Source organism: Periplaneta americana, chromosome 4 (assembly GCF_040183065.1).
Source record: "Periplaneta americana isolate PAMFEO1 chromosome 4, P.americana_PAMFEO1_priV1, whole genome shotgun sequence".
Classification (NCBI taxonomy): domain Eukaryota; kingdom Metazoa; phylum Arthropoda; class Insecta; order Blattodea; family Blattidae; genus Periplaneta; species Periplaneta americana.
Window position 1 is genome coordinate 70,974,275 of NC_091120.1, and position 72,089 is coordinate 71,046,363.

The following is a 72,089-nucleotide window of genomic DNA, read 5'->3' on the forward strand; positions in this document are numbered from 1 at the left end:
TCTGAGCATATTGGATATTAAATCAATGGTTTTCCCAAGTCACGCTATGAAAGTTTTCACATAAAACATTTTTTTCTCGACAAGGAAACAAAATCGAGCAAAATTCTATGAAACGTTTTGGTTTGAAATTTCTCAAGGATTAAATCCTTAAAATTAATGACATTACTTAGGATTCACTTTGTATATTTCGAAGTAACGGAACCTACCTTATGAAGATGACATACACTTTCTCGTTATATGCTTTAAGCTTATCCCAACCATTCAATTTTCTTTCTGTGTTACAAATTATATTCTTGTTTATTGCTTATTTTCTTCAACTACTATCATTCAAATTATATAAGCCAGGCCTGGGTGCTATTAACCCAATTGAGGTACTACAGTTTACCCCTTAACTCCCCACTCCACCTTCCCTGGCTGAGACGAGTTGATCGGCAGTTAAGCAATGCTCAGTGGTGGGCAGCATCATACCTTTTACGAACTTTCGGTTCTCGCTGGTCGCTTGAAATCCATCGCAAATGCACAGTGTGCACTGTAAGTTTGTTTATAAGACAGTGTGAGAGGAAAGGCCATGGGAGAGAGGTTTCAGAGTTACATTTCACTTCCCCGTTGTGCCCAGGGCTGACCTTTACCATACAGATCGACTCACAAAGAGTTACAGGCCAACATCTCTTAAATAGGTCAATAAGAATGAATGCTGATTTTCATAACTTCATAATAGGAAGGGGCTTTCTAGAAAATTACATGTAGGCCTATAACTTTTCTATGTATCTTATTCATACACACTGAGGGAGGTACTAAATATATAATTTAAATGTAATGGCCAGGTTTAGGATCCGGGACACTTAGCAACCAATGTAGGCCTATTATTTGTAAAAAAAAGTGTCTAACTTCAGTACGAAACATAACACAAACACAGGTATAGACATTATTCTGAAGAAGAGAGAAATTTATTTCAGACAATGCATCACAGGTGCAACTACCATTTAAGGGGGCACTGTGGTGAAATAATGCTGAAAAATTAATAAAATCCATTGTTTTCGTTTTTATGATCGTAATTATTATATTTGAGACCGTTTTAAATGATCTAACCAAGTGTAACCAAACATACGGCGCGTGAGTTGAGACAAATGCTGTTTTATCTTTTTAATGCTGTTTTCTCGACTTCAAAATTTTAAGCAGTTTACTGTATAAGAAAAGCTCCTTTCACAACAGCTAATATCATATTGATCTGAAACTTCTTACAGAGGCTCCTATCGCAACAGCTATTATCATATTGATCTGAAACTTCTTACAGGGGTCAATTAATTTTTGATAAACAAAATTTAATTAGCATTTGTACGAAACATAATATTAAGTTCCTTCGGGGAATATTCATATTGCACTTAGATTAAAATGATAAATTCATAAAGTTTAAAAATTTATTATAGCTCTCTATTTAGACTCAGCTCAAAACTTATTAATTTTCATTCCCACAACTATTTTCAAGATTTTGAGCAAATATAAACTAAACATTTTGAAAACTTTGACAGAAGGAGCCTTTTTAGTGATGTCAATATAAAATATATAAAAAAAATATAATTTCAAAACTATTAGCTCTAATGGCACCAAATTTTGTACAGATGATAGTATTGTAGATCTGTTTATGTATAATTTCACAAATTTTGGATGAAAATTGTGAAAGTTTTAAAAATCATACGTGTCCCCTTAAATTACTGACTCCAAAAATACGATGGCTCTTCAATAGCATAACTTAATGAATTTGTTGCTCCCGCGTTATGTGCATCTCATAATTTACTCTAAGAAAACTCATTACATAATCACGACTGGAGAGTATGGACTACATTTTCACAATCACACAATCAACATACTTTATTTCAATCAATATTGCCCTTAATAATTTTTAAATAAATACTTAAAAGTGCTTACAGATCACACACCTCAAGCAGATAGACCCTATTAGTTCCACCTAACCAACGTAATGAAGTATTTACATAATAAACTGTTTTTAACAAAAAATGGTTTACAAACTTAACTTTTTCTCTTTCTCTTTTTGTTCTTAAAAACCCCTCTCCTTTGCGATTTGTTTATGTATGTACATGTATATTAAATAATTATTACGTAGTCAGAAATTTAGTAACGCACGTTATTGTAATAATTACTGCCTTTATTCGATGTATGTGCATGTACACTCCTGCTGCATACGTTGGGACGCTATATAGTGCATGCGATATGCGCTCATGATCAAGGTCGAGCTCTTCTACCATGATTGAAAACTAATATCGTCTCATCCCTGTCCTAGGAACATTCAGCTTTAAGTACTATTTTTCGGATTCTATTAGTCTTCAAAGAAATCATTTTAGAGAGCATGTACTGACAAAGTCAAAAATTATAAAGTTATATAAGCGGATAAGTTCTCATATTATATTTACAAACAAATTATAATATTGTACAGACCCAAGAAGAAAAACTGGGCCACCTGAATTTTGTTTCTAGGTCTGTAAACTCCAAAAAAATTAGGATATATTAGCTCAGTCGTATATGTTATTTTACGGTATAAGTGGATATGGGGGTAGGAATTTAATGATGCAAAAATTAACTTGAAATAATTACATGCATATCTAATCACTGCATATAATTTTGTTACTTATAAAATCTGTACTCGTGATAGAAATATTGAAAGGTATTTCTGGTTATAGTAATATCCCAATTGTATTATTTGTTAAGTCCTCAAAACGAAATTACATCACAATTAGTTTCTGTCGAAGCAAACTGCTGAATGGATCCATTCATTTTGTAACATAGGTGAAATTTAATAAATTATTTACTTCTAGATAATGAATAGCAATAAAATTATAATTCATCTAATAGTCTAGGAGAAATCGCTGACGGCATGCCACATTAATCACTTTCTCGGTATCAGGGATGTTGGAAAGAATTATTCCTGTAAAACACTCGAAATCCATTTTTTTTTTGCAGAATCACAATACTTTCTCTTCATACTAAACAAACAAATACAGAAGGAGGAAATGCAGTTAGTCACGAGTGCTGCGAGACAATTGACATGTGATTCTAGGAATGACGGTTCTGGACTTGGTCTGTGTAAAAAAAATCATACTCTTGCGAACAAAAATTAAGCCTCCATGAAAATAATGAAAAGTTAAGACGAAGCACGAATGTAGAGAACTCAAGTGTGTAAATACCTACTTACTCCTTTTCTTTTGAATTTTTACATCTTCTGGTGTCGCGATTTTCACATTTAATTTCATCTATGGGCTAGGTAGGATGTATATAATAGTGTAGGAAATCCAGCACAGGTTATTACACTGACAACACACAGTCAAACCACACACATTTCAAAACTATTTTAGGTACCGTACCCAAACAGTCATGCATAACAGACAAAATGAAGGAAGCCACCTTTCGGGTCATCACTTCATGAGCAATATAATCCTCATGACGAACTCAATTTTGCGTCCAACAAATGAAGAGAAGTTACAGTTCCCTTACTCTAGTTCGTATTTCCCCAACTCAATAGTAACTTCGGTCAGCTCCTCTCACTATTGCATACCAGTAAAATTTATACAAAGTTAGGCAGTAAGCTCCATTAACTTACTGTTCGTCCAATAAATAATAATAATAATAATAATGATTTATTTTAGCTGGCAGAGTTAAGGCCGTAAGGCCTTCTCTTCCACTCAACCAGCAAAAAGTGTATATACATATGCATGAACTTACAAAGAATCCAACAATTTGATTGAGATGAGAGTTACATGTATACAAAAGTTATTTACAAATTAAACAACAAGATACCCGATGAGGGTTTACGACGGTTTGAGAGGGCGGAGCACGTGTTGCTGACAGATGGTATTTGGAGAGATAAGGTCATAGATAACTTGACATTCGCCTTACGGTTGGGAAACCTAGGAAAAAATCCAACCAGGTTATCAGCTTAAGCGTAAAATATATATATATAATTTGTTTATAATATAATATGGGGATATTTATTTTATATGTTCAGTCGAAATGACTTACCAATATTTAAAAACAAAAACAACAAATATTTATAAATATAAATAATTTATTGAAGTTAAAAGATTTAATGCCAATGTTTTCGCCTATTTGGCATCTTCAGGCACATACTCAAACTATCTCATGTGGTACATTAATTTTACAGAGATTGGAATAATCATCATATACTATCCTGTGCAAGATTAATCCAGTCTCTATCACCATATCCCACCTCCCTCAAATGCATATTAATATGTATTTTATTTTTATTTATTTATTTTATTTAAATTTAAATATACAGAATAAAGAAATATAATTACAAAAGAAACAAAGAGAAATACAAATAAAATAATACAAGCAATATAAAAAGAAGATCCAGTAGTATTTACAAAATTTGAGACCGAATGAGCAGCGCTCGTGCTCGGTCGCAGTTCAGGTATAATATTAAAATAAATAATAATAATAATAATAATAATAATAATAATAATAATAATAATAAAAATAAATAAGTAAAATAAAATAGGAACTAAAATATAATTACAGCGGCAATGGAATTATATAATATAATATTAACACTAGAGAAGAATAATATCGCACGTGAAAGTAGGACTAATATATATTTCAAAATTATAGAATACAAATATAATAGGCTATAGGTTGATTAATTCATACACATAGGCTATAAATTTATTTAATCAAATTGAAGATATTAACACGTTTCTAATTTTCTTGTTATATGTTAGTTGGTTACATGTTAGAAGTTCTGGGTGTAATTTAGTTAAAGCATTGTACAACCGAGGGCCAAAATTTATGCTATGCTTTAGACCAGCAGATGTGAGACATTTAGGTTCTACTAACGTTGAATTAATATTTCGTCTTGTGTCATAATTGTGTGTCTGTAATACAAACTTATTACGATTTTTATGATAAAATTTTAACAGCGTATACTTATAAATTTGTTCAATATTAAATACATTAAATTCAGAATAAATTAATTTAGTTCGATAATCGAAACGTTTCTTCAAACAAATTTTAATTATTCGTTTTTGTAGTAAATTTAACGGACTAAGATTAATTTTTGTACTTCCACCCCAAACAATTATACCATATTGAATGATAGACTGAATAATGGCCAAATAAACATTTCGTAGAATATATATATATATATATATATACATACATACATACATACATAAACAATCTTAAAATAAACATATTAAAATCATATATACAAATTAAATAAATAATAAACTAATAAACAACAGTTAGTTGAGTTAATTATTGGTTTAATTAATTTATTTGTGTGACGGTTAATTAAATTTAAATAAAACAATAATTAACTCAACTGGTGTTTATTAGTTTATTATTTATTATTTATTTAATTTGTATATTTGATTTTAATATGTTTATTTTAAGATTGTTTCGTATATATTTAATGGTTATTTCAGTCACTGTAAAATTAATGTATCACATGAGACAGTTTGAATATGTGCCTGAAGATGTCAAATAGGTGAAAACGTTAGCATTAAATCTTTTAACTTCAATGAATTATTTATATTGATAAATATTTGTTGCTGTTTTTAAATATTCATAAGTCATTTCGACTGGACATATAAAATAAATATTTCTATATTGTATTTTGACTTATCTGAATATTATCACAATGCTTTCTAAGATAATTTGTTTAGTCGACATTAAATAGTGAACAAGGATAGTGGCCTTTCGGACTTTACCAATCAGTTTTAAGTACAAGAGTATTAAGGCATAATGAGTACATTCGAAACTGTGGTGTTAGCCTTCAGGTATCTCCTCCATATATAGAAAAATTATTTTTATTCCATTATCTAAGCTAATGATTGTTCTTTCATACATATCCGTTAGTAGGATTGTTGTTGTTTAGTCAACTGTCCGAAGACAGGTCTGAACCTCACAAGTGATACCAAGAAGTCACCACTTATGAAGCTACTAGGCCAGGGGATAATGGGGTATGTTGACCAGTTCCTTTCCCTCTCCATTTCATACATCGCCGACTAGCTACATAATACATTAGTCAGACTTCAGATGCATACGAACAATTGTTCTTCCTCTGACACATATCGTCAAGTAAAATGTACTGACTGATAATACATGTACATATCGGGCAGAACCTCATTCAGAGGAGCTCGTAGGGTTAAGTGATATAATAGTGTTAAGTGATGTAGGAGCAAGTGGACAGCTCCAAATACTTTGGGTGTAGTATAACTGTAGAAATACCTCGCCTCTGAAATTCGTTACCTAATGACGCCAGGGACTACCGGACTTCATCACAATTCAAACTGAAATTGGAAAATTTTGTCTTATTTAATAGTTTTTAGATATTACTAGAAGTGCTGATTTATGTTTTTTTTACTCTAGATTAAAACTGCAAGTTTCTTGTTTATGTCCTTTAATTAGGATATAATTAATTATGAAACTTAATCACTTATTTAAAGTTTGTGTGACAGAAACCTATGTATATTTTTGTGAGGATTTATTTATTGTGTGACTTTTATTTTTATTTCTATTACTGTATTCGTATTTTTGGCGGTGTGGAAGAGAAGGCCTGATGGCCTTAGCTACACCAAAATAAATAAATAAATAAATAAATAAATAAATAAATAAATAAATAAATAAATAAATAAATAAATAAATAAATAAATAAATAACCAGTAACATTAGCTACTGTCAGGAAGTCAAAAGAAGAATAGCAATGGCAAAGGAAGTTTTTAACAGAAAAATGAGTATTTTTGCGGAACTAAGGAAGAGACTAGTGAAGTGCTTTGTGTGGAGCATGGCATTGCTTGGAAAAGAAACATGGACATTACGGCGAAGTGAAGAGAAGCGAATAGAAGCATTTGAAATATAGATATGGAGAAGACTGGACCGTGTGAAATAGACAGAAAAAATAAGAAATGAAGCTGTGTTGGAAATAGTAGGTGAAGAAAGAATGATGCTGAAACTGATCAGGAAGAGGAAAAGTGTTGCTTGGGTCACTGGCTGAGAAGAAACTGCCTACTGAAGGATACACTGGAACGAATAGAAAACGGTAGAAGATTTCGGGGCAGAGAAAGATATCAGACGATAGACGTCATTAAGATATGTGGATCATATGCGGAGACTAAGAGGAAGGCAGAAAATAGTAAAGATTGGAGAAAGTTGGGTTTGCAGTGAAAGACCTGGCATTTGGCTATGTGTGTAAGTGATGTAGTGTTCATTCACAATATGATAAAGAACTGAGAACGTATAAGAGGATAGTTTATGCCATTTTGTGACACTTTTATCCAGTGTTAATGTTTCAATACCTGCACAAGTTCGGCAGCTTACGTGGTTAAGTCCTATGTGTGTGTATTAGAATAATAAGGAAGAAACTCTAGTAACATGTGATATGTCGACATGATAATAGGTAGGTATTTAATGTTTCAATCATACTTATGTCTTCAACATACTGAAGCAGGAAGAACAGTACATTCACATTCCTCTCATCATCGTCCTGGTAACAGTGCATGGTCTACTACATTTGAGAGGCATACATAATCCACATAACTACACCTCGAAGCAAGAGAATGTGCACTTTTTATCAAGATCAAAAATACAGTAACAGCTGTGCAATGTTGCCAACTGAAATGAGCAGTTTACAAATTGTAATTACAAGCCCATAAGATGTAAGATTCAAATCGCACCTTACATCTTGTCCAGAAACAAAAGAGCGGCGATGTTTCCCGACTGAGTAATTACACATCTCAGAGGACAACTACAAAACCTTATTCCTTCCATTCCACTGTAAGTTTATTTACACCGTGATGTCAAAGATGTATAACAAATGGATGACCTTGAAACCTTCCTGTGCCTACGGATATGAACAAAGAGGATGCTTCAGTACCGGTGGGCCTATATCAACTTATCATCATGGATAATGAGATAATTAGTTAAACTAACTTTTTCTTCTATCATTTAATTCATGCCACCCTCATTCTCCATACTGATAAATTGATATACTGAAGTATCAGTATTTCTCTTTGTTAAGTATACATATATCTGGCTAATAAATGAAAGACAAATTAAAAAAAAAATAATATAGTTTGTAAATTGTTAAAAAATAAATGATTTTATATGTTTTTAAGCCTGAACAGCCCAATACAGAAAAAAATAAGTGCTTGATGTCATTGAAAAAAGACTACTTGTCACAATATAAATCGAAAAAAATGTTAAAATATTCCTTTCTCTATCCCTTATAACTTTTGTATATAGAAAGTCTTCACAAAATTAAACGTATGAAAGCTACAAACAGCATTCCTTATTCACTCACGTGGTAGGTATACAGGGTGTGTCAGAAATAAACCGACAAAATTTTCTGAAATCTTTTTTAATTAAAAAAAAGAAACAAAAACAAAATGTTTCAATCTTGTAACTCGAATATTTCTTGAGATATCAAATAAACATCATATGATTAGGCATTGTGTTGATGTACTTATGTACATGATACGTATTGGACATTCATTTAATACCTGGCATCGAATTGTGCAACGACTTGCCGCAGAATCCGAGAACAGCTCTCCATACACTGTCTAAACACTCTCAGGTAGATTCAATTTATTTAATTTTATATATTTAAAAAGTAGAAATTATTTGACCGAAAAGAAACAAAACATCAAGAATATTTTTCTAAAAACACGAGTAATACATACCTTTTCCCTTCTTTAAATCTTTCAGAGATTGTCTTTCTTTTGTTATTGGGACTGGATTTTAATAAATTCACATGATGATAAATCAAAATATGACAAAAAAATATACGACTGTGGAGCTTTCACTGGCCTATTTCTTTACTGTGTAACTACGATCGCAATTAATTTGTCGGTCTATTTTTGAGACCCCCTGTATAACATTACGTTTATTAATAGATCACAGCCGGGTCTACGACTGATAGATGGCGCACTGTCGTGTTTGATCTACCGGCGTCGTCGTGATGGAATTTGTGTTTAATAAGCAGGTCTTATAAAGGGTTTCTTTCATTCACCGATTTTATATATTTTTCATGTCATCTATCATCTTCAAAATTGAAAAACAGGCTGAGGTGAAATCTAGAGTGTAGTACGGATGTCTCATGGCTATATAGAATGTAAGAAGCTTGGTAACTTACTTCAGGATCTAGGATTTAGGCTATCAGGTAGGGGTCTGAGAATGGGACTTGGCTCTGTCAAGACTGAAACAGGATGTTTCGCCTGTCAGCTTCGGATTGAAAAATGTCACCAAGGCCACCTGTGGGGCTGGACACACAATGGATCAATACGAGCCTAAGTACATAGATCCGTTTTGGTTGCGGCCCTCGACAAACCTGACTGCGTCAGATCTCTATTGCGATCGTCTTGATCAGGTCTGCACAAACAGCGCTCAACGAGCGCGCGCGCTCTTTGAGAGCGGGAGAGCCGTATTTACCGCTCGCCGAAACGGAGAGGAAGATACGTCAGAATGACATAGACTTGCCTTAGGTAGAGGAGAGGGAAACGACCACTCAGTTATCTAGTGGAGTGCAGTGTGTAGGTCTATTTCACGTTGCTTACCTACTGCTACAGTACTGTATGGAGGAATCTAAAAGACTGAACATAACATTTAACGTTTAACGATTTACAGTTCGAACTTACTGATCATCAATGTGACCTAAGGGCTAAAGATCGTTTGAATAATACTACTAGCCTGGTTGAGTTTTAGAAGACTAAACATTAGCAATAATATCCACGACTACACAGGCTGGCTGTGAAAATGATTGCTATGTTTGGCTCAACATTTATATTTGTGAGCAACTGTTTTCTATAATCAACTTTAATAAAGGCAGACATCGAACATCTGTAACTGATGTTTCATTACGATCAGTAGGCTACTGTTCCTTTCAGCTGCCAGCAGCATAAAACCTCGTTTTGATGTACTGATAAATAAAAATATAAGAAAATGATATTGTACATGTAAGTAGCTATAGAATTTCAATTACGTCTGTAAAATAAATATTTCTTTATTAATTAATAATAGTTCAAGATAGTTTTGCAAACACTGAACGGGAATTCATTTCATAAGCATTCGTAATAGTACTTCCTTTTGTGTTTATTTTGTACGAGATCACCCCTTCTTCCAGTCCACTCTTATACAGAGCGCAGCTAATATCCGCATTCCGCTCATGAGCTGTGAGCCGGCTCGGAGATCGCAAACCTTGTGCAGGCCTGCACTAGAACAATGGATAGCAAGAAGAATCCGTGCTCCGAAGTTGTGCTGGTTGTGGATTTAAATTCCGCTTGCGCTGATTACACGGTTAAATTTGTTTGTAAGGTTTTCCTGAACTGTAGGCGAATATCGGGTTATACCATGCCCAAACCTGGGAATTCTGTTGCTGTCCCGCGCTTTAGCGACGTGATCTAAGCCGCAGGGCTGGCATCGGGAGCGCATCCAGACTCTAAACGGGGATGCTTAATATTCATCAGTCACAGAATCAACGCTGCGCGGTGTTGGGCGGGAAAGAAAGGGGATGAAGAGAAATACTATGGCTCCCCGTGAGGGAGTACAATTCGCTCTTGCTGCCCAGCCCTGGTCTAGGTATCATGGCTAATACAGTTGGAACTCCACAAATAGACGCTCACTTCACGATACAAGGTAAGTCAACGCACCCTGTCCCGCGCTGCACAGGGCTAACCAGTAAAACCAGTGCAGTAGTGTGCAGATACTCGTACACGTTGACAGCAAGGTAGGGAACAAAATATGTGTGCTTACGTTGAAGCAGAAGTTACAAGTACTGGAACGGTTTAAAAAGGGTGAATCAATCAATCAGAGTCATCGCTCAAGAATGTGACATTTCGATCAGAACAGTACATGGGATAAAACAAAATTCAACTAAATACGAGGCATTCTGTAGTGATTACAAGAAGCTTTGTTATTATCAGTTGATTTTAGGATGAAAACACAGTTTATTTTGTGTGATTTCCTAAATTTAATCAAAGGATGATTTATGTTCTCTCTTGAAGAGTATACACCATTTTAAAATAATTTAATACACAAACACAACTATTACAATAAATGCTCAGTAAGTTTTTGTAGCTTTATTCTCTTGAGCTCTAATCATCAATAACAATAATCCAGGTTGCCTGGCGACGATAGAAAGAAAAGATGCGAAAACGAATATGGTGTATAAACTATTGAGAGCTCGTTCATATTTAAATATACAAAAATATAGAGTTGCTATTTGAAATTTCAAAGTGAGAGTGGTTGGGGTGGGAGGTGGAATCTAAAATGCATTTAAGCCTGGTTTAAGACTTCCCTCTCAATATCTAAATTTACGTGTTTTTTTTTTTTTTTTTTTTTTTTGTTTAAATTGAATTCAATTTAATTAACTAGTTATTTAGAGTGGAAAGTTTTGAAATGAAAGCCCTATATGCAGATACATTTAGAGGAATTCCCCTCCAGAAGTTTGTTTTATGTTTCAGATGTATCGCGTATATATTATACTTAATCATGGGTTTGTTTTGTTATATATTTTGCATATACTACAATATATTATTTAAAATTATGTACGTTAATTATTTATGTTTCGGTCCGCACGCCATAAAAACATTGTACAGCCCTTATGTCTACCAATGTCCGCAGTACTCCGTAGAAAGACAAGAGTTCGTACCTCGTCTCGCACACGGACCATTGGTGTGTCTTTTTGTTGAGTTCCACTGTAATCGCATTATGGGATGCACACTGGTTGGAGTCCTCATGAGGAAGGAATTTTCTCATACAATTTTGGCCAAACCAGCATTGTGATGAAATTGGGGAGCTTTTTTATTTTTATTATATTGGGTTATTTTACGACGCTGTATCAACATCTAGGTTATTTAGCGTCTGAATGAAATGAAGGTGATAATGCCGGTGAAATGAGTTCGGGGTCCAGCATAGAAAGTTACCCAGCATTTGCTCGTATTGGGTTGAGGGAAAACCCCGGAAAAAACCTCAACCAGGTAACTTTCCCCGACCAGAATTCGAACCCGGGCCACCTGGTTTCGCAGTCAGACGTGCTGACCGTTACTCCACAGGTGTGGACTAATTGGGGAGCTACGAAGGTAACGAAATATGGTTATGAAAACCAGCTATGACGGCTTGGGAGATCATAGTACTAACAGCACGATACCTCCGTTCTTGTTGGTCGGTTTTGACCTTTCGTATGCTGTAGCGCCACAGTCTACCACCACCACCACCACCACCACCACCACCACTACTATACTACTACTATAATACTATTATTATTGTTATTATATTATTATTATTATTATTATTATTATTAACTACATTATTACTCTCACATGTTTCACAGACAATAAATAACCGCACCGTTGATTAAAAAACGCTGTTAAACAACTAATTACATTACGTGCGGCGACCAAATTGCCACTCTCTATTGTTTCACAATTACAAGCTAGCCTCAGTGAAGTTCGGCGTGTTTGTTTTTCTCTGGAACGAGTTCACAGTCTTCTATGGAATTTTGTAGCATTTATTGTAAATCTAAGCGGACAGATGTATAAAAATTATGGATGGTAGGAGGTCGTCTAACACATGAGAGGCTTCTAACGAAAGTGGGTCGTGGTTTCTACGCACAACAAAGATTATTTTTGTTATTTTCTTCCGAGACGACCAACCGCTGACAGTTGAATTGAACTGGGTTAGCATTCAGTTCTTTATCCGATTAGCAGTAATGGATTGTAATGAAAGAAGAAAGTGCAGTAAATGAATCATACGAAAGCCAATGTTCCATAACAATGCTTTCTTCAAGTAATAACAACAATGTCAACAATGAAGTAAAGGGGGAAAACAAGTTCCAAACAATGTGCTGTGTAATCGGGCGTTTCGTTGAGTGCGCTTCATAAGCTTATTTTTGGCTAATACGACGGACTTCAACAGTTGACATCTTTCCTGTTACCAGGCGCGATGGAAACAAGAAGAAAATTTATATATTTCTCTCCTCTTCACTGATATAATGCTTATATTATTTTCCTTTAGATCTGAGGTTCATAGTTCTAAGCTCGACCGAGGATGAAGGGAGTTTTAAGGGGGATAAAAGACTTTTTTGTAATTCAGCAGGACTCTGGCTTACGAAAATCGAGGACTAGGTTGATATATTTCCTATGACGGAGTTGTGCTTGCGTTGGGCAAAAACGCAAGGTTGTGAGTGTTATTCTTCAAGTTCTCCCGCTTTTTCCTTTTCATTCCATACCTTCATTGTCATCTCCATCGCGAGAAAGACAGCAGTGGCTCATGAACGTAGAACGAAATAATATTTTGAATTTGTTCCGAATTAATGATTATATAGTAGAGATTACTTGCAGAATAGCAGTACTCAGATTCACTCTTTGAGTCGATGTAGGCGGCTGCGATGACACGTCTCGCCCTTCTACAGCCACAGAATCCACGAATCTCTGTTGCGCTCTTTTTCTTTGCCGTCTCTTGTAATCCGCAGTGGTGGTCTTGTGCTTGATTTGTTAGTCTTGGAATGCCCTTTTCTCTTGTTATGCTTATCTCCACTTTCACATTCTCTCAATGTTAGAATTTCGAAGCAATTTGAAAGTACACAAATTGTCATAATTACTTTTTGAAATTTAAGAGTTAAATTTACATCGAATAATTTTTTCATGTTTATTTAGTCGATGTCACTTTCGTTCGATCAACACCTCAAACGTCCGGATCGGTTCAGATATAATTGAGTTATGGAAATAAATTTGTCACCGGAACTCTGTGAGATTAGGGAGGTGGAAGCCCGCTAAGTACAGTCATTCACAATAGCAAAATATAGCAAAATAACGACTACAATCACAGCGTACCTGGAAGAGATTGTAGTAGTAGCGAAAATGACAATCTTACAAATGAGACAATTTACGTAATAAGTGCCTGACATACGTCATGTGCAATAATAACCATCAGCAGTAAATAAATTGTAATCAATTTATATAGCAACTTCTATAAAAGACAAATGAATAACACAGAAACATCTATATATATAATTTGAACTGATAATGGAAATTACGCGAAAACGGCTGAACGGATTTTAATAAATGACCCCTCATTTTGAAGCTTGCAACCCAAAATCTTTCAGAAAAATAGCATTTTTCAGTGAAATGTCTATTTTTATACATTATTTTCCTATTTTCCAAAATCCATCTTTCTTCAGTTTTGGGGAGTAATTGCATTTTAGCACGGTTTTGATTTCAGAATAAAACAAAACACACACTACAATAAACAATAGCTATTACACGAAGGCCATGACCTGCAGGATTGCTGCTGACATATTTAGAGTTCAAATTCAATTGGTTATTAAAAACTTCAAGATTTACTAAAAAATAATTTACAGGTCTGATTCTGCATTGTGTAATTTTCTGAGTACAGCTGTATTGGATATTGAAATCTACAAAACTTGAGATGGTTTGATGACATTATTACTATTGGAAATGAAATTTCATTACAGTTAATGCCATTATGTGACTATTTTTCATTAATTATACATATTAATGCTATACTGATGATATGAAAGTGAAACGTTTTGGGGTTATATAAGTAGATATAGAGAATGTGTTAAATTAGATCTTCATTTCTATAATAATTTACTGAGTGGCTGCTATTATACATATAAAATCTACAAAACGTATGTAAGATAACAATATTGTTATTATAAATCAAATACTTTTATAGTTATTAATAAAGTGGGGTTGGGTCTTTTTCATATACTTATGTGGTCTAGGTACTTACATGCGTCATCCTCTTCGGTATTGGTTCGAGAGAGAGCTAAATTACAGTTCCTAAAGAAAGACGGTATTACTTACTGATAAAATAAGAGGCCTACAAAATTTTGTAGTCTCTCGATCATTTCAGCAAGATCTCTTAGCAGGATAAAATGATTTTACCCTCTACATTTCAAGCTCTATATGCAGCAGCTATACCAAAATGCTATGCCTATTCTTCGAAAGTATAGCAAACCTGACTTTTACAATCCACAATGATCTGATATAGCTATTGCTTTACACCCACATGAAAAACCCACTGATCGCTCTGACATTGTTACTTGCGTTTTCGCGTTGAAATTCAAAATACATAAGATACAAAGGTTCAAGAAAAAGTATTTGGCATAAAAACCATTCAGAAGGAGTATGTTTCATTATTATGGAAGGAAATAACTTTCAAAATGTCTGGTATTTTTCATTAAAAATAAACCTGAAAAATGTTTATTTAAACGTCTAATGAACTTAGTTTGCAGCATTTGCTGCACAAGCCACTAGTTATTATTTATATTGGGTTATTTTATCACTGTTTATTAACTGCTACGGTTATCTAGCATCTGAGTGAGATGGTGTTAATGCCAGTGAAATGAATTAGGGTCCAGCGCCGAACAAACATTAATTGAAATAATTATTTGTGATATGTAATTATAAACGCAGAATAAATATGGGAAATGCGTGTTATTATTCGGTTGAGAAGCTCTTATCATCCAGTCTGCTGTCCAAAAATCTGAAAGTTAGAATTTATAAAACAGTTATATTACCGGTTCTTCTGTATGGTTGTGAAACTTGGACTCTCACTCTGAGAGAGGAACATAGGTTCAGGGTGTTTGAGAATAAGGTGCTAAGGAAAATATTTGGGGCTAAGCGGGATGAAGTTACAGGAGAATGGAGAAAGTTACACAACACAGAACTGCACGCATTGTATTCTTCACCTGACATAATTAGGAACATTAAATCCAGACGTTTGAGATGGGCAGGGCATGTAGCACGTATGGGCGAATCCAAAAATGCATATAGAGTGTTAGTTGGGAGACCGGAGGGAAAAAGACCTTTAGGGAGGCCGAGACGTAGATGGGAGGATAATATTAAAATGGATTTGAGGGAGGTGGGGTATGATGATAGAGACTGGATTAATCTTGCACAGGATAGGGACCGCTGGCGGGCTTATGTGAGGGCGGCAATGAACCTTCGGGTTCCTTAAAAGCCATTTGTAAGTAAGTAAGTAAGTAAGATATGTAATTATAATTTTATGACGATTTATTTGTAAAATAACAGTATTTCTGTTAAATAATACAGTATATCCTTCTGAGTGGAAACAGCGTTTACTTCATTAGCTGTATATTGTTTCACAAGGTATTTGAATGAAAAAAACTAATACTGGTATGTCAAAATAGATAAGAACAAAATTATAAACAAAAAGATAATTCTTTTCTAAGCTTTGATTTCATTGCTAATCTATAGCAATTGAAGGGTCCACTGCAAGAATGATGGATGTCACTTTCTTGTCGAAAATGAACCGAGACTGTCAATGCATAGCTTAAGACATATAGAATGTGCATATTTTAGAGTTATATGGCATTAACACTGATAGTCATTGTCCAGTAATGATCGGAAAATCACAGTTAAGCTTTGAGCGCTAAGCATTTCAAACTTTCAATTGCTTCTCCTGCAAAATGTATTCCAAATGACATCCATCATTCTTGCAGTGGACTCTTCAATTGTAATGTGTATAATGTCAAAACACATTTTCTTAAATTACAAGAGTTCTTTTTTTTTCACTTGAAGTACCTGCTGCAGACGTTTGACATTTACTTTTAGGTGCAACATTCTCTTACATCAGATAATATTAGGTTAGCAGTTGCAACCCTTAAAAATGAACACTTTCTACATCCCTACCTGAGCGTACAGTTAAGACTTATATGTTGTCTTTTAAGGCAGAGCATGCGGCGAAGCGCGTAGGTTCAAAATCTTAAATTGCCGTGCTGATTTCGTGACACCACTGCTGTTACAACAACTCAATCATCCACTTTATTGAATGTATAGCCTACTACCTAAGTAAGATATACTGTATACTTCATGAGTTTAGACAAGAGCACTGTAAATAATGCGGAACACAAGCTATGTCAAATATTTTCAAATTGGCTAATAAAATTGAGAATAGTAGGCCTATTTCTGAAGTCTTTACTATATCCAAAGGATTAAGATAGTGTTATTTAACATATATTTAAGACAAGCTTAACAGAAATGGAAACAAAATGTGGAGGAATGGGTATATTAGTAAGTGATAATATATTTTTTGCAAATATCAAATAGGACAGGACAAAAATTATTTGGAATATATGTCGCGTAAATTGAGGGAAGAGTAATATGAAATGGGTACATAAAATTAATATGACAAATATAAATTATACTACATGTGTGTATGAAAAGAAAATACTGATCTATTAATAGAAAAAGAAGTACTAGAAACAGTCTCAGACTTTAAATATTTAGGTGTGAAAATGAACTCAGCAGGAAAACTGAACAATGAAATAAAGGGAAGAATAATACAAGAAAGAAGAACTATTATCCAAACTCAATTAAATTTTCTGGAGTAGGAACATTCGAAAAAGTACCGAGTTACAAATTTATAAAATCATAATTAAAGCGTGGTTCTGGATATATAAGTATTGGCATTGTCAGCAAAAGAGGAGAAACGCCTCATAGCGTTAGAAAGGGATTGTCTAAGGCGTTCCGCTAGGATCTCTACAGTATTATAGACAGAATAAGGAATGGAAAAAAAAAATTAAAGAAATCATGAATATGCATGTCCCGCGTCGTGGCGTCGTGGTCTAAGGCATCCTGTCTAGAACTCACGTTACGGAATGCGCGCTGGTACGAGTCCTCATGGGGGGAGGAAATTTTCTCATGAAATTTCGGCCAGTGTATGGGACCGGTAGCCACCCAGCATCGTGATGCACTTGGAGAGCTACGGTATGTAGCGAAATCCGGTTACGAAAGCCAGCTACAACAGGTGGGAGAATCATCGATACCTCCATTCTGGTTGGATAATCTCTGCTTCGGCATGTGGAGCAAGGTAATCTATGGCGAATCCTCGGCCTCATCTCGCCAAATATCATCTCGCTATCACCAATCTCATCGACGCTAAATAACCGAGTAGTTGATACAGCGTCGTTAAATAACCAACTAAAATTAAAAAAAAAATCGGCATGTGGACGTGAGGCTAGCAGCCGGCTGATCGGTCATGGTCCTTCATGGACTGTCGTACCTCGGATGATTATTATTATTATTATTATTATGCACGGAACTATAATATAAGATAATGTCCAAAATAAACAACTAAAGTGGTAGGACCATTTGAAAAGAGAAGAATCCCAAGACAAATACGAGTATTTGAGTGGCTAGCACCAGAGAGAAGAAAAAGAGGCTGCCCCAGGATTAAATGGTTGAACGAAATACAACGGATAATGGAAGCAAGAGGGTCGGAGGAAGAAGCATGGTTGGATAGAGAAGAATGGCATCGGGCAACCGGAATACTGCCCAAATTTCACGAGAGGATCCCTGTGAAAGGGTAAGAGGAAAGGGTAAGCTAGTAATTCAGCGTCTTTGACGGAACAGGTGGTTGGGAGTGGTGTCACTGGCCGACTGGGACAACCAAGGCTCAGTCAATGGCCGGCTGGGAAAAACAAAGCTATCATCATCACGATCATCAGTTGGCCGGCTGATAAAAACAAGGCTCAGTCAATGACTGGTCGGTTCCGTGTCGGGCATTGGTTATAAGAGTGGGGGAAAAACTCTCATTCCTTGCTCCGATCTTCTCCTGAAGTGCGATAATTCGTCGATGATTTACTACTACTACTATAGCAGAAAAATCCGCGTCAGTCTGGTATCGTGTACTTTTCTGTACCATTCCTTCATGACATCATCTGTTTCTCTTCGTTCATTTCCGTTCGGGGCAGCTCATCATAATTACTTGACAGAACTATACCATTTTCTTTTCATAAGCACTGGGTACACAGCCCTGTATTTTTCTATACTCTATATTTAATTTTCTTTCAATGGAAGCCCTTCTGTACTACAACCACTTATGTATCCATATGCGTAACACTTTTTGAGAGAAAGGAGTGAGACGAAAGGATTCAACCCTGAGCTGTTGTTGCATTCATCTCTTTTCTTCTGTGGGTCTCGCCAACTGGGCTTCTCCTAAAGTTTTACAACTATTTCCTTCCCAACGACGACACCGAATATAATCAAAAACCTTACGTTCGAAGAAGATTACAAAAGCTACACTGACTCCAACAACAATAATAAAATAAAAACTCCAAACATAAGAGAAGGAAACACTTTTTTTCAACTTAGATATTCATTACATAAAATCACAGTCTACTATATAAAGTCACGAAGCTTGGGGTGATTTTTTGCATTTGTCGCGATAGTTGCTAGCCGCTTGGAGTGCTGTGAGTACTAGGAACAATAGACTGTGCCACAGCCATCGTGATCTAATACAGGCCGTAAGGCAGACCATGTAACTCGCTTAACCCGATCACGAAGGGCGGCGTTTCAACCATATAAATTAGTTGGAATGCATAAAGAGTAACATATGTTTCTCTAAAATGTAGTGTAATTCCATTAATAAAATTTAAACAATGATTATGAGACACTTAAGACATAATTCACTTGCGAGTTAAGATGTAATATTATTTATGGTGTGAAAATTACGTTGTTCCTATTTGTAATACCGGCCTTTATTTCGATTAAATATTGCGAAATTCTTGTACATTCATTTATGCACGATTCAATAATTTTCAATTGCACCGCACGGATATTTAGATATGTTGAAATTATAGGCTATGTTTACTGTACCAGTTGCCTTTTCTGTCTAAATTTAGTGATCTCCAATGCCTTGCCATTCATATGAAAATTATAGATTATATTTAGTATATTTAACTTATATTCCTAAATTCGCAATTATACATTATAATTGAACATAATGTCATGTATGACATCCGTCACATTCTATTTGTCTGTATTTTAATACTACAATTGAGTACTGAATTATTGTATTTATCTACTACCTAAGAGACGAAGTAATACAATCGTACGTACACTAATTTCATGGGAGTGGTATGGTAAATTTTCTGTCTACAATTAAGGAAGGTAGATGTGCTAAATTAAAATCACATATAAATTCGTTTCTATTGAACCTCAAAATAGCTTCCATCTAAACTTAAAATGATGATGCGAACAGATTATGTTAACACGTAAAATTCTCTTCACATTAAAATAACACAGTTTTGTAATTATTTCTGCAACATAGGCCTATTATGCAACAAGAAGTAAACGGAACTTTTGGTCATATTTCACTGAATAAAACTTAGCAATAATACGCAATAAAGTTATAATATATTTCACTGAGCTACATACACTGAAACAGAAAACCCGAACATACATTACGGCCTGGTCTAGATCGAAAAGGCATTGACTGTGCCGTATTTCGCTTTGTTGTGAAAAATTGTGTAAACCACAGAACAAAATTACTGTGAAATGTTCGTTATCGGTTGTAATAACTGTAAATGACTAAATACAATAATTTGAATAATAATATGGGACAAGGAGACGTTTGTGGTTTTATAAATATTGTCAGAAAAAGAGGTCAGAGTTATCCTTCTTCCGAAAGATTCAGGAAGGTGACTTTATAAAATATAATATATGCTTTATGAAAATAATATATGAACCTTATGTGTTTCATATTTCAAAAGTGGAAGGAAGGTGTTAATTTTTTCAAAAGAATACGATATCGAAAGTACAATACATTTTATCGTCTGCTGGGGAAAGGGTCTGTAATGAGGCGATAGTAGCGATCCTGGTGGTGAGCATCTATCTATGGAGGCGTATTTCAACTGTCTATGTTTGCATATTTAGTAAGTATTGAGCTTCGTGACTGTATATACTAGACTGTGATAAAATCATGCTAGTGAACAATGCAGATAAAGCTGGTTGGAATCAATCACAGCAGGCACGAGGCTTCAATCTCTGAGTTGATCAGTTAATTCTTTAATTTTGGTTATTTAACGAAGCTGTATAAACTGGGTAGATATCTAGCTTCGTTTGAATTTGTAATAGCAGATAGTATTTTGCAGACAGATGTGTCCCAGGGTTCATCTTAGGTCTATAGTTCGGAAAAATCTCGAAATAACCACATCAGGATTCCTGCGTTTAAGCAGGATTCGAAAATATATCCGAGAGCAAAGAATTCTACTTGATACTGATTGCAGACCTGCGTGAGCTTCTCTAGCCCCAGGTTCGTTATCCAAGCGGAGAAACTGAAAGTCTTTTATGTAGCAAAAAAGATGCACTTGCAAGACATCACATGTCTAAAGATAATTATGTTTAAACTGCTATTTTTAAATGAAATGGCAGGTCAAAGTCGTTGATGCGATGTGCCGGTCGTAGGGCAGTTTTTTTCGCGTACAGTTCCTTGACGTACTAATCACACGGCACGGAAATCCCTCAAGTGCTAATGTGAGGAAGTAGTGCAACCACGACCTGGTGTTTCAGTCATCTTGCTAATTCAGGCTTTCTTCTCAAGGTTTGGTATTTTCTCCTCCGATTTTAAAGTAACTTACAACTTCACAGAAAAGGCAATCATACAGTGATATAGGGTAAAGTTGCCTATTTCCGTGATACCCCTAATCCCGTGATACTTTTTATAAATTGAATGTCAGTCAAAGCTTTGCCGTTCTACCATAGCGCCAGACATATTTCTCGAAAGAGTGCATCTTTCGCCTACTTTTGAGACATCGGTGAACTTCATACCAACATACCCAATCAGCGAAAAAAACGTATCACGGAATTAAGCAACTTTACCCTATTTGATATATTTTGATTATGACCTCGAATTAAGGCAATGCATAATATAACATAGAAAACTAAACCAGCGAGGTTAACACTTGTGATATTTTTATCGTATTTTCATCACAGATAACTCAGAAATAATTTAAGCAAGAAATCGTTACATAATAATATTTTACCTAAGAACAAGAAGATAGGGCCTAAACAATACACCTCACTTTAACGGGTAGGACAAGGCAATGGTTAATTTTTATTCCTGATTCTGAAAACAAAGTCCTCACTTCACATTTGTTGGATTCGCTAAAAGGCACTGGTTGCCAACTGAAATATGATGTAGTAAAATAATTATCCGAAAATAGCCCTTCCACATATATCTCATGATGATTTACAACTCAATATAATTTTTAAGAAGTCAAGACCTTCATTTATTTTGGACCATTAATAACAGGTAATAATATAACTGATCAATTATAACAGACTTCAATTTGCAAATAGAGGTTATTATTCCACATTTAGCACACTGAAGGGTAATATAGTTTCATAGGAAATTCAAATTATACACACACGAGAATAACCCCCTATTCTTACCTACGCATTTGAGACCTGGACTTTGAAAAAACGTGAAGAATCTAAATTGAAAGTAAGAATCTGTATGAAAAATATCTTAAATAAATGTGCCGAGGAAAATATTTGGATCACTTTAAGATAATATTAGTTGAGAATGGAAAATCAGAAAAAATGAAAACAATTACAGTTTACATAAGATCTCACATGTTATTAAAAATAATACAACTTAAAATAATAATCAAACTTTGTTTGAACAATAAGATGTTTTAATAATTGTAATTTTAAAGACGATAATTATTTTTATAAACTGAACGTTTTTCAGAATATCAAGCCTAAAATGTACCAGATACAATTTCTGACGCAACTGGAGGTTCAATTCTGTATTCTGAACTAACCATTTCTGGAAACATCTGGTTTATACTACATTATTTGACACTATTTTTTATGCAATTTATAAATATCAAGAATAGTCATCACAGACAGAAGATGATACTTTCTCGGTAATTCTCGGATAATAATTTCAAATAATACAGTTTTCGGAGTAAAAATTACTATTTTTGTGTGTGCACTTTGGTGAAAAATAAAAAGTATCACATGAGAATCTTCTACTTCATCAGGTCGAAATCAACCTCGGAAGTTTGTACACGAATAAATACTGTAAAGAACAAGTGGCGTTCAAAGTTTAGCTCATAATAAGAATTTAGTATTGAAAAACTAGATTTGAAATATAGCAGAAAATATTCCTACGTAAAGATTAATTTTTGGTCTTACAGAATATATCTGTTATGGTAAAGTAAAGTAAATCCAAGGCGCTACAGCCCATGAAGTGCCAAGACCGACCAGCCGGCTGCTGGCCTCACGTCCACATTCTGAAGCAGAGGTGGACGATCATCCAACCCGTGTGGTTAGCACGATGATCCTCCCAGCCGTTAAAGCTGACTTGCGGCGAAAATGGATTTTCGCTATCTATCGTAGCTCCCCAAGTGAATCCCGATGCTGGGTGAACACCGGTCCCATACACTGGCCGAAATTTAATGAGAAAGTTTCTTCCCCCATGAGGACTCGAACCAGCGCGTATTCCGTAACGCGAGTCCTAGCCAACATGCGTTAGACCACAACGCAACGGCGCGGAACATATGAAGAGTCCACTGCAAGAATGATGGATGTCATTTGGAATACATTTTTCAGGAGAGGCAATTGAAAGTTTGAAATGCTTAGCTCTCAAAGCTTAACCATGATTTTCCGATCATTACTGGACAATGACTATCAGTGTTAATGCCATATAACTCTCTATGTACATTCTATATGTCTTAAGCTATGCATTGAAGTCTTGGTTTATTTTCGACAAGAAAGTGACATCCATCATTCTTGCAGTGGACTCTTCATATGTTATACGCAGGCTTCGAGACTTCGGACCCGATAGAGCAGTTCAGTGGGAAATCCGCATAACTGCGTACTGAGTATAGTGGTAAAGCGTACAGTGGGTGGGGGTACTGTAGAATGGATGCCAACTAATACGCAAAGGAAAACGCTCTGGATTTGAAGGTTCTAACGAATAATTTGGTTTTCATACAAACTGTGTCTGAAACTATTACACGGTTAGAAAAGTCAGTGCAAGAGATGCCGGAAGCCCTCAAATTAATTTAGAAAATGATGCAGAGAATTAATGAGACATCAAGTACACCGGTTACTGAATGTGTAAAACAGAAGTGGAAATCAATTTTATGTAAAAATAACGGATATGGATCATTGTGTAACATAAACAGCAAATTAGTGGACATAGAGTCACCCGAGAATAAAGGACTGTCTCTTAGAGACTGCAATGATGTTAGGTTTTTTTTCGTTTTGCTCCTATCACGTCATGCGACGTAGAGCGCAGCTTTCTACAGTACAAACTTTGGCAGATAACCGAAAAAGATTTACGTTTGAGACACTGAGAATGTATCTTGTAGTAGGTACATTGCAATTCGGTACTGTAACTGCACTTTCTAAAGACGACCAATAGGATAAATGAAAAAATTAAAATTGCTACATGCTTATTTCCACCATTAACACTGTGTATAATTAAACACAAATGCTTATCAAAGACAGGGGAATAAATGCTTTTCACATTCTTTTGACATTATCATAGTGTAATGTATATTTACTTTCAGAATGCACATATGTGTGTTTCCCCATACTACCGTACTCTACTCTAAATAGCAACGTTGTTACCTCAACACATCTCTACCTTTCACTATCTGCAGCGAGTCAACAACCTATAGTGCATGCACAGTAAACTTATTGTATCGGGCCCAAAGTCTCGAAGCCTGGTTATATGGTAACAATGTTTGTTAGAGGAGAAAAATTCGTTCCGGCGCCGGGAATCGAACCTGGATCTTGGTTCTACGTACCAAGTACTCTAACTACTGAGCTACACCGAATTTCAATCCCTCTCTTCTAGTATTTTCACCTTTGTGGCCTGACTTCAAGTTCGACATATATGTTGACTTAAGTCAACTGCCATTATACAAGGAGCGCACTCAATTCGGTGACTTAGGGGCTGGGATTTCACAGTATCAAGCACTGTTGAGCGAAGAATCTACGTAAAGATTAATTTTTGGTCTTACAGAATATATCTGTTATGGTAACAAAAGGGAAGAACACTAGAGTAGAGGGATTCGATCCCGTGCTGTGGATTGAACTTCGGCGTAGCTCAGTAGTCAGAGCACTTGGTACGTACAATCAAGGATCCGGGTTCGATCCCCGGCGCCGGAACGAATTTTTCTCCTCTAATAACCAGAAAATATTCCGTTCCTTCGTTAATATTTTATTCGTTCTAAAGAAGATTAAGGCACATGAGTCCTACCATACACTACAGTAGAGACAACTTGATATGCAAGTCAAAATTTAACAAAATCATAATCTACTATAAACTGAGCCACCGGCGTAGCTCTAGCAGTTGAGCGTGTTTGCTTGGTGAACCGAGTTGCGCAGGGCATGGATTCGATTCCCACTTGGGCTGACTACAGGGTGGGTTTATTCCAAGATTTTCCTAACTGATAGGCGAATGTTAGGAAGGTAATTCATAGCGAATCCTAGACTTCATCTCGTCAAATGCAATCTCGCTATCGCCAATTCTAACAAGATTAAATAACTCAGTCCTTGATAACCAATTCATTCATTCATTCATTCATTCATTCATTCATTCATTCATTCATTCATTCATTCATTCGTTCAGTGTTCTGCCCAAGGGTAGGTCTTTCACTGCAAACCCAGCTTTCTCCTGTCTTTCCTATTTTCTGCCTTCCTCTTTGTTTCCTCATATTTTATGACCCATATATCTTAAGGGGTTGGGTACAGCTTACAGCAGTAAAATTTTGAAAATATTCAACATTTTTTCCTCTATTACTGTATCTTGTATAATAATGAAAATTAGTATGTGTAAAACACTGTCCTTCTGCTATATAAGAATATTTTTACGATTTAAAAAATATTTGCATTTTTTTTTCAAAATTCAGTTCACTGTGCAGTGATGAAGAATTTCCCACATAACTCAAAAACTACCCAACATTCTTTGATTAAATTTCTTGTGTGTTTATGCATATCATGTCTACAATATGATGCAAGATCACTTATCTATCTTTGATAGATAGATTGACAAAAAATAAATACCTGTTACAAAATGGTCAAATATCAGTTTTTTTCTTTTAACACAAAATAAAAATATATTATTTATTAAGGAATGTAGTTGAAAGAGAATGACATCGTGAACAAGAGTTTCAGCAATAAAATAAAATAGAGAGGGAATACGAAAAGGTTAACAAGTTTATGAGTTATGAGGGAAACGCTTCATCACTGCACAGTGAACTGCACATTTTAAATTTTTAAAACAAAATATATATAAATAATGTTTCTTAATCGTAAAAATATTTCTTTTCATATAGCAGAAGGACAGTGTTTTACACATAACAATTTTCATTACTGTACAAGATACAAGAATGGAGGAAAAAAAAATGTTGAATATTTCCAAAAATTTTACTGCTGTAAGCTGTACCTAACCTCTTAATGTCGATCATTATTTGATATCTTCTTCCACCTCGAACTCTTCTCCCTTTCACCATTCCTTCCAGTGCATCCTTCAAAAGGCAGTTTCTTCTCAACCAGTGATCCAGCCAATTCCTTTTCCTCTTCCTGATCAGTTTCAGGAACTATAAACTTGAGTATTCTACTACTATTGAGAATTACCCTTCCTTTCTTCAAATAATAACCAAGTACAACAAAATAAAGAATATTTATGTTTTATCTATAGGTACTGCATGTGACTGGTGACGGAAACTTTATAAAAATGAGTATACGCTGAAACACCAGTCATGAATCGTAAGAGCAGTAAGGCTGAAATGGCCGGACATATGATGAGAATGAATAGTTCAGGGATTCCTAATAAAGTCATAACTGATAACAGTGCAGGATATAGAAACAGAGGGAAACCGAAAATTAGGTGGCTGGATAGCATAGAAGGGAATTTGAGGAATCTGGGACATCACAATTGGAGGACAGTAATGCAAGACCGATCAGCATGGTGGAAAATAATTGAAGAGGTCAAGGTCCTCTAGAGGACTGTAACACCATTATAGAAAAGAAGAAAACATAGCACATGTGTAAGAATAGCCCTTCCGGTTTTATTTTGTTTTAACTATAGTTTCTCTCACTGACCGGAACAATACAACAATGACGTTTAATTGTGCAGAACAATCTGTCACAATCACTGGTATATTCTAACTTGTCTAATCGTGGTTAATACCGCAATTCAGTAAAGTGTTATCATCAGTAGCAGAAACATGGGGCACTTCCCAACGATCACTGTGAAGTTCTTGACTATTACAATCGCTCGCTTCCAGAACATGTGATAGGGCGGATGGGAAACATCGAAAACATTAATGGCCTCCGCGATCTCCAGATTTATCCCTAATCAATTTTTATGCAGACTTCGGAAGAATATTGATTATCGTGTCTATGTTGTCGCGTCAGACACGACGTTCAACTAGAGTTATCCTAATGAAACAAATTTGGGTATCTTGTTCATCATACGAGCCACCTAACATTGCAAAGGTAAGATAGTATTTTAATAAAATAATGATCAAAGTGGGACTCACTTTAGGGATACGATATATTTGGTTTCATTGAATGGTTTCTTCCGAGGTTTTCCCCAGCCGTGGGACTGGAGCCGGATGGTCTATGGCGAGTCCTCGGCATCACTTCATTTCACCCCTTTGATTTTATTACCTGGTTGGGTTTTTCTGAGGTTTTCCCCAACCAAAAGGCAAATGCCGGGTAATCTTTTGGCGAATCCTCGGACCTCACCCCATCATTGTAGAAAATTACTAAATTGTAAAACTGTAAAAATTGTAAAATATTGTAAAAATTTGTAAAAAGTTTAATATTGTAAAATTTTGACTTGTTCCACATCTTAAAGAATCATTGCTCATGTAAAATCTATGGAATATAATGAATGAATGCATGAATGCAGCCGAGGATTTTCGCCACAAACATTGGCCTTACGTCTAGAAGACATCCAACCAGGTAATCAGCCCAAGTGGGAATCACACCCACCCACGATCACAGCTCTAGTTCAACATGGAATCACGTCTGCAGCTTGAGCTACGTCTATGGTCTTATATGAAAAGTCAGGCAGAACGATGGATGGGCGGATGGACAGAGAGACAAACACATTTACAGTATTGGCAGACTTAATTGGACGATGGAAAAATCTGTAAAATTTCGAAACAGACATTTGCAGCATCACAAAATTTTCTCTACACTTATTACTATGAGAAAATGTAAGAAGACTGTTACGATCATTACAAACAGAGTCTGCGGTGGTCTGTTCAATACAAATCAAGCAGTTTTAGAGCTTCAACCAACAGTGAATACGAGGGCTGAGTCACTGTGCTTTATATTGCTAACTGGTGCACTTCCCGCTTTCAATGGGCGAGGTGGCATCCGATGTAGCCCAGTCATCTGCAATTTATGATAAAGTCCAACTGAGTGGTCACTGTTGAAGGGGAAAGTGACCCCACGCCCCCTCCCTCCCAGGTGAGAAGTCGGGCGGGCTTAGTGAAAGTGATGGTCGGGATCCCAGCTTCATCACCTGGGCGAGGCCTCCTATATAAAGTGCGGAGGCTTCATACATCTCAATTCAGTGCTCACACTTCACCATGAGGTTCCTGCTGGTAAGCGGTTCATTGGCTGCGTGTGTTACAGTAGTTGTAATCTATTTCTAAGCAACAGGTGTAGCCTGGTTTCTAGGCAGAATTACATAAACGTGAAGATTTTCTTGAAAACATTATTACCTAGTATTAAAGGTTAAATTCTAGTGTGAAACATTACAAAAGTGATAATCTGATTTTAAATATTATTATTAGCCTATTATTATTATTATTATTATTATTATTATTATTATTATTATTATTATTATTATGTTTCTGTTTTGCAGCAATTGATCAGGCTTACACGAAGTGCGTTTACAATGATACTTTTTACACAACTTACTTATGCTGAAAACGTAGGATATAGATTCAGAATTTGAATATTTTTGCGTTAGATATTTAAATAAATTTTATTACAGCAGAGTCCGTATAGGCCAGGTTCTATCTGATGCTTTTCCAATTCACTGCGGGCTAAAGCAAGGAGATGCACTATCACCTTTACTTTTTAACTTCGCTCTAGAATATGCCATTGGGAAAGAGACGGGGTTTAGAATTGAACGGGTTACATCAGCTTCTTGTCTATGCGGACGACGTGAATATGTTAGGAGAAAATTCATGAACGATTAGGAAATACACGGAAATTTTACTTGAAGCAAGTACAGCGATAGATTTGAAAGTGAACCTTAAAAAGACAAAGTATATAATTCTGTCTCGTGACCAGAATATTGTACGAAATAGAAATGTAAAAATTGGAAATTTATCCTTCGAAGAGGTGGAAAAATTCAGATATCTTGGAGCAACAGTAACAAATATGAAGGACACTCGGGAGGAAAATAAACGCAGAATAAATATGGGAAATGCCTGTTATTATTCGCTTGAGAAGCTTTTGTTACCTAGTCTGCTGTCAAAAAATCTGAAAGTTAGAATTTATAAAACAGTTATATTACCGGTTGTTCTGTATGGTTGTCAAATTGGACTCTAATTTTGAGAGAGGAACAGAGATTAACGGTCTTTGAAAATAAGGTGCTTGAGAAAATATTTGGGGCTAAACGGATTAACTTAGAGGAGAATGGAGAAAGTTACGCAACACGGAACTGCACGCATTGTTTTCTTCATCTAACATGATTAGGAACATTAAATCCAGACGTTTCAGATGGGCAGGGCATGTAGCACGTATGGGCGACTCCAGAAATGCATATAGAGTGTTAATTGGGAGGCCGGAGGGAAAAAGACCTTTGGGGAGGCCGAGACGTAAATGGGAGGATAGTATTAAAATGGATTTGAGGGAAGTGGGATTTGATGATAGAAACTGGATTAATCTTGCACAGGATAGGGACCGATGGCGGGCTTATGTGAGGGCGGCAATGAACCTGTGGGTTCCTTAAAAGCCATTTGTAAGTATGTAAGTAAGTAAGAAGCACTTTTTTATTATGGACGCTTTCAGAATTTTTTGGTGTAAGACATTAAGAGATTTTAATTTCTCCAAACTTGCTCCTAAATCAATATAATCTTAATTGAGAATGAGATATATTTGGGTATTAATAATAATTATTATTATAATATCAATATATCACTACTTAGGGAATTTGATCATTAATTGATTCATTCCAGTCTCAATTATGGCTATACTGCAGTCGCTATTTATAAGCCTTTAAGTTAATTGAATTTCAAAATAACAAAATACAACAAGAAATACGGTACATAATAGTTTATCAATTGCCACAAAGACTCAAATACAAAGAACATTTGCTACGATTTCACTATTTCTGCAGGTTTGTGGTAGTATTGCGTCTCATATTTGTGGTAGAATACAATAAGTTGTCGTACAACAACCCATGTAGGGTCAAAGCTGACTAGCTGGATACTTGTCTCACGTCTACATGCCTCAGCAGAGATGAACGATCATCCAAACTATATGGAGGTAACGTGTGATGAGTACAATAATATCCGCAGCAGTCACAGATTGGTTACGAAATTGCATTTCGCTACTCATTGTAGCTTCCCAAATTCATCACGATGATGGGTGGACATCGGTCCCATACTCCGGTCGAAAGTTTACGAGAAAATTTCTTCTCTCACGAGGACTAGATATTTAAAATTCTATCCTCATGCCATTTCCTAATATCGAGCAATTCATTATTATTATTCCCTTCATATTTTATAGCCTATCAGTATAATAATTCTTTGGTAACGCTAGAACTTACACTCCATGCTGTATCTAAGTTGTGAGTTATGAGGGAAATTTCCGAAAAGTCTGATTTTCTTCTAATACACTTTCAAAAGGAAGCAAAAGATTACAAATTGTACAATGTCTTGTGTTTCCCAAAATTTTTCCCCCTTTGTAGTATTTTATACAGCTTTGGTTTTGTGCCACCCTTCATGGCATATAACAAAAAAGATCCTAGTACAATAATTCTCAGAAATTTTATTTTCAAACACCAAAATTGAAGTCCCTAAAATTAACTTCTTACGTTTTATTATTGTTCAGTCTTCTTAACACCAGATTCTGATCGCAAAGGCATAGGAAAAATTGGTTAGCATAATTTCATACCTAAACTACAGGTTACAATATCTTTCTCACTATCTATTATTTTCTTTGTTATATAAAGTTCATTGTAATCCATTGGATTATTTGTGTTCAATACATATTCATACCATTTCTTGCATGTGTCAGATATTCCGAAAACCTCATTAATCTGTTAATATATAGGCTAACAGGGTGAACCGTAAGTAATGTCATTAATTTCAAGGGGTTATTCTTTAAGGTATTTCAAACAACAAAAGTTTAATACAATTTTGTTCGTTTTCGCTTCTTTTCGAGAAAAAAAATTGTTTTATGTGAAAGATTTCATAGCGTGTTTTAGGAAAGTCATTGATTTAGTTTCCAATCTGCCAATCAATTTAAGAGAACAGTGTATTACAATAATACATTATTGAAGCAGTTTTAGTTTTCTCTTTTAAATGTGCAGAAATTTGATCCGAACAAATGTATCATTGTAAAATTCCTTTGTAGAACGTAAAATTATATTTGTTCGAATCAAATTTCTGCACATTTAAGGAATAAACTAAAATTCTTTCAATCATATATCTGCAGTGCTTGGGAAAAGTGACATAAGTCAGTTTTCACAAACCTTTTTTGATAATTTATTGACAACTTACACTGGTTTATGTCGATTTGATTTTTGCTGTATGAATTATTGTAATGGGAGGAATACCTATGTATTTTTTCCCAAGCGAACAGATGTTCCGTAAGTTGTCAATAAATGATAAAAAAAGGTTTGTGGAAACTGACTTATGTCACTTTTCCCGAGCACTTCAGATATAATCAAAATCCACTACTCCCTTAAACTGACTGAGTATGTTGTGAATTAAATCAATGGCTTTACCAAATCTCGCAATGAAATGTTTCATATAAAACAATTTTTATCTCGAAATGGAAGCAAAAATGAGCAAAATTGTATTACACGCAGGCGATCGGGTTCAAGTCCCGATCAGGTCTGGGATTTTTCATTGAAAAAACATGACATTTGTGGCGGACGAGATCGCAGTTGAAATTTTTCTTGCGATTCTCCCGTTTCCTCCTATTAGACATCTATATCATTCCGTCAACATCTCTTCATTCCGTCATTATTCCCGAAAGCTGCCAGGCGACTCACGTAGGGGGCTGGTCTAGGGACGAGTGGAGTTGCCTGCTCGAAACCTCGGTACGCAGCGAGCCTTAGTGTAGTCAGCCGGCGTGAGTTTGGGAATACGCCTAGCTGGAGGGTTAGCACAATAGATCTTGAAAGATCGCAGTGATGGGTTGTAGTGCCCCTCCCGAAATTCAATTTTATTCAACTCATCTCCACTTTTACCATCATCAAAGAAAACTGTTGCTCTTCGGAATGGTATGTCGTTCTCTTCCCAATATAAAACTAGACACGGTGCTTTCAAAATCCACTGAGCTGAAAGTAAAGGAAATCGTAAGTGAAGAAAGTGTGCCCTCCTTGAATCTGAATTTTACAGACTCACAATTTATACACTAAACTTTTGTCCAGCAACCTCAAGGGACGTTAAACGAACAATTTCAGCATTCAAAAATATATCCTTGTAAATAACAAAGTATAACAGAGAAACTTAAAAAGTTGTTGTGTTTTTCAACCAGAAAAAAGTAAGCTAAACAAAGAAATAATGCGTACGTATTGAACCTTAACGCATAAAAGAAATATATTTGTATATAGACCCTAACGTATGACATGTAATTCACATTTTGTTATTATAGGCCCATGATATTAAATCCTATAAAACATTTGCTTTTGCATATTTCTTGTTTAACTATACATACTTCACTCTTCGTGCATACAAATCCTTGCCCTAGTCATAAGCATAAGTAGGAAGTTCGTACCAAAATAGTAGATTTCAGTTGAGTACAGCGAGGAGTATAAATGTCACACGCGCCTCGCCTTGCTCCTGCTCGCTAAAGGCTGGTTCACAATAAACCGGGAACAGAAACGACAACGGGAACGAGAACGGAAATAGTGTTAAAATAAATGTATTTAAATGTGAGCATTCACAATAGTTAATTGGGAATGTTCACATTTAAATACATTTATTTTAACAATATTTTCGTTCTGGTTGTCGTTTCCGTGCCCGGTTTATTGTGAACCAGCCTTAAGCAGTTTACATAAACAACGCATAATATAATTTTGTGGAATTGTGTACAGTCGTGAAAAGTTTGAAGAATATTATTAATTTATATTAATACATTAAGTTCTGAACAAAGTGAACTATTGTTATTATTGTATTATTTACGCAATATTAATATTTCGCAGGAATCCAAATAAGGAAACTCAACTGTTATTACATAATTATGTAATTAGGAGTGTGTAACACCTTTTTTTTCCGGATTATTCTTCGTTAAATGTCGGTAGAAAGACAACTTTATTTACCAGCCGTCAATACTTGCTTGTTTTCCTGGTCTGTTGACATCTCGTGCTGCTGTTCTACTACGCATTCGGTTGCGTTATAGTCCAAGTTCATTCATCATCAGAATTATTACGATACGAACTTCCTAGCTGTCATTACAATAGAAGTGAAAAATTTGCTTGAAAACAATTATAAGTTTAATTCATGTTGAGATACGCACGAATGACTCACTTACAGTTGAGCTACAAGAAAACCATTTAGTATGGTATTGCCATATGTATGTTCCTCTCTTAGATTGAATAAAATGCAATTTGAAAAATTGATACTTAGCACATTTAGAATGTTAGGTCTTGAATATTACAAATTATCATTTTTTATATTATTCGCTTATTCTTTTCTTGGTCTAAGGTCGTGGACGATTGGAGCATGCGTTTGGTTACCACTAGACGGTACATGTTTGTCGTCATGGTTCGTTGACATTGAGAACTGCGCTACTACTTTTCATTCGTCCGAGATATAGTCCAAGTTCACACAGCTTAACAGTTTCGGTACCTTACCAACTTCTTAGCTCTGTTTGCATGTACATCAAACAACAGAAGAGAGAGGCCAAAACCTTGTCGGAGAACTATTTTTACCTTTAGACTGAAATCGCAATTTTATACTCAAAGTGGATGAGAGTGGCTAGAATTTACATATTTCTCATTCGCCATGAATTTATCTTTCCACCTGCTCCACCTACTGATTATCATTACCACCACCATCACCTCCATTGTTAACCAACTTTTTCAAATTAATTATACAGATATTGAAAGTATTGAAGACTTAATTCATCTGCAGGAAACACTACGAAAAAAGATAAAATGTATGACGTAGGCATATCTGTTGCAGATACTTGTACTGGCACTGGCGGTGGACGCCGTGGTGGTCAAAAGCGAGAGCGAGCCGCAGAAGAAGCAGCAGAAGCGCGGAAACATCGGCATCAGCTCCGGAGGTTATGGCTTGGGGTCCGGCAGCCTTTCCGTCGGTTCCGGAATTGGTCACGGGTCTGGAGGCGGTATTGTCTTGATCAGCTCTGGACACGGATCCGGCCTCAGTGGCGGATACAGCTTAGGATCTGGCGGGTACGGTCTAGGATCCGGCGGATACAGCATCGGTTCCGGCGGACACGGCCTTAGCTCCGGCGGATACAGCATCAGTTCCGGCGGTCACGGCCTTAGTTCCGGCGGATACAGTCTCGGCTCGGTTGGATATAGCCTGGGCTCTGGTGGATACGGCCTTGGATCCGGTGGGTACAGCATCGGCTCCGGAGGATATTCCCTTGGTTCCGGAGGACTTGGAGGCGGCATCGGTCTCGGTGGCGGCATTGCTCTCGGAGGCGGCGGTATCGGCCTTGGGGGTGGAGCAGTGGGAACGACAACAGGAGCTGTCAGAGTCACCACAGTCACGCAGCAAGTTCCCGTCCCTGTGCCTCAACCTTACCCTGTAACAGTCACACGTCCCGTCCCTGTCGCAGTCCCTGCGCCATACCCTGTGACAGTACCTCGTCCTTTTCCTGTAGCAGTACCACATCCCGTCCGTGTGACAGTAGTCAGACCATACCCAGTCACAGTATCTAGACCCGTCCCTGTGCCCGTTCCCCACGCCGTCCCTGTCCCTGTACCTCGACCCGTAGCTGTCACCGTCCCCCAGCCCGTCCCTGTGGCTGTACCTCAGCCTGTTGCTGTACCTGTGCCTCAGCCGGTAACTGTTGCCGTAGCTCAGCCTGTTGTTGTCTCGGGTGGTAGCGGAGGAGGAATCGGAGGAGCCGGCCTAGGAATTGGAGGAGTTGGCGGAGGATACGGAGGAATTAGTGGAGGACTTGGAGGAGGATTTGGAGGAGGACATGGAGGAACTGGCGGAGGACTCGGAAGCTATTCTGGCGGTGGCGGAAGCATTGGAGGTGGTTATGCATCAGGATACGGTTCTGGCTACAGCTCTGGCTACAGCTCCAGTCCTCTGCATGGAGTTTACGTCCCTAGCTCCTTGGGAGGTCTGCACGGTTCTTCTGGAGGCTCCAGTTATTCCAGTGGTTCCTCCAGCTATTCTGGTGGATCCAGTTATTCGGGTAGCTCCTATGGAGGATCCGGTTCAGGATATGGTAGTTACAGCAAGCACTAGAATCATGCCATTACTCATTCATACAGAGTCTACAAACGTCTCCTTTTGACAGAACATTGATTCCACATGCAAAAGACAGCATTCTGCATCATTTTTGAGTCTTTAAATCTAGTGTCTAGATAGTGTTTCTCAGTCAGAGAATTTATCTGCTTCTACCTACAATATTAATCAAACTGATGCAACTGACTGCTCCTGTCACATAATCCGTCCATACAGTTTGATCACTGTCTTGTCGAAAGGAGAGGTTTCGAACACACTCATGCCATCAATCGCGGACGCATCTTCTCACTGTCAACATTGTACGCTTAGCAATCACCAGTTTTTTTGTCGTCTTTGTGATAATATTTGTCTTTCAGCACTTAATAACTGTCAGTGCAATGTCGTTGGTTATTGAATTGAGAAAGAGCTTGTATTTATGTAAATTTAGTCATTTTTTTAGAATTGTATTTTTATATGATTGTGTATTAGGAAATTAAATATGGTTACTAGTATTTTTAAAATACGTTTAAAATCATTTTAAGTTGCCCTACCCTCCACTATCTCGCAGATTATTTTAAAGGAGTTAATTAAGATTATTATTCCATCCTTTCCATATTCACTTCCTAAATGAATAGAAAGCATATAAAGTCATCACAAGAGCCCGTATGTTAGGCAAAATGCCTTTTTTAAACTGACTGTATGCATGAAAGACCTATTAGAGATAAACACGTTTCCACACATTTGGGGACGATAGGCCCAATTTTTATTTTGTTTCTTTTTTGCCTATTTTATCTCCCGTTGCCTATTTTAAGGTTAAATGTCTTTTTTTAGTCTCTTTTACATCGTTATTGTACATTTACTATATTTTAACGCATTTAAAATAAACCGCACATAAATTATGTCAAAAAACAAAAAAGAACGGTTGTACAAATTAAAAATACATATATTCACCTCTCACAAATACTTGCTGAGAATCTTATTCTCCAGCAATACATATGTTTCCAAGAAGTCCTAAACGTTTCTCCCCTACCGATTCCATCTTTTACGTCACTTAACAAAGAGGTTTGAAGAGTATAACCCTCAGTGCTCAGGTCACTTCGGGGTTTACCAGCGAAAGAAAGGGGATGAGGGAAGTATTAAAAGCAAGTCTCCAGATCCCGTTACTGTCGTCGCTTGCACGCACAAGTCACGCGTACTTTGAAGTCTCTAATCCCTTTCCATACCCCTCTTTTTGAGACAATACACAGTTGGTTTTTCCCGATCTCTGAAAGAAAGTAGAGACACTCCTTCTGAAATAAGTTGTTTTAAGTTTGCTCCAATCACTTCACTAGAAGTAGAAAGATCTTTTTTCCACCATGAAAACGTTCTCTCTGACAGGCGGCTCACTATGACAGTTGACAACTTAAAAAAAGCATCTTGTTGTGACATGTAACCAACGAAAGTGAGTGCCGTATGGGATATTTATTATTTGTCTATTTTTTATATATTTCCATGAATAATAAATGCCTATTTCACTGCCTATTTTTACTATTTTTAGTGCCTACATGCCTGCCTATTTCAAATAAAACAAATGCCTAAACATCCGGGCTCTAGTTATCACTGATATTCTTCTTAAATCGGTCCAGAGAGTGGTAAGAGATCAAGGTTCCCACTTTTGCAGACAATCGACATTAGTGGCAGTAGGGATGTCAGTCCCAAGTGCTCGTCCCATTTGGTCCCAAAGAAATGCCTCTGGTACTCATTTGTCAGAGGCTGAGTAAACTCTAGGACAATTGTGCGGCGAGAAAGATAACATCAGTGAAGAAAACAGTTGACACCACTGGGAATTGAACGCAACATTCCGGCTTTGCGGCTTATGTCTAACAAATTTTTCCTGGAACCCTTTATCAGAGACAGGGTTCTTTCACTTGACGTAAATTTACGACACACAAAATTGAAAACTTTTACTTTCCTCACTGATGAGGCGCAGTTAATAATTTTACCAATCTTAAATTTACTTTACCGTCAGCAGGGCTTCAATTCACGAGCCTCAGCTGTAGCGACCATCAGGAAAAACGCAAGAAAACCGAAGGCGATTAAAAAAACTAAATAATCACATAATCCGGATGATGCGTCAATATTGTTACGAATTTCATTGTTATTTTTTATCATTAGGGACCTTTAGTCTTTTATTAGGCCTATATTTTAATATCAGCAACCGACGTACCTCAGTTGGCTAAGACGTTTGCCTGCCAATTCAGAGTTGCCCTCGGACACGGGTTCGATCCCCGCTTGGGCTGATTATTTGGTTGAATTTTTTTTTTCGAGTTTTACGCAACCGTAAGTTGAATGTCAGATAATAATATGGGAACCCTCGGTCTCATTTCGCCAAATTCCATCTCGCTATCACCAATCCTATCGACGCTAAATAACCTAGTAGTTGATACAGCGTCGTTAAATAACCAAGTAAAAATTGTATTTAATATTTTCATTGGTATCTGGTTAGTTGCTTAGGCCCGTCGCTTATTCACTTGCAAGTAGATTATGCAAAGCTCGAATGATGGCAGCACGCGTACGATTTGGCCACTGCTCTGGACTTGGCATGTGCAGCATCTAGCTAAAACATCTTGAAGTTTATGTTGCGCTACAAATATTATATTTTATCAACTATATCTCGAACAAAGGAATCCGCCTGGGTGGTGCAGTTGGTATAGAGCTGGCCTTCTGCGCCCGAGGTTGCGGGTTCGATCCCGGCCCAGGTCGATGGCATTTAAGTGTGCTTAAATGCGACTGGCTCATGTCAGTAGATTTACTGGTATGTAAAAGAACTTTTCGGGATAAAATTTCGCCACACCGGCGACGCTGATATAACCTCGGCAGTTGCGAGCGTCGTTAAATAAAACATAAGATTTAACATTTCGAACAAAGGTATTCAAGAAAAAGCAACCATTATGTGTTGCACATTTTGAATAGAGACTAATTGCATTAATTTTTCTAAAATTATTACTTACACGTAATATTTACCATTTCAGAATAAATTCATTCTTAGACAGGCCTACTTACCATGAATTCAATGGGTCCGATAGTTCAGGAGCAGGAAGAGAGAGAAAACTAAGAAAGGCTGCAGGCAAAAATTTGAGTGCAATTCATGAAAGTTCAGCAATGAAGTCCATCTATCCACCTATTAACCACATATTTCATTTTTGTGATACGAACACAATTGACATGGTAAATAACATATTAATACTTTTAATATTTTATTAAATAAACTGTATTGTCAATCGTTACAAAATTCTACAATATAAGGACGCAAAAATAAAGAATCACGATTATGATCGTGTTGAGTGAATTTATAGTTTTTGAACATTTCTAAGTGACATCTATCTGCAAACTCAATGACAGAATCACAGATAAAAAATTACGGTTTATTTAACGACGATCGCAACTGCAGAGGTTATATCAGCGTCGCCGGTGTGCCGGAATCTTGTCCCGCAGAAGTTCTTTTACATGCCAGTAAATCTACTGACATGAGCCTGTCGAATTTAAGCACACTTAAATGCCATCGAACTCACCGGGATCGAACCCGCAACCTCGAGTATAGAAGGCCAGCACTGTACCAACTATGCTACTGAGGGATACAATATCTTAACCAATTTCCTCTTAAAAGAAAAATAACATGACAAATAAGAAGAAGCTTTCAGGAAGAAATGAAGTAAAAGTAACAGAAGAAATTCTTGATGTTTCATTTGATTTCAATATAAAATTGCATTCTGACACACTTATACATTGACACTAGAATTGTTATCGGAATGGATAATATACATACATTATTATTATTATTATTATTATTATTATTATTATTATATTTACCTATTATTATTATTATTATTATTATTATTATTATTTTTACCTATTATTATTATTATTATTATTATTATTATTATTATTATTAAGTAAGTTATTTTACGACGTTTTATCAACATCTTAGCGTCTGAATGAATTGAAGGTGATAATGCCGGTGAAATGAGTCTGGGGTCCAGCACCGAAAGTTACTCAGCATTTGCACATATTGGTTTGATGGAAAACCCCGGAAAAAATCCTCAACCAGGTAACTTGCCCCGACCGCGAATCGAACCCGGGCCACCTGGTTTCGCGACCAGACGCGCTAACCGTTACTCCACAGGTGTGGACGGACTACATACATAGGCCTACATACATACATACATACATACATACATACATACATACATACATATATACAGTACATACATACATACCGTATTTTTATGGTAGCTACTATAACAAGTATTCAGTTCTCATACAAAAACAAACAAAAAATCCTTTGCGCACTAGCCCATAGAGGGCTAACAGCCGAATCCTGACCTTACATTCACATGTCTCACTCAGCAGTGTGAATGATAAAATCTAACCTAAAGGAGGTAACATGTGGCTAGCATAATAGTTCCTCAGCCATTATAGCTGGCTTGCGAATTCGAATTTCTCCACTCACTATAGCTCCCCAAATTGATAATGATGCTGAGTGGGTATCGGTACCATACACTAACCGAAATTTCGAAAGAAAAGTTCTTCCCTGCGCGCTCATTCCGTAACGCTAGTCCAAGGTATGGTGCCCTAGACTACGGAGCTGCGGAGAGAGAATAATGTATGTTTACTATAAAATTATGAAGTGATTTACAGGAAATTAAAATAAACATAATTATATCTATTACAATCTGGCTTAAAATGACAACTTTATAATATAGTTTGAACCCTGCGGTGGCTGAGTGATCAGATCTTCATGCAGGCGGGCCGAGTTCGAGTCTGTCAGACCTGGAATGTTTTATTGAAAAATCCATAATGACACTTGTGGCGGACGAGGTCTCAGTTGGAGTTTATCTCGTGGTTCTTCCGTATCCCCATATTAGGCAACTCCATCATTCCGTCAACATTTCTTCATTTCGTCATCATTCCATAGCATTCCCCGAACACCGGCTGGAAAGAAATAGCGGGGGCTGGCCTACAAACGCGGGGAGTTGCCTGCTTGAAACCTGGGTATGCAGCGAACCTTAGTGTAGTCAGCCGGTGTGGGTTTGGGACTGTGTCTAGTTTGAGGGTTAGCGAAATACGCCTTGAAAGTGCTGGGTCGCAGTGCCCTCTAATACAGCCTATACTCAATATATGTGCATTGAAAGCAAAGTAAATTGCGAATAATTAAAACAAATTTAATGTCAAATACTTACATTGTATTTGTATGTCAATGTTAGTAGCATTGTCCGCCGATGCATTTTGGTGCACGGAAATGCTCTCCTACCGGCAGGCGACTACGTTACGTGAAGACCGGTTTCGCAGCGATAGTCGAAAGTGCGATGTTGGTAATATCTCGTAAGAAACGAGTGAAAACATGAACGATGAAAGCCAACAGGTAGGGATTAATAATATTTATGACTCTATTAGGCCTGTATTTTCTTATTTACCCACTTCTTTCTCGATGCACTAGTGTTGTCTGTTGCATCTGAAACTGGTTTGTCCGTCACTTGCAATGTCTCATTTTCATTGGTTGCAGAACGATGCTGTATTAACTACATCCTCATATAGCAGAAATGAAAATGAAGACGAAAAGGAATTTTGGCAGGATGAATTCCAATTTCGCCATTGGATTGCCTGATATCCATCTTGGGATATAACCTGGGGATGAAAACACAATCAACCACATAATCATCTCAAGGAAGATTTGAACCCACACCCAAGTGCAACCTCCGAGAACGAGTTTTTTTTTTAAGTTGGTTATTTAAGGACACTTTATCGACTTCTAAATTATGCCGGCTGTCTCTAAATTAAACCGACAAAATTAGGGAGCAGATAGGTAATCTTCGTGGAAGCATATTTTGCTAAGGAACCCATCGGCTGCGACACTTCGTTTCATTGCAAGAAGGCGGGAACGGATAATCACTCTTTTCAGTCCAAGAGGGGTGTGTCATTACTACTATCACTCGGTTTGTTTACGTCCGGAGCCCAGTATCATTTGGTATCGATTACAGCACGTTTGTTTACTTCCATTGGTACGACCTCTTGTTATCCGTGTTATTCGTCTACGTAGTTTAGTACTTATACTGCACTCATTCTGTTGTAATGTTCAGTACAGTTTAATGCGTCGTTAGTTTCGTTTTTCTGTACGTATTTTTTCTTCGTTTGGATTAACACACAGAATCATGTGACACAGAATCGCTTGTTAAATGCTCATACCTACTTACTTTTTCCCGACCTGTAATTCCTTCTTGCACTGAAACGAATCGTCGCAGCCCATGGGTTCCTTAACAAAATATGCTTCCACGAAGGTTATCTATCTGCTCCCTAATTTTTTCGGTATAATTTAGAGACACTCTGTATAGTGTTGATGGAACTGATACTAGCGAGATGGTATCTGGCAAGATGAGGCTCAGGATTCGCCATAGATTACCTGACATTTGCCTTACTGTTGGGTAAAACCTCGGAAAAATCCAACCAGGTAATAAGTCCAAGGGGAAATCGAATCTCCTCCCGAGTGCAACTCTGAATCAGCAGGTAAGCGCCTTACCGACTGAGCTATACCGGTTGCTCCGAGCAGGAGTTTCGTTTACAAATTTCTCGGTTACAGCGATTGATTTGGTTTTTCGAGGGCCGGACTCTGGACCGATCCTTGCAATTACGCTTGCTTTGGTCCATTCTGAGTCCTATATATGAGATGACTGTTAATTTTCGACAGTTGACCTCGGTGGAATTCGTGAATCCGGTGCTGACAGGCGGGCCAACTGTCTCAGCCGTGAGGAGTCAGGTCTGAACTGATGACTAGGCTTGTAATGTTGGTGACAGGTTACACAAGTTGACTGCAGCATGGTACATAGGCCGGGGACGTGAGCTATTACGAGGACATTGACTTGGTTCTGCGATCGATTACGTGAATAACAAGGTGCACATAAACAAATCTGGACAGCTCTGAAAGTAAATATACGCTACATAGCATTACAAAGATACATTTTTACGCAGTCCTGCCTTTCGTTGTTTCCAGACGAATTAACATAGAATTATTCGTGGGTTTGAGTTTCGTCCTTTCTTTTCATGTGCTACAATGTATCTGTATAAAACATACCTGCACAAACAGCGCTCAACGAGCGCGCGCGCGCGCTCTTTCCTAGCGGGAGAGCTGTGTTTACCGCTCGCCGAATCGGAGAGAAAGATACGTCAAAATGACAGACTTGCTATAGGTAGAGGAGAGGGAAACGACCACTCAGTTATCTAGTGGGGTGCAATGCGTATTCTCAGTAACTGTTTCACGTTGCTTACCTACTGCTACAGTACGATATGGAGGAATCTAAAAGACGGAAAAGTGGTGATCACGCAAATTCTTTCAATGTTGCATGGGAAAATGCTTATTTTTTCATAGCTGCTGGAGTAAATACTCAGTGCTTTATCTGCCACAACATTTTTAAAGGTAGAAAGAAACATAACATAATGCGTCATTACGAGTCCAGACATAAAGATACTAAAGATATTAAACTTCAACAATTTTAATATCTCTCTTCAGGGAAAAGGCCAGGTCAGTGTTGATATGTTGCATAAATTACGGGATTTCAGTCGTAAACTTACACTTTTCGTAAATCAATTTCGGGAAGGTAATATGGCTTACTTTCGAACGATAGAAACTGCTCGTGACGAAGCCATGTTAAAGGATTATGTGCAAATATTAATTGACATTCAAAATGAATTTAATTCTAGGTTCCAAGATCTTGTTTTAAGGTCCACACCTGTGGAGTAACGGTTAGCGCGTCTAGCCGCGAAACCAGGTGGCCCGGGTTCGATTCCAGGGGTCAAGTTACCTGATTGAGGTTTTTCCGGGGTTTTCCCTCAACTCAGTATGAGCAAACGCTGAGTAACTTTCGGTGTTGGACCTCGGACTCATTTCACCGGCATTATCACCTTCTTCTCATTCAGACGCTAAATAACATAAGCTTTTGATAAAGCGCCGTAAAGTAACCTACTAAAAATCTTGTCTTAATTGGAAAGAAGTTTAAAGTTATAATAAATTCTTCAACACCAGCTGAAACAATGCCATATAAGTTGCAGGTGGGCCTGGTTGGCGCAGTTGGTATAGCGCTGGCCTTCTATGCCCGAGGTTGCGGGTTCGATTCCGGACCAGGTCGATTGCATTTAAATGTGTTCATATAACCTCGGCAGTTGCGAGCGTCGTTAAATAAAACATAACATTTAACGATTTACAGCTCGGACTTATTGATCTTCAATGTGGCCTAAGGGCTGAAGATCGTTTGAATAATACTACTAGCCTGGTTGAGTTTTACAAGACTAAACCTTAGCAATAATATCCACGATTACACAGGCTGGCTGATTGCTATGTTTGGCTTAACATTTATATTTGTGAGCAACTGTTTTCCATAATCAACTTTAATGAAGGCAGGCATCGAACATTTGTAACTGATGTTACATTACGATCAGTAGGCTACTGTTCCTTTCAGCTGCCAACAGCATAAAACCTCGTTTTCATGTACTGATGAATAAAAATATAACAAAATGATATTGTACATTTAAGTAGGTATAAAATTTATATTATTTCTGTAAAATAAATATTTCTGTATTAATTAATAAGTCGAAGATAGTTTTGCAAACACTGAACGGGAATTCATTTCATAAACACTCGTACTAGTACTTCCCTTTTGTGTATATTTTGTACGAAATCACCCCTTCTTCCAGTCCACCCTATACTGAGTGCAGCCAATATCTGCATTCCGCTCATGAGCTGTGAGCCGGCTCGGAGAGCGGAAACCTTGTGCAAGCCTGGTATATAATATCGCTTGTCACCTCGTATGTTTGTATTACGTAATTTACATGTAATGTTCCCGTCATTCACTTCAAAACACTCACCAAATTCCGCTCCAAAAATATGCGCCTGAGAACCTTTAACCTTCGACATTATTATTCAGCTGGTACTCTGTTTATGCATCCTAGTGTACTGTCTGGTGAACGAATAGTGAACTTGAAACCACAGTAAATCATTCCTACAAGCTACTGATGACACACGATTGCGTTGCGCGACATAAGTAAACCGGCTAGGGGTGGGTGTAATCCTTTTTTCCTAGCAGACGACGCGAGGGTGAGAAAGAAATGAGGTGGATTGGGAGCTTTGTTAAGTTATTATAAAAACACACTTCCTTAAACCTCGGGTATAGTTTCAAATTGTAAAAATTATTTTGTTTCATTGAAATGAAGTAAATAATAAAAGGGCAGTCATTGATAATTACAAAATCATATTAGTGCAGTATAATAGCCTATAATACTAGAAAGCTAACTGATGTATTCCGGTCGAGTAGTAACACAGCTCGAAAGGCAACCTCAAAGTATCACAACCAACTTCATACTAACTCATACACCTTCATTATACCACAAAAAGTGGATCGTTCCCAAGGAATACGAAAATAGGTTTCTGAGTAGATGCTACTATTTCAGAGCTGGATTATACTATGTCTCTTCTATACAGTATCAGCACAGTCTAGTATATACAGTCGCGAAGCTTGAGTTGAGGGTACTAGGAACAATAGACTGTGCCGGTACTATTTCGCCTTGTCTGTGATCAGCCGATAGTAGCGATCCTAGTGGTTAGGAACTATCTATGGATGCATATTCCCTACGTATTGAGCTTCGTGACTGTATATACTAGACTGTGGTATCAGCATTGGAAGCACATACTAAACCGAATACGTCACCTAGCATATTTCTAACTATCGTAAGTGATACATGAAATGAGAGGCAGGTAGAGTGTGTTGGCGAGATGATAGAGGGAAGCTGAAGTATAAAAAAAACTCCTCTAAAACGCCTGTTTTGTAATCCATAAATTTAATCACTTCTAGACCAGGGATCTAACCCGGACCACGTGGATAGAAAACAAGTGCGCTAGTGCTAAATCAAAGGTAAGAGAGCCACCGGCATAGCTCACAAGCAAACGTTCTGATGGGGGCAGACAAAAAAAAGTTATCTTTTTTTCTTCCACCATGTTAATAATGTCAAAAGAAGTGCTTATACCAATTTTGGCCACTCGACCGCAATTACGAGGGCTGTAAAAAAAAATAAGTTCGCTAGGGGCTGCTAACAGAAAAAAAAACACATTTTCATTGGACAAATTTATTGGAACGGACACAGCAATTGTTGAGCTATTTTTGAACATATTTTATATCGGAATTGAGACATTTCTCATATCATGGAATCGACAGAGAGAGGTGCAGGTGCAGTCAAACGCTGGTTCCGATCTGAGGCGGCTGACTTCTACGACACAAAAATTGATCCCATGGTATGACAAATGTCTCAATTCCAGTGAGGTATATGTTGACAAATAGCGCAACAATTGCTGTATCTGTTTCAATAAACATTTCTATGCAATTGTGCTTTTTTCTATAAACAGTCCCAGGGAAAATCACTTTCTGGACGGTCTCGTAATTGCGGTCGAGTGGCCAAAATTTGTATAAGCACTTCTTTTGCTTGTCAGTCGGCTAAGGCGCTTTCCTGCGATCCAAAGCTGCGCTCGGACGCGGGTTCGATTTCCACTTGGGCTGATTAATTGGTTGGGTTTTTCCTATGCTTTCCTCAACTGTAAGGCGAATGGCAGATATCTATGGCGAATCCTAGGCCTCATCTCGTCGAATACAAGGACATCATTTTATTTTTACTTCAATTTTTATTGTACCTGCGTTTCTAAATGTACATGACTCCCACCCCTTTCACTAATGTCCTTGCTGATGTCAGTCACACAAACTTACGGCCGCTGTTGCTAGCAGCGAAGTAAACAGTACGAAGTACAGTGTGTTTCAGAATTATGTTGCGTTTTATATAGAAGAAAGAGCTTATATTATTGAAGTTTATTTTCACACAGGTATGGTGTGTAGCATAACTGAATTTATCTGTGTGGACTGAGCACAAGTGAAGATTAGAGTTACCGAAAGTACGGTACCCTAGAATATGGTACGGCACTTAACAACATTATTTAAACAAGAGTTTTGTTTTATTCTTTGTAGTTATGAAGGATGATGGAAACTGGAATTACAATATAACCGAATGTGAACAACAGCTTTTTTTTTTTTTTTTTTACAATTTCCTGATTATATCATTACGGAATATTTTCGTAGAACTGTCATTAATCTGGTAGATAAATTTAGAGCAATGGAGTGTACAGAAAGGAAGAAAAGTGTAATATGGCCAACAAAGGTGACAGAAGATGCTGTAGAAGATGCTAGAGAAAAGATGCAGCGAGGTAGTAATAAGTCGGTCAAGAAGTTAGCTGCAGAAATTGGGGTTTCCTATGGAAGTGCTCACAAAATTCTCAGGAATAAATTACGTTAGTAATATGCTGAATAAAGTAGACATTATATAATGTATATAACCGCCTGAAGATTTGAGTTTGTGAAAAAAATTGTTCCTATTCTACTGTTTTTTGATAAAATACTGTAAAGTAATGACCAAACTGAAAATCGTAATAATATATTTCCCTGTAACATAAATGGTTACACTACTTTTCTCTCCTCCTATAGCTAATAAAATGATTTGTTTACATATTGCACTAGCAACTCCAAACTCCTGCAATGGAAGGGGGGTAACAGTGTTTCCGAGTATAGCCAGGTTAATGTTAAAAATGTTAGTAAAAATAAAGTGATGCCCCTGTATAATCTCGCTATCACGAATCTCATCGAAGCTAAATAACCGAGTAGTTGATACAGATTCGTTAAATAACCAACCAAAAAAAGTAAGAGTGAAGTTAGAACTTAAGTATAATTAAATTACACAGTGTACGCCCACTGTTGAACTGCATTCTTACGCTCGTCTCTCTTTGTTTTTATAATAGTTGCTTGGTTGCTCATAATTTATATTACCGGTGTGTGTTCAAGTTCTCCATTCGCCGGTACTCCGACGTGACTCGAGGCGCTGAAGCAACACCGCTTCGCAATACGCCTGTGCGATCTAGATATCTCACAAAGAAAAGAGAGAGCATTCAGTCTAACACAATATGTTCATCTCAAGATGAAGAGATTTCTCCCAACTCCGATTACTATCACCTGGACGCAGGACTCACTGACAAGAGACAATAGCCAACAGAGAAGCTATTCGGTTCTGCATTATAGTGTAGATTTGAAGAAGGAACAAAATTACGGCTAGTGAGAAACAATAATGTTGATTATTTATCCAGTGGTCGGCAAATTTAGTACATTTAGAACTCGTAGAACGTGACTTTTCAACTACCGCCCTCTAGTTCACTGGTACCGGCAGGTTTTGTTGACATGCTTCAATGATACATGGACATCATTTTATTTTTACTTCAATTTTTATTGTACCGGAGTTTTTGAATGTACTTCACTCCCACCCCTCCTACTAGTAAACTTCCAATCATCCTCCACACAGAACCAAGGCCGCGTATGCAGTCAAAGTGCCTTACGGTGATAGTAAACAGTACTGAGTTAAGGCTGGTTCACAATAAACCGGGAACGGAAACGACAACAAGAACGAGAACGGAAATATTGTTAAAATAAATGTATTTAAATATCAGCATTCACAAGTAACTATTGTGAATGCTCACATTTAAATACACATATTTTAACATTATTTCCGTTCTCGTTCTCGTTGTCGTTTCTGTTCCCGGTTTATTGTGAATCAGCCTTTAGTGAGTATAGTACATTCCATAAATATATTTGCGTTTTTCAGTGACGAAAGAGTTTTCAATATTGAATCATATTTTCGTACAGGTACTGTCGTCCGTTTGCCTACGTCTCATCCCGATTTTCCCCACCTGTTTCTTCTCGCCTCTCTGTAAAGGCTAATGACTGGGCTGTCTTAGCTCTTTTCTGAAAACATTAATTTCTGTTAGTAATTGGGCGTCTACGTAATATTATACAGGGACATAATTTTATTTTTACTTCAATTTTTATTGTACCTGTGTTTTTGAATGTACTTTACTCCCACTCCTTCTACTAATGAAGTTCAACCGTCCTCCACACAGATCCAAGACCGCATATACAGTCATAGTAGCCTTACGGTCATAGTAAACAGTACGTTCCAAAAATTTGTTCGCGTTTTCAGTGACGAAAGAGCTTTCAGTATTGAATAATTTTCGCACAGGTACTGTCGTCCATTGGCCTACGTCATATCCCGATTTCCCCCATCAGCTTTTATTCGCCAGCTAGTGGCTGGGCTGTCTTAGGTCTTTTCTGAGAACATTAATTTCTGTTCGGAATTGGACGTCTACGTAATATTATACAACTGTTTAAAATAACTTAAGTAAAAGGGCCTCGTTAAGTAATTAACTGTCACGTGACTTCCTCCCTTTCTACGACCCTACGACATAGGACGGACAGTAGATAGTATGTCTGAGTAATTTTATCTTTTCGGATCGGGCAGAAGTGAAGATTGAATTTACAGTACGTAAGGCCTCTTTTATAGATAAAGAATTATTTCAACATTAGTTACTGATACTAAGTACGAACCTGGTAATTGGAATTACGTACAATAGTCTATAGTGCGATAATATGCACATTAGAACTGAAGCCTGTATCGAAATGAACGGCCACCATTTTCAAAAATGTGTTTAAATATCCATATTATGATTATTTCTCAATTTCACTTCATTCTCTATATTGTACGCTAATGTGCTGTAGACAGTATAATATACACTGCATAGTGAATATGTTCACATGGACAGCTCAATTCGTGAGTAAAAACACTCATTGTTAATATTGTACTGTATTTTGATTAAACAAAAACCTAATGAAAATGATCAAACTCAAAATGGCAATATTTCCTAGTTTACGTAAATGGATGAACTACTTTTCTTCCCTCCTATACCTGGTAAAGTGATTTGTTTGTATATTACGCTAGTATCATCGAACTCCAGTCGTGGAAGGGGGTAGCAAACGGCGTTGACCCAGAGATATAGCCAGGTTAATATTAAAAATGTTAGTAAGAATAAAATGATGTCCCTGTACAACTGTTTAAAATTAACTTAAACAAAAGGACCTCATTCCTTTCTAAGACCCTGCGACGTAACTACTTGGATGGAAAGTAGATAGCATATCTAAGTAATTTTATCTTTTCGGATCGGGTAGAAGTGAAGATTGAATTTACAGTACGTCAGGTAATCTTTTATAGATTAAGTACAGAATTATTTCCACATGAGTTACTAGTGCGAAGGACGAATCTGGTAATTGGAATTAGGTACAATAGTCTATAGTGCGATAATATGCACAAAAGAACTGAAGCCTGTATCAAAATGAACGGCCACCATTTTCAAAAATACGTTTAAATATCCATATTATGATTATTTTTCAATTTAACTTCATTCTCTAAATTGTACGCTAATGTGATGTAGATAGTAAAATATACACTACATAATGAATATGTCCGAATGGATAGCTCAGTGCATGAGCAAAAACACTTATTGTTAATACTATACTGTATTTTGATTAAACAAAAACCTAATGAAAATTATCAAACTCAAAATCGCGATAATTCCTAGTTTACGTAAATGTATGAACTACTTTTTTCCCTCCTATAGCAAGTAAAGTGATTTGTTTCTATTTTACGCCAGTATCATCGAACTCCAGTCGTGGAAGGGGGTAGCAAAGGTATAGCCACGTTAATATTAGAAATGTTAGTAAAATAAAATGATGTCTCTGTAGAATGTAGACCTCCACGGCCGGCATCATTGTCATTGGTGTTATCAGAGCTAAAGGGCCATGGTTTGCTGGAATTGTAATCATTCGTTCTGTCTACTACTTCGGCAGACATCATCAGTCGTTCTCGGCATGCTAAAGCCTTGGTTTTTCTGAACCGACGCATGCTATGTGCGAGGTGCGAGGTGCGAGGGGCGCCTCACACAGATCCGGGCTGCACGAGAGACAGTGAGTGGTTTATATAGCTGCGAGATGAGAGGTCTGCGCACCTCGCAGCTATAGAAACCACTCACTATCTCTCGTGTAGTCCGGATCTGTGCAAGGCGGGCTTCTCACCTCACACATAGCATGCGTCGGTTCAGAAAAACCAAGGCTTAAGAAGATCTTTGCACTCCCGTTTGCCTCATCACAGCTGATGTCTACCGGAGTAGTAGACGGAACGTACAGTTACAACAGTTCCAGAAGATCATTTGTATGTATTTATTCACACTGCAATGGGTATATACCCGGTGGCAGTGGTAACTAATTACACTCAATAATGACAATAATAAACTTATTAATTAAAAATACAATTAATAATAATACTAATAATTAATACTAACAATAATTTATAATAATAATAATAATAATAATAATAATAATAATAATAATAATAACAGGGAATAGGCCTATCCTAAATTAAATGAAGCACGATCTCTTAAAATAACATTTAAAATAAATCTAATTTGTATCTTAAACCTAAGTTCGAACTAAAACCCACGAGTATGATATGTTCATATCTGCACAAGTACCTTTCAACATTACACTCATTTCGCTGTCAACTCACTCACTGCACTGGAACTACGACACATTTCACTGATTCTATCCTGATTTCACTAACACTTCAAAAACATTTCACTGTTCAAATACTTTGCACTGCCACTACAGTATAAACTATAAAGCTTCACTGACAGGAACAGGTTTCACTTACACAACACACTTCACTGAGACAACATAATTCTTCACTGATACAACACTTAAATAACAAAATATCATTTACACCCTTTAATTACTGTGTATAATTACCGTCTATTAGTAAAGTCCTTAAGCCTATTTTTAAATACATTTTTGGTTGTTGGTAAAGCCTGCAGGTAAAGCATTCCAGTCCCTGTTAGTACGATTGAGAAAAGAAGACTTTCATGGCCCTTTAATCCGGATAACATCTTCCATTGCTTCAATGTACCACTTGTGTAGTTATCAGAGGCGGCTTAATAAGAAATAATCTCTTTCAAAGATGTAAATCAGCGGTGACCAAAGCGGGTATCTTGATTACATCGTGTAATCACAAACATTCAAACGGGTACGAGGAGTTTACTGTACATTGCTGTATGTTTCATTCACGCACTGAAGGCAAGCAGTGTTGGTATCATGTCGCTCTACAAACTCTGTCTCTACAAGCAGAAAGAGGTGGTTTCGTAAAGAATGAGAAGTAGAACTTTTTTGTTGTTGTGTCGGACAAAATGTAATATGTTTACGTTGCTCAACGGTTCAACTAAGAGTATATAGAAACATTAATTGCCACGCTGAATAAACTACTACCACCACCACCACCACCACCACCACCACCACCACCACCACCACTAAGTATCTGTTTCTGTAATTCTTCTGTACGTGCATGAATATTGATATTGTTAGATCTTCTCCATAGAAGGATAAACTTATTAGGTTTTATCTCAATTTTAATCTTCTTTATCGTTAGATGGCGGGAATTATTTATTAGTTATTCATTTAATAATATTATTGTAGAGAAACTGATTCAATATTATGTTCCAACGAACTATTAAACCCCAGGAATTGACATGTCTTAAATCATAGCCAGGAAGAGAAAGATGAGATAAATAAATGTAAGGAAGTCAGCTACCTAGTGGGGTTTAAAATATCTCGTGCTCTAAAGCCTTTTAATAGAACAGAATTTCTCAAAAAGGGGTAATGATTAAAATAGCTTAAATAACTTGTCCATAAGAAGTTTTTAATTTTGAAAAACTACGAATTTCTCGACTAAGTATCGAGAGAAGAATTTGGAAAAATTCTTGATTATATTCAAGAGGAAGGTTTAAAAAAAAGAAGCAAGAAAAATCTCATATTATTCACTGACTCTTGATGACAGCAGTGAAATTACTGATACAGCAAAGCTTGAGATTTTTATTCGCGGGATTGATCACGATGTTAGTACTGGAACCACCACTGGTTGTAGTTTTCATGCCAAGTACCATTCCTCAGTCTCCTTACTTCATAGGCTGCCTGTCGCATGTAATCACTGCAGCTCGAGTTTTGGTCACCGCTGACGTGAATGAGTAGAAAAAAGCAAGAAAATATTATTTCCATGAGGAACAGAAAGAACAGTACTCTTTGTAAGATAGGGGAGAATATCAGAGGTTTGCGTTACAAGTTTGATAAAATAAGACATGTGCAGCGGCATTATGAAAATATGCATCGTACGCAGGGCTACATCAAAGTTTAAATGTTTATTTTTTTTAAGAGTCATTTAATTAAATTTAATTCTATTTTTCTGAGACATACAGCTCTTTCCTTTCTAATTACAAATTATTATATATTTACGCATCTTTCCATACTAATTTCGACATAAAATTCATCATCACGATAATATACGTTACTATACTTACAAACTACTTAAAATTTTATCCCTTGGTAGTTGCTGATCGTGTTAAATAACTGGTAGGAATACATAAAAACAAGTTTTGCAGTAGAAATAAATTAAATGCAACAAGCATTAAACCAAATACAACAACTGGGCCGGAATTTATAAGGGAAAACATTCTGGAATCGAATTATGACTTGCATAAGAAATTACTAAAGCAATATACAGGATGGGACGGTTATACGTTGAAATATTTTTTGAGGTAATCGGAGATAGTGCGCAGTGCGCGGGAGAATTGATAAACGAAAATAATTTATATAATTTCAAACTATACCGAATTACACGGAAAACGTTTCAGTGTAAATGAAATTCGATTTTATTTTAGGGAGAGTATCTTTAAAATCTGACCTTTTGTTTACTGATTTTAATGTTTTGAAAATTAAACAGATTTATTATATTGCCTTATTAATCTTCATACATAAAAACCGTAATAAATTCAAATTGTATCATCACAAATATGGAATTAAAAGATCCAATTTTATACGACTAGAGGAACCAAAGTGTTTCACAAGCACAGCTCTGAGCCATAGTACCTACTTTGGTCCAAGGTTATACAATAAAATAATTGATAAATACCCAAATTTGGAAAATTTTAGTATCAGGAATTTAAATAATAGCGTTAGGAATTTAATTTTTACAGAATATATATTGATTTAATATGTATATGTATTTGTATGACTTAAATTGTTAAAATTGAAATTGTATTTTTAAATTTAATTTATTCCTGTAATTTTTTTCTTGACCCAGTTTGTGTCAAAAATTATCTTTGTGTTTATCTTTGTGTTTAGATATCTCCCTGAGCACGAGTTTTTTACTCCTTCAGGGAAGAACTAAGATTGTATTTCTGTCAATGTTATTTTATTAACAATAAACAATATAAATATTTTTGGTTTCTTTTTGTTTTTTGTACTGGTTTAACAGTTTGTTATTAATTTATTTTGTTTTTCAGAGTGGGGGAGCTTAAGGCATTCACATTATTGTATCCGAGGTAGTACAATATCTAACGCAGGCGGCCTACTTGCTTGACATTCACCAGCCCGTGCCCCACCCCTGAAAGGGGTCTATTAGAATAGAATTTTAGAAGTACAGTAAAACTTGGTTATAGCCACCTCGTTTTGTGCGACACCTCGCCTATAACGTCAAATATTCTGTGGTCCCAACTAATTCCCCATAAGACATATGCTTTTCTACCTTGCTTTACGTCAAACGCATATGCGTCTACCTCGCATATAACGTCATTTTCAACCTCAGTTTGGAATAAGATATTCTAAGAACCAAAGTATCTTAAGAAATATTTTGTAGAAATCTGACCCTGACAAATTCTTTACCAGTCCCCTTCTGTCATAGACCTCTGGAATTCAGGCGGATTCCCCAGCCTATTGTAACCTGCCCGAATTCATGCGGTATTAGATCAGTTTCGACAGGAAGTTTTCACTAAGTGCACGCATTTTAACGCAGTATGGCCACTAAAAGAAGTGAGTGACGCTTTAGAAGTCATTAGAGTTATGAACATGTTCTATAAAGCTAGGGAAGGGAGCAGTGAAATTGCAACTGAAATTATGAACATAGAACGTAATTTAGCCCTAGAAAGTGTGTATTGGGCAAGTAGAAGACAACAGAGTAAAATGACTGATTACCTCGCTTCTAAGTAAAGTAGTTTGGTGAGTACTGAACAAACTGTTTTAATACAGAAAACTGTATTTATAATTGTAGGCCTACGTGTATTTTATTATGTTTATTGTAAGCTTAAAAGCGAATACATAAATCTAAAATAAGCCTAATTATGTTTATTATTTTTAATTTTCCACCTCACTAGACTGAAAATGTGAATCTCGGTTACTACGACACTCGTTTATAACAACATAATTTTTAAGGTCCCTTGGATGTCGTTATAACCAAGTTCTACTGTAATTTAGTCTGTTTTTTTCTTAGGTACAAAAATTCACCAATTCTTTCCATAGAAATTTATCTTCGTGCTTTTCCAACTATACGATGGTATGTTGCTCCTTAGTGAGATATTTTTGGGTTTCTACACAGTATTATGTACTCACGAACATCCAAAGTTTTGGGGTTATTGAACGTCAAATAAAGCAGGTAAAAGGGAACCGATCCTTCAAGTTCAGGACTGTAGAAGAGTTCCAACACGTAGGTTACTAATTCAATGCCTTCCCTGAAGGTACAGCTGGCAAAACTTCGGAAAGTTGGATAATTCAGCATGTATGACATGGTGCATACATCAAATTATCTTACATCATAATTATAGGGCCTACAATACCGTGAAAATTTCAAATGTTTATTATCTTATCTGTTGCCTTTGTTTATCGTTTAGTTTTTCATTCATTTAGGCAGCATGACTTTGGTCTGTTCTTTAGAATGCCCTAATAAACGGAACAAAGAAGAACCGTAATACCAATTTACTACTACTTTTATGCCACTGATTATGGAGCTAATTTTACTGGCTTTGCTTGTTGCTGTTGTAAAGTAATTTACTGTGTGTACCGTGAATAGATATAAGAAAAACATGTTTATTACGTTGTTAACACTTTTAATAGCCGTTTCATAGGCTCATTTTCACCTTGAAGTAGGTACGTACTTTAAGAAGAAATCATATAAATAGGACCGTTTATTTTAATAATCACAAAAACAATTCTCGATTTATTTTGATACTTTACTGAGCTCAAAATGGATTTTATAGTACTTTTATGCGAAATTCATTTTATGCTAGTGGCGAGTACTTGAATTTTCGTCATTCGCACAAAAGAAGCCAGTTGTGTAGACCAATTTATTGATATAATCGTTGCCCAGGAGGCTGGTTTATGCAACACTCTTTGAGAGATGAGATGATGATGATGATGATGATGATGATGAAGATTTGTTGTAATGTCACAAGGAAACCGGAGCTCCCGGAGAAAACCCCTGTATTACTTGGGGTATGGGTTGCCCAACACCAGTTATAAATCGGGAGTACATCGGAGATTGAACCCGGTCCACAGGATTATTAATTCAGAGTTATAGCCACTAGACCACCGTGGCGGCATTTGAAATTGAAAATAAATGATCATAAATACGATTTTGAATTTAGTTTTGTTGGAGTCATAATTGAACGACTCCAACAAATTACAGCTTTCTTTGTTTGTAAGGCAAAAAGGAAAGCAAAGATATCTTATTACAAGCATCTAGAAGTAAAAACCTCCATCTCACTAGAAAAGGGGTACTGAGTAGCAGTAGGGTTGTTAGTCCTACGTGCTGGCCGCCTTTGGCCCTAAATAAGTTCCTACATGATAATCATTTGTCAGATATTAACCATATTCCTACACTACTGTAATGGTAAAGTGTCGGCGCGAACAAATTGTAACTCTGAGGTATGAATTGAAGTTAATTTTCGGAAGGAAGGCAGTATGACCCAGCATTGCAAATTAGAATATACTGCGTGTTCAGTTCAAAGTGTGTCATGGCTCGCTATATATCGTCATGTGGCTAGCCAGTGAGCCTAGACAATTCAATCTTCCTACACTCCCGCAGAGGCGTATTACCTAAATGCGAGAGAAGTTGCCTAGCAAGTACGGCGTTCATTCTGAAGTACGCAGAGTCCGTGGATACCCACGGACTCTGGAAGTACGTACCGATACGTGCGGTAACGCCGGTAGTGACAGGAATGTGAACTGTTTGGAAAGATGTACTGAGGTGAGTTTTTTTCTTACTGTCGGGATATGGCGAGAGGGTTAAGACGATTACTTACGTATTTGTTGACATTAACTTCGACGGTCAACATGGACATGGAGCATTTGATTTGGGTTGTAGAATGTTGCGGTATGCAACGGATGATAACAAATACCCTGCGTACAACTTGCCCGCGCAAAACACAGTTCGAAAGAGGTTATGGTAGCACACAGACTTTACAGACCGCCATCTGTCGCTACGACGTTCAAGTTATACCGTACACGTTCTCAAGTTCAGATTGAACGCCTTGATTAATAGGCAACTTCTCGGACATAAAAGCTGAAACTCGCTTCAAATCGCTGACTCACAACAGTGACGTCATGACACATTTCGAAATGAACACCCAGTATATTGCACTTACCCTAGAGCTAGGCGCTTCCCCAATCTACACCGACTGGCTGCACTACGTTTCGCTGAGCATCCAGATTTCGAACAGACAACTCTAGGCCTATTCGTCCCTAGACCAGCTCTCTCCGTTCTTCGTCACATGGCGTTCGGGGAGTGCTATGAAATAACGGGATGAAGGTCGAAAGCAATGTCGTTTAACCTAATATGGGGAAATGGAAAACCCGCAATAAAAACCAAATCCTAAAGGTGTATCTACACGATTCAACTTTACTCATTCAAGCAATCCATGAAAAAAGTCTACGAACACATTCAATAGTGCATGCCTTTTTTTCAATAAAAGATAGCTCATGCTGTAATTGAAAGCTATCCTTTCTTGCAGCAAGCAGTTGATTGTTGTAGGTGCTCATGAGGAAAGGCGGCAAGTATGAGTAGCTTTATTAAAGATTATTGCAACAACAAATGCCTAGAGAATTCCAAGATTAAAGCTGCCCAAGCAGTTAGTTAATCTACTTAATAAGGTAGGTGTTCCTGATATGGCCATGCTAAGGTTTCAGAATTTTTCTAGCCGCCATTTTGAGAAAAAATGTAAACCACTTTTTTCTTACTCTTTCTCAGTCTAATGGACTTTCTTAAAACAATTTCCTTTACCAATAAAAATAGCTTTAATTGTCCAAAAAGTCCCAAATACCAAAAGTCTAACTAGTGGCCATATCAGGAACATGTGCACATGATATGGCCACCTTTGTTCCATGTTCTACAAATCGTGATTGTTTTCAGTTTGATTGCGCAGTTGTGCTAAAATTAAATTCTTTTCGTGTAAAATTAATAAACATCATACTTAATAATCTTTTTTATAATTCAAAAGTGTAGTCAAACAGGTTTTTCCATAAAAAATTAAGTTGTTAACAAAACTGACATAAAAATTTAACTTCAAAAAAGAAAAATGAATAATCATTCAAGAGAAGAGTACTTATAAGTCAAAAATAAGATTTTGAAACAAAATTACTGATCGCAATTGGGACAAATAAAATGTCTTTGTCAGCAGCAGTGAGGCCAACACACTCATCGTGGTAGAAATTCTCACAGACTCCGCAGAGTCGCATGTCCTTGACTTCGTCCTCCTGACAAACCGTTTTAAAGGGACTGCTGGTCGTGTTCGACAGTTTTTTTGAAGAGGAACCCTGACGTTGCACGACGCAAAGCTTAAAGACTGAACCCAACCCGGACTCAGAATGTTAGGAGTCAATGGATAACCTACAGAAGACGAACGTAATATTCTCTGGCACAGCTGTTTTCTTGTTCTGGTGTCTAGGTGATTCTCCCACCTAACTCTGACTTCTTTAATGGGCCATCTTTCTCCAAATAGCGGCGTAAAGTACGTTTAGGTACACAAAACGTTTTACTTGCGCTTTGAACTAAGAACTCTCCACTCTTTATACAGTTCACTACCTTGGACATGGCTTCTTCAGCCCATAATCCCCTCTTATTCATGTTGACCGACATTATTTTATATCTGAAATAAAATTTCTAAAGCTTCCACTAAAGCGAATACTTAAGTTATATGGACTGTATTGTCTACTAAGTCGACCTGGTTGGCAAGTTGGTATAGCGCTGGCCTTCTATGCCCAAGGTTGCGGGTTCGATCCCGGGCCAGGTCGATGTCATTTAAGTGTGCTTAAATGCGACAGGCTCATGTCAGTAGATTTACTGGCATGTAAAAGAACTCCTGCGGGACAAAATTCCGGCACATCCGGCGACGCTGATATAACCTATGCAGTTGCGAGCGTCGTTAAATAAAACATAACATTGTCTACTAATGCCAAACATTTCCAGCAGATTTGCAAAAATAAAAAAAAATTCCATTACAACGTAACGTATTTTCTACTAATTCAGATTAAAAAACACATGATTATGACGTCATTTTTTCTTACAATACAACATTTTTGCGTAATCCCAGCTATAAGGTATGTAAATTTGTCAGGTGAAAAAATAAAAGTGAAATGAACTTGATATGGCCATGGTGCATTTGATATGGCCATATCAGGAGCAGGTAAGCTTTCACGAAAATCGTTTGATTATGAATAACTCGTAAAAGATACGCCATCAACGACAACACCAATCAACAGAACATTAAAAACTGAATGGAGTACGATGGTTTTCATGAAACAAGCATTTGAAAAACATGTATAAAACAAAGGAGACTTACCAGAGAAAAATAAGAAGAGATCACATGAAAAACGCAAAACAGGCAACTGACGTCATATTGCTCAACCTGACTCGATGGGAAACGATCAAGTGACATACCAGGATACCCTTTCATTGGATGTTGCTGCAATTTAGCGGATTTTTTGGTTAACAACTCACAATAGGGAGTGGCCATATCAGGAACATGGCCATAACAGGAGCACCCACCTTAGTTAGGATTGGGAATAGGATCCTCCGTATTCTCCCGATATGAATCCCTGCGACTATGATATTTTCCTATGATAAAAGGACAACTGAGAGAGGTACGCTTTAGAAATAGACATGCCATTGTAACCAATAGAACAGTCAATTAGAAGCTTAGTGCAAAGTAACGCTGTAAATGTCATCCGTCATCTTCCGGAGGTGTGGCAACAAGTATGTGCTACTGGAGGAGGTTATTTTTAAGAATTGTATGTGAATTGTGAATAAGTAAGTTTTTGTTCTTAATTAAAGTGTTATTACTAATGTTAGAATGGCCCGTGTATAAGTAAGCATATTTAATTCTTCTGAAAATAAAGGTTTCAGGTTACTAAAATTTAGAGAACTGAAGTCGGGTTTCGTACGCGAGATGTAACGACTGCGGGGATCATAATGCTCATCACACATTAACCTCCTACAGGCTGGATGATCGTTCACTTCTGCTGAAGCATGTAGATGTGACTCCAACAATCTCCCGGTCTGCCACAGATTTTAAATCTAGGACAGTGGACCCATTGCTTTTTTTTTTTGTTAGGAGGGAGGGAGGGAGGGAGGGAGGGAACATCCCTCGCACAACGACCTGAGGTCTATATGGGATGAGTTGCGTGCTCACCAATCTTCTACGCGCACCGACCTAACCACTTGACCCCCTTAACGACCGGTCCCTACAGCAACAGAGTCCATGTACCACTCCTGCTTCGGCAACCCCCCCCCCAAGGCTCCCTTAACGGTCCGAGACGGAAATCCTGTCCCGAGAAGGTTTTCCCGAGTTCCGTTGCAAAAGCTACCCATCGCCACTTGAATACAATCCACGGAGGCCGGTCGAGACAGCCAGAAGCTACGGAGGGCCACCTGTAGAGCGATCTGAAAACCAGAAGAAGTAACGGGATGTTGAATTAAAGGATAATAGGGGAGGAAAGGAAGTGGCGAAGATGAGTGAGGTTCCATCGCCTGATATTCATCCATAGGAGGGAAAAACCCCGAAAAAACCTCTTCCAGTCAACTCGTCCCGACCAGGGATCGAACCCGGGCCCGCTGGGTTCGGAGTTAGACTCGCTAACCCCTCAGCCATAACGGTGGACTATCTATTGCTTTACGTTGCTCCTGGAGGATGCAATTCTAAAAACTGTACATACTTTTTAAATCTATAATCAGATTTGAAACCGTGAACCTCTGATCCCACACCTAGAATAGTAACGTCAAAATTCAAACACCTTTTTTTTCGGTTAATGGTGCGATTTTACAGGCTAGTTCTAATAGTGAAAGTACTAAAGGAATAAACAAGGAGTTTCGGGAAATAAATGTCAAAGGAAAATAGAACATTACAATATCTGTAACACACGTTTTGTAACAACATTTCCTGACAGAATCTGTCACTTTGGTGACAAGCCATATACTCTGCTTGTAAATCCAATTAACTTAATGATGTCTTGTACTACTCAGAGTGAAGGGACAACCTCTGCCCTCCCAAAGTGGCGAGCAGGGCGGGTTAAGAGATTGTGGGCATCTCGCTCGCTCACTTCTTGTTGTTAACATCTCAAAACATTTCCGCAGTAATTCGCTCATCAAGTTTTTACTAGGAAACCGCTCTGGTACAATCGCCGTCATCATTAAGAAAATTAGTCGACGTAATCGAGTTCATCATTTGCTCTTCCCTGCGGAAAAAGTTTGATACATGCATCCAAAATAATACGATAAATATGTTAAATTTGGGAACAAGTAACAGAACTAAGAGGCTTATTCATCATAGAAGCAGATTGAGGAAATACTGACTTTTTTTAAAGCAGAGATAGTCACATGATTAATTTTGAGGCAAGGATAACTTCCGCCTCCAAGAGAATGGAAAAAACAGGGCAATTGTGTTCCTCGGCTAATATATTTATCGGTTATATAACGTCGCTTATGAACCAATACCGCGTAGTAACTGACAAAATGTAAATTTTACAGGAGAAGGAAAAAACTGAATAAAAACCATAAAAATAACGGCATAGTCTTGAAAAGTGGTGTATGGCTATGAAATAGCATAACTAATTTATAACTAAGTGAAAATGGATGATCATGGCTGTAGACATTTGGCCATGTCACTTACGCGGTATTGGAACTCTGCCGTTGACTACATTTTGTTAGTTACGCGGTATTGTGAGACAACTTTAGCAGCTTCAAGATACATGTTGACAAGTGTTTTCTTTGCGTGAAAACTGCCTTCTGGAAATATTATTCGTGCTCTTGTATATGTCAATGTGTTATCTGAATTGTTGTCCTACCATCTGACTTGAGGTCAAGGTCGGTAGGCTGTAGCTTGAATCAGCACTAGATTAAGTTCCAGACAATGATTGCTGCATTCTTAGTCAATCAAATGCTGAAACTATGGGAAAGGAAAAACGAAGACACAGTTCAATGTTTATTGTTATAATAATAATAATAATAATAATAATAATAATAATAATAATAATAATAATAATAATAATAATAATCTGTTACTAGGTACTTTATTTTCACACTACGTATTTGAATAGATAAGTAGAATTGTTACTAAAACGTTGCTCACAAGTATAATTTTATAATAATAATAATAATAATAATAATAATAATAATAATAATAATAATTTATTATTATTATTATTATTATTATTATTATTATTATTATTATTATTGACAATGGACTTGACTGACTTGCGAATAATGAAAAGAAAATCATATAAAAATATAATAAGTAATGATAACTTTTCAGGCACAATATTCGTTAAACACAATAAATAATTATAGGGCTATGCTGAAATCACAAAAAGTAATCCTTGAGTAACCCTAGTGTGGAATACTAATCATAAAAACTATGGCACAATCGGTTCTACATACAGTAATGTGACGGTAATTTAGACAGGCTACTGATGCTTTTTTTTCTGTGCTTTTGCACGAGAACATGACTTATTTTTACTGAAGGGACGCCATCAGTACTATTAGATAACCAATATCGCACAGTTTATTCTTTAATTCTCAATGTACACAGAAACATCATTTTGCAAACCTGAATTTTTTTCTCATCAACTTTTAGATTGTAGACAAATGTTCTCTTTCTTCTAGATTCAGAATTTGTACTGCCAGGTCTTTTAGTAGGAGTGAAATTCACAAGATTTGATACGCGAACGCCCCTCTGTCCCCAAGTCATAGTTTTCCAGAATGCCTGAAAGATGTGTCTTCTCTCATTAGAAATTAAATTACAGCCTCTTACTTTCGAATTTTGGCACATTTTATAACTACACTCTGGCCCCAAATTCCATGCATCTCTTTCCGTATCATGTGTCACTTTGCCATCTTTCGACCTGTTGTAGCTAAGATAAGCTTCCTCTTCCATTCCAAGTTTTCTATTTTTCATTTTCTTCCACTTAACCTTGTGTGGCTTTGAACTTATTTTTCTCTTTTCTGTCAAATTTCCATGAAACGCTTGAAGATTCTTCTCTCTACCTTTTTCTGACGAATGTAAAAATGTAGAATAAGTAGCACTCACAAATTCTTCGGGGTCGTCTACATCTGAAGACGCATCCGAAATTTAGTGTAGATCCTTCATTGGCGAGGTATTGTCTTCAGTTTCTGTCCTATCCTATTTCTAGCGGTATTATTTTAATAGTGTTGCTTTAAATCATACCAGACTGCATAATGTGATCATAACCTTACCGGTAACACTGGACGGACAATGCCTGATCTGCAGCACCCATTTTCAGAAGGACGGTTTTCTTTTGCATTTGAATTATCAGGCAGTACACCTACGAATAAGATGAGATTACTAGTGTTTATAAATGTGTTATAAATTGATTAAAAACATGTGTAGTAAATATTATCATCAATTTAGATCTTCCTCCTACCGGAGGAAATGGAAGGGACCAAGCTTAGGACCACTGAATGTAGCGCAAATTATTTTAGCGGCCCATTCATGATTATTTATATTAGACTACTTAAATTAAGTTTGCTGTTATGATTCCGTAAGTGAAGAAAAATAAATCTTTAATAACTGTGATACTTCTTATGCCATACCTTTGTTAATGTTCAAAGAAGTTTCTCCCGTCTTGAATGCAGAACATAGCACAGATAGGATTTCGTTCTCGCTAAACTGACCGTCGTCTGATTCATTGTCCATTTCTTTTCTTATATCTGTAGGCCTATATAATAATAAAATATTAAATGTGCTATATTTCAGTGAATGAACTTGCAATAAGATTCTGCGGGAATTCAGCTCAACTAACATTCAATTGGCATTAGTGAAATAATTCTATTATATTTATCTTTTAAATAATTGAAACTGAACACTTCTTTAATCTTCTCAGAATATCACACACTGTTGATACAATTTTACAAGGCAGTAACGAGAACCAGCTTCCGTACTGATGGCGCGCAGGGAGTAGACATAACAGCCTATCTGCTGTCAGATACGCGGTATTTCCAACAGACTTCTCGTGACTTCAGATACGCGGTATTGTACCCCCCTCCTTCGCACGCAGGCCATTCATGCAATCAAATTCCCGCGCTTGTCAATGCATGCAGATGACAGTGGAGGTACCATCTGTGCAAAAAAACAGTTTTGACCAAAAATGTCAGTTACGCGGTATTGGTTCTTAAGCGACGATAACGACGCTTTATCATTTTTGCTGTTATCAAGCGTCGATACAATTTATAGAAGCTCATGGGCTTATTAAAATGTGTGATTTAATATTTGGAAAACAGGTAGCAGGTTGTAGAAGGTTGGTATTAAATGCAACAAATAATGTTAAAATTTTCAATCTTATGACTTATAAATTTAATATTAACATTTGTTATTACATGTTAAGTATAAATAATGTATAAACGTTTTCGCCTTTTACGGCATCATCAGATACAATTTGCTTCTACGATATCTAAATTACGTAGTGGAATTTTTGTTTTCTCTTAGAGTAAACCATCAAATTGGTGTAATAATAATAATAATAATAATAATAATAATAATAATAATAATAATAATAATAACAATAACAATAATAGTAATAATAATAATAATAATAAACAATATGAACTGTAATAATGATTCACGAGTTTGATGTATTTTACTTGTTGGAAAAAATGTTAGGTTATAAATAAGTCTACATTGTAGAACTAATTATATTCTATTTAGTATTAAAATACATAAATGGTTTCAGCCACATGTGTATTTTAAATTGTCATAATTTTAAATTCAAATACGTTTTTCAACCTTCGTGTTTAAATATAATGATATTGTGTTTTTAATTAGCTAAATTAGCTTTGTCGATGTAATTTATTTCTTAATTTTACGTATGTCATAATTCATAAAATAATTCGTAATATTACCCTAATATCGTGGTGTTTGTTGAGATGTGTAACGATTCTACGTAATATAAAATTAAATTTGCTTCTTCTGTTTGTTGTTTTTAAGCTTATTTTGTGCTTGATGAAACTGGTGTACTGTTAAGTCATTCTTGAATATCTGCAAAATATACGTTCATTTTAGGTTGAGACAGACGTACATTTTGCAAATATTCAAGAATGACTTAATAGCACACCAATTTCATCAAGCACAAAATAAGTTTAAAACAACAAACAGAAGACGCAAAATTAATTTTATATTACGTAGAATCATTGCACATCTCAATAGACACCACGACATTAAGGTAATATTACGAATTATTTTATGAATTATGACAAATATAAAATTAAGATATAAATTACATCGACAAAGCTTTACATAAATTGAGCTAATTAAAAACACAATAGCACAAAGTTTGAAAAACGTATATGAATTTAAAATTATGACAATTTAAAACACTCATGTGGCTGAAACCATTGTAAAATGAGTTGTATGTATTTCAGTACTAAACAGAATATAATTAGTTATACAATGTAGAATTATTTATAACTTAAAATTTTTTCCGAGTAAAATACATAAAACTCGTGAGTGACTATTACAGTAAATATTATTATTATTATTATTATTATTATTATTATTATTATTATTACACCAATTTGATAGTTTACTATACGAGAAAACAAAAATTCCACTATGTAATTTAGATATCTTAGAAGCAAATTGTATCTGATGATGCCGTAAAAGGCGAAAACGTTTAGGGTAAAATAGGATCTGCTGGACAGTCGGGCATGTTGGACACTTTGTACTTTAACGTGTTACCTCGCCACTTGTGGGCACCACATTCTGCTAGAAGTCAATGAAATAGCCACGAGTGGGGCTACTTCCGTCGTTGACTTCTAGCAGAATGTGGTGCCCACAAGTGGCGAGGTAACACGTTAAAGTACAAAGTGTCCAACATGCCCGACTGTCCAACAGACCCTAATTTACCCTATACATTATTTATATTTAACATGTATTAACAAATGTTAATATTAAATTTATAAGTCATAAGATTGAACATTTTAACATTATTTGTTGTATTTAAGAACTGACGTATCTCAAAATAAAAAAAAAAATGTTGGTAATGGTTGATCAAAAATGGAAATAAATGTTGTTGGGATGACTCGGGGATCACTCTTATGGTATTTTCTTTTTCTTGTAATGAATTTAAAAACACACAAAATTTAAGAAAATTCCTATGATTCCTTAAAACGTCTATAATCGAATTGAAGTAATAAACAGAGTTAGGAAGTTGGTACCGAAACTGAAAATTTGTGTGAACTTGGACTATATATCTAACAAATGAACCCTAGTAATACGGCTCTCTACGTAAACAAATCAGCACAACAAACATGTACAGTCGGGTGGTAACCAAACTTGTCTTTGTGCCAATGGTGCATGATTTTAAAATAAGAAAGAGAATGAACAATTTTAGCAATTAGAATCTTCATAATTTTTAGTATAAAATAATTCACCCATATATTATATATATATATATATATATATATATATATATATAAGAATAACAAACAAAATATATAATTTTATTTATCTAGACTTGTTACAATTAATAATAATGTACGAGTATATTTTCAGTTTATCAAGAGAGATACTATTCTACGTTCAGAAAAACACTATTTTTACCCAGAAAAATGGAATTAAAGCGTCTTGGAATCACACTCTTCAATTGCAGAACAACAAATGACTTTATAAAAGAAGTGGATGGAGAAGTAAATTATTGTAGATCAAATGTCTTTCACAGGCTACTGAGAAAACAGTAACATAACTTGTGTGACTTGCCCTACTATATAAGAGCAAATACACATTGTGTGTCTGAAATTTAAACGATCTCATAGAATATGACTGGATCACCCGGTTTATCACAGAATGTTGCTGGGCGGATCCCGAGTTAACGGATGTGAAAACTTGCGCACAATGAGTGCTATTGTCATAAGAAAGCTTCAACGCTGACTGCCAGTGTCCTTTCCCTTCCTAATGGAACCAAAGCGTCAATGTCCTGACGGTATATCTTATAGAGGAACAGGCGTGAATTGAACGTCTAGACCACAAATTCTCACAAATGTGCTTAGTTCCCGACAAGTTCTATAACATGATTAATTTATAGAATGTTATGAAACAGATTGTCTTCTCCAAATTAAAACCCGCCGTTGTTACCTGTACTACATTTGTATCATCTAACTGATGCTAAAATCCTCAACATTTTAAAATGTTAAAATAATAAAGTGTTTCCCTTATGACTCTTATAAGGCAATGAAATATTCGAATTTAAAAGTCAGCAGAAATTGTATTTCAACGTTTATAATTATCTGTGAAATAAACTATAAAAAAATTAGCAGAGATTTGATTTTCAACGTTTACAGCAGACGATAAAATATAGTGAAATCTATCTCACTAAAAAGTACAAAACTCAAAATGTTAAATGGGATCACTTTGAGCAAGCTTTTAAGAAGTGTTACGTATGTGTGTTGTAATTGCTTTTCTGTATGTCTCAAATTGATGCCTGATGTTTGCTTTGCAATCGCAATGTCTAAATTACGGATTGTTTATGTTTTGTTTTCAATGTGTAAACTATTTTATCTTTCTTTTCCATTTGTCTTTATGGTTATCTCTTTTGTGTAAAACTGTAGCCCTAGCATGCATATATAAAATAGGGCTACCCCCATTGGAGATACAATAATAATAATAACGTTTTCAATTACTAGTTTTGAAAATCAGATTTACCTTTCTCATATACGAAGAAAGATCATAAGAAAATCCTATTCACTGGAATAGTAAAAATGGAGAATTGACATGCATAATCGACTGCTAAGAAAAGTAGATGACATATCGATGGCTGAGAACCAGACTGTTCTAAGTCCAACTTTTTATTAGAAAGAAATCTGTGTTTCATTGTGTTCCAGTTCTTGTGTGCATATATAAATTGTACAAAATTGTAAATATCTCTCTGAATAAGGTTGCTATGAACCTATTCCAAATTGTTTCATGAAGCTTTGAATGTCAGGAGCTTAAAATAGCTCTCCTCAAAAAAAAAAAGTAAAATGGACTTGGAACAGTCTGGTTACTAACAAACGAACTTAGTGCTTAGAATATTGCCTCCTGTTCTCAATGAATATAGTCATTTGTATCTACACAGTCATTCATCTCAGAAGAAGGTAAATCGGATCTCTGAAATGTTGTTTCTTCTTATATTTCACTAATGTGGAAAAAAAAAGTCTAAATTAAAAACACGGACTATATACAATGACCGATGAGATATTAAAATATGGAGGATAAAGAATGTTAGAGTAAACAATAAGTTTCAAGCTTCGAGATCGTGCATAAAATTATGGTTTTCTGAGTGATGGGAACAAACCCAACGCGTCAACTCTCAACTTGGAGGACCACATTTACATGAAGTTTATTTCCTCTATTTCGATTATATTTATACATTTAAGAGTTCGATTTATTTTTCTGTTGTATCTATCAAACCAAAAGAATTGCCTCTTCCACTCTTCTTGCCGTACTGGGTAACCTTCCTTCACCAATCCAATCGTTGAGAACTTTACCCGTATTCCTGGGCAGGGGCTCTCGTTAAACCCCGAGGGACTGAATCTTTGACAGTTATAGAGAGTATTACTCTGTGTGGCACGGAAATATGAGGATTTCAAAAGAAATGAAGAGAAAATAAAAGCAATGGAGATGGAGTAGTGGAGAAGTAGCTGTTATAACTTATAAGAAAGGCAGATAGCGTTAGATATGATACCATAAGAGAGAAAATGGGAATGACAAATATTGCGGATACAAATGAAAGCAGACATCTAAATTTGTATGGACACATTAGGAAAATTAGAGAAGAGAAGTGGTCTTAAAAATATATCATTGGATATAATTAAAATCCAGAAAAAGAGGAAGACCCCAATTCTCATGGAAGGATGGGGTGAGAAAAGCAATCTAGGGTAGGAACATGAAAGACAGTGTTGGAAAAATAGGGAAAGAGAGAAGCTAGGATGCGACAGTCGCATCATTGTAAGATTTTACTTGCTACACACATAAACTGTATAAGGTAAATATTCTGAATTCACAGATTCCAAAGAATGGAGATCAGGTAATATACTGATCCCAGTTTTTAAAACAGGGGACAAACAGCAACTAGGGAATTATAGTGGCAAAACAATTTTAACAGTCCTTTTAATAGTAACAACCTAGTTCATACATCTGAAACTTAAATATATAATTTCCCTAATTGACGAACAACAAGTTTTAAAGATGGGCCATGTTGTATATATACCATTTGTATTATAGGACAGATAAGGAAAAATGATTTTAATGTAATACAGTAATCCTGTATTTTGTGTTTTGTAGATATCGAAAAAGCTTTCGATAATCGAAGTTTGAAATTAGTATAAGATATTTTAAAAATAATAATATATTAAAATCGATTAAATTCCAGCACGATTAATACAACAGGCTGGAAGCGAATTACCTAGGAAAATTTATAAGCTTCTACTTGCTATTTCGGAAAAGAAAATTGTACCAAAACAATGGAAGGAGTCTGTAATTATACCTAAGAAGGGAGACAAGACTAACTGTAGTAACTTTCGAGGAATATCACTTTTGTTGACATCGTACAAAATTTTGTCCGATATTCTTTTGAGAAAATTGACTCCATATGTAGATGAAGTTATTGGGGATCATCAGTGTGATTTTAGGCGTATTATGTATGTATTTATTAACACTAAAATTGGGTACACACCCGGTGGCAGTGATATATAATATGCAATAATAACATTACAATAATTACAGTAATAAAATTACATTAATTACAACAACAAAAAATAGAATAAATATAAATTTAAATCTAACTATAAATGCAATAAATCTAGGACTATAAATAAAAACTATTCTATAATAACGTAGAGCTGTAGAGCTATGTTTTACCATTATCTGTGTACATAAAATAAGTAGTATATATACGTAGAATACCGTATAACCTAACTAGCATACCGCTTGGTAAATTAGGATTCTTTTGCAAGCATATTTAATAATAATAATAATAATAATAATAATAATAATAATAATAATAAAAATAATAATAATTATAATAATAATAATAATAACGTATAGTAAACCTAGCTTATAAGTACTTCTATTAAATCCAACAATGAACTTAAGTAATTACATATCACCTTAATTACGTATCAACTTAATTAATTACATGACACAACTTAGCTAATTACACTGCACCTACAATTAAATTTTCAGTCTAATCTTCTCAACCTTACCCTAAATGTATTGATTTTCAGAGATAGCCGCACGTAAGCTTTTTCAGTCTACTATTGTGCGCATAACAAAGAATAATTTTGCCACGTCCATACTTTGTTTTCTGCATTTTAACTTCCTAATATGATCAGCCCTGCCTAAGTATGATGGTGTCACTAATCTAGCACTGATGTCGGTCTGTTGTATTTCTAATTTATAAAGTAATTATCTTTACATTTCTAATGTATTCAACTCAACTGGTAACTTAGATAAGTTTCAATAATATTATTTCATATTATTTTTATGATGATGATGATGATGATAATGATGATGACGATTATTATTATTATTATTATTATTATTATTATTATTATTATTATTATTATTATTAAAGTGACAATATCGTACCAACCTTGAATTGAATTGAATTTGAATTTTAGGGAGTGGGTACGACGACCCATCACTGTGACTTTAATAGATCTATAGTGTTGACCTTAAATTTGGGCGCATTTCCAACCCACACCGGCTGACCACACTAAGGTTCGCTGTGTACTCTGGTTCCTAGCAGGCAACCCCACTCGTCTGTAAGCCACCCAGCTCCAGGCGTGGCCAGTCGACGTTCAGGGAATGCTATGAAATGATAACGGGATGGAGAAATGTTGATGGAAGAAAGTAAATGTCTAATATGGGAAAACGAGAGTGCCCCGAGAAAAACTCCAACTACGACTTTTTAAGCCACAAGTGTCACTATAGACCAACCTTTAATAGTTATTTCTGCATGTCATGAGTGAATGTTTGTCGCACTCACTATCATTTGTGCGACAATTTTCACGAATTCATAATAAGATTATCCACGAGTTGGATACAACACTTTATGACATCTTAGCATTATAAATTTTTGGAAATAAATTATGAAATAATTCGGCATCCATAGCTGACAAAGTCTTCATATGTTCGTATCGATTAGTTGCGCCTGGCATTGGCATTGAATAAAAAGAAATGATGACCTTGCAGATATCACAAACTCTAGTTATACCTTAGATATCGGATTTTATGTTACAAATGTTCCTTTATAACGTTAATATAGTTTCTCTGAACCACAGAACTGTTTTATGTAATATTACAAAAGTGATACAAAATTGTTAAAGATTGGAATGAATGATATGCTATCTTCTGTCCTGCATTTAATTCCTTGTTACGTGGCGCGTAGAAGCAGTAAACAAGATAGCCAGACGAGTTGCATGCATTCCCACCTAAGCGTTCCGGTATTACGTCATAGCCAATACATCATTGCTATTATTGACACGCTTGCCATAATAAGCCGATTATGCACGATATTGGGTGTAGTAACAAGCTGCTTATAATGATAGGATGGGATAAAAACTAATATTTTTTATATATTTATTCTTAATTATCTCCTAATCAAGAACCAAAAGCTCAGATTGCATGAGTGTGCCGCGAGATTTTAAATTAAAATTTTTGTGTGCCGCATGTAGAAAAAGTTTGAAAAACACTAGTCTAGAGCGACACGACCTCTTCAATATCTGAAAAGGCAATCACAGAACATTTGTGTAAACGTGTCATAAATATATTTTATTGTATAGCCTACAATATTTAAAATATTATCATTTTGCCATTTCAACAAGTTTATTATTTTCTGTCAGTGCCAAAGTATTTAAATTATATAGTTGTGAGATAACTAGGCCTACATACCGAATGATTGGAGAAGTAGAGGGAAAATAGTTATATTATAGCAATACTATTGTTATGCTTTGTTGCTCCTTAATGAAGATGGTTTACAAGGAAGTTCTTCATTCTTAATTAAAAATTAATAAGTGCAATTCCAATGAGTAACTGTGTGACCCGACGCCAGTGTCAATGTCATAAGCACCGATGCAATGAATGTAATCCACGACTGTGGGACAGGTGAGAAGCGGAGAGCAGTGAAAGTGCAGAGCATCTCGTATAAAAACCTCTCTCCCATATGCATCAGTATCACTCACTGCAAGCTCATCCCATCACCCACACCATGAGGATTCTTCTGGTGAGTAGCACCCTCAACTTGTGTCAGCCTTCGAAGAATAGCTGCACTGCATTATT

The 72,089-nt window shown here is 36.2% G+C and overlaps 2 protein-coding genes across 2 annotated transcripts in view; both read left to right on the forward strand.

Moving 5' to 3' along the window:
• The first annotated feature begins 28,347 nt into the window (after positions 1-28,347).
• Positions 28,348-35,979, forward strand: LOC138697896 (uncharacterized). Its single transcript, XM_069823482.1, has 2 exons — positions 28,348-28,441; positions 34,211-35,979. Exons 1-2 carry the CDS (start codon positions 28,427-28,429, stop codon positions 35,477-35,479), a joined length of 1,284 nt encoding a protein of 427 aa, XP_069679583.1. The 5' UTR covers positions 28,348-28,426; the 3' UTR covers positions 35,480-35,979.
• A 36,010-nt stretch (positions 35,980-71,989) lies between these two features.
• Positions 71,990-72,089, forward strand: part of LOC138697897 (uncharacterized) — a 13,397-nt gene continuing 13,297 nt past the window's right edge. Inside the window, exon 1 of the mRNA XM_069823483.1 lies at positions 71,990-72,033. Coding sequence (XP_069679584.1) covers positions 72,019-72,033 — 15 coding nt within the window. The 5' untranslated portion in view covers positions 71,990-72,018. The remainder of the gene's footprint in view (positions 72,034-72,089) is intronic.